We start from the raw sequence: 71,238 nt of genomic DNA on the forward strand, positions 1-71,238 counted from the left end.
GACACTTGGGTTGCTTCCACATCTTGGCTATTGTAAATAATGCTGCAATAAACATAGGGGTGCGGATATCTGTTTGAATTCATGCTTTTGTTTTCTTTGGGTAAATACTCAGTAGTGGAATTACTGGATCATATGGTAATTTTATTTTTAATTTTCTGAAGAACCTTCATACTGTTTTCCACAGTGGCTGCGCCAATTTGCATTCCCACCAACAGTGCATGAAGGTTCCTTTTTCTCCACATCCTCACCAATACTTGCTATTTCTTATGCTTTTCATTTTAACCATTCTGACAGGTGTAAAGTTGCTATCTCACTGTGGTTTTAATTTGCATTTCCCTGATGATGAGTGATGTTGAGCATCTTTTCATGTCCTACAAATAGGATCTTGTCATCCAAAAACAGATAATTTTATTTTTTTTAAAGATTTGATTTATTTATTTGACAGAGAGAGACACAGCAAGAGAGGGAACACAAGCAGGGGGAGTGGGAGAGGGAGAAGCAGGCTTCCTGCTGAGCAGGAGCCTGATGCGGGGTTCGATCCCAGGACTCTGGGACCATGACCTGAGCTGAAGGCAGACACTTAATGACTGAGCCACCCAGGTGCCCCCAAACTGAGATAATTTTAGTTCTTCCTTTCTGATTTGGGTGCCTTTTATTTTCTTTTATTGTCTGATTTCTCTTGTTAGGACTTCCAGTGCTATGTTGAATAGAAGTGGTGAGAGTGGGCAGGCTTGCCTTGTACTGGATCTTAGAGGAAAAGCTCTCAGATTTTCACCATTAATTATAATGCTAGCTGTGGGATTTTCAGAAATGTGCTTTATTGTGTTGAGGTAAGTTTCTGCTATACCTATTTTGTTAAGGTGTTTTGTTTTTTTTTAAATCATGAATGGATGTTGATCTTTGTCAAATGCTTTTTCTGCATCTATTGAGATGATCATTGGTTTTTATCTTTCATTCTGTTAATGTGGTGCATGAAATTGATTGATTGGCATAGGTTAATCATAAGCTAGCATCCCAGGGATAAATCCTACATGGTTGTGTTGTATTATTTTTTAAGATTATTTATTTATTTATTTATTTATTTATTTATTTATTTATTTTTGAGAGAGAGCAAGAATGAGCAGGCAGGAGGGGCAGAGGGAGAAGCAGACTCCCTGCTGAGCAGGGAGCCCGATGTGGCACTCGATCCCAGGACCCCAGGATCATGATCTGAGCTGAAGGCAGACGCCCAACTGACTCAGCCACCCAGGCGCCTGGTCGTGTTGTATTATCTTCTTGAACTTCGTTTGGGGATGCATGGGATGCAGTTAAGTTTCTTGGAAATCTTTTTATTCTTCCAGGTCTTGTCTTTATGATTTGTTAGATGGGGTCCTGAAGCAGTCCCAGTCTAGGGCTAATTATTCTCCACAACTACGGGACAAGACCTTCTTAAGGACTCTACTCAATGCCTCATGAATTATGTGTGTTTTTCCAGTCTGGTTGGTGGGAGCAGGTACTATTCTTTTGCCTGTATGAGTGCCAACCACTGCTCCTTCTAATCCTTTCAGATGGTTCTCCCCTTGGCCTCAGGCATTTTCTTCACATGCATGCACTAATCTGTACTCTTCTGAATAATGCACCCTGTGTGGAGGCCCCTGGGGGCTAAGCCAATCTGGCTTCTGGAGTCAAGCTGAGCAAGTCAATTAACCTTCCAAACCGTGGCAACAGAGAACCAACCTTGCAAACCGTGGCAACAGAGAACGGCCAGGACAATGTCAGGTGGCTAAGTGGCTGAAAAGGGTGGAGCTTAGATGAGGTTTCAAATAGTCCCTGTTCCATAGAAGTTACCTCTGAAAGATTTCTTTACCCCTCACATTGGCCTCTGGGGTCATCCCATGGGATTTCACTGCTATTCAACCTCCCCCACGTGATAAACTGGGCCATAAATCCCTGGTAGTTACTGGAAGAGCAGCCGGATGTGGAGTGTGGGGGGCAGGGTGCTGCCTGGGGCTCCAGATCCCTCCAGTTCCTGTAGTGCCCCTCCTGAAAGGCCACTGCACTCACCACGGAGAACCCCAGTGTTGACTTGTGCCACTCTCAACAACTATTTCCTCCCCTGCACAAGAGATGGGGCCATTAAATACCCAGGTTCAGGTGCATGTCCAGCCAACTCTGGTGGGGGAGCAGGTGCTGGTATTTAGGTTTACCTCTTTTCCCCAGTGGACCCTGCCTAAAAGGCCTCCACACCCTTGGTCTTGGCCCCTGAGGTTGTTCCATGCCGATCTCACTGCTCTCCAACCTTCTCTACCCAAGAAATGGGACTGCCAGGTGCCTGAGTCATTATCTAAAGACCAACCAGCCACAGAGGGTAGGAAGGCCCTGCTCAGGGTCTCTTATTGTTCCTGGATTTCCTAGGATCAGTTCTAAAAGGACTCTGTACCCTCTGTGGAAGACTGCCAGTCCCTTCCACTCTTTTCTCCTCTGCGTGAGTAATGGTGTCATGAAATGCTCTGTTTGATGTCAGGCCATTAGACAGCTTTGGTGACCACTCGGGAAAGTTGGGACTTCACCTCTGCAGTGAAAATTGGAGATTTCATCTCAGGACTAAGAAGTAGAGGCTTAGATTCTGAAGCTGAAATCAGGACAGCATTTGGAGGAGGAGTAGAGATTTGGTTTCTGGAGGGAGAACTGGGGAACCTAGCTCCTGGTGGCAGAGGTTGGGACTTATCCCCTGGAGGCAGAGTCTTGACTTGATTCCTGGCAGGAGAGGTCAGGACTCACTCTCTGGAGAGAGAGGATGGAACTCAGTATCTGAAGCAAAAAGTAGGAATTAGGCTCTGGAGCTGTTAGTGTGGAGTTACCCTCTGTGGGAGGAGTTGGGGAAGGAATAGTTGGCAGCATAGGTTGGGAGTTGGTATCTGGCAGGAGGAAGACAAGATTTAGTGCCTGGTATGAGGAGTCTGGTGTTGGTGCCTGGCCTGAGGCCCTTGGACTCAATGTCTCATGGGTGCAGGTCAATGTCCAGAACTGTAAAGGGTCTGAGATTTTATTCTACTTGCAAGCTAACAGGCTATCCTGTTTCATGGATACAAGTAGAAGACATGAGACTCCTGGGTCAGAGATAAAGAACTTTACTATTCATAGCAAAAGCAGTAGCCAGAGTGTCAGATGTTTGAGCTGATTCTCCAATGGCTAATACAGGTGGGCCTAGATGCATGCCTGCATACATAGTGAGTTGTGTTATAGGAAGGGAACACTGAATGTGTAAGATCGATTGCTCCTATACTGAGCATTAACAAACCTGCTTTTCATCTGTCAGGACATCTTATTTCATTTATCAAGGGAGCTTGCTACAAACACAATTCTCAGAAATGGCTTGTGTAAAGAATGGTCATGGCCTTGCATTCTTGGCATGCCCAGCAAGAAATGTGCAGGAATCCTCAAGGATGATGGCAGATGGCCTTTGGTATCGCCAACAGGTTGGCCAGATATCTCGATTCACTATCAAGCAGATGTCCTTTTTAGAAGTTTGGTTAACTAGATGGCCATTTGAGCAATTGGCCAGAAAAGACTCAGATAGTGCAGGGGTTTAAGGTTTGTCATGGGGGAGGCTTCCACCAACAGGGACGGGGGCTAGCCTGGGTCCCACAAGGTTGAGTTTCCAGGTTCAGGGGTCCTGCACAGAGGAGAGCCACTCTGGGGGCATAGGTTCACCTGCAATTCTAGGAGATTCCTTCCTCAAAGTCATCAGAACACTCCTCCTTGGCCCCTGGAGCACCTCAGCAATTCCACCACTCTCTGACTTACCTTGAATTAGAAATGGGCTGGAAGTAACTGAGTTAGGAGGCTAGCCAGCTGTAACATGGGGGATAGGGAATGAGGTCCCCAGTTTTGTGCTTCAGATCATCTTTGGTGTCCTGATGGCCTACAAAAAGGCCTGCTGCACACTCCTTGGAGTCCTGAGAGTAGCCCCATGGCAGCCTTATTGCTCTCTGAACTCCCTTGATTGAGAAATGAGGATAGGAAAGGACCAAGCTAAGATCAGACAACTAGTGGACTGCAGTGAGGTTTGGAGAGGAAGCTGTCCTGGGGCTTCAGATCCACCATGCTCCCTGGAGATCCTCAATGAAAAGGCCTTTGCAGGCTGGGTTTGAGCCCAGGTATTCATAAACAACTTTATGGAGTTGCTTTCCCAGCTCCTGACCTCCATGTACATGAATTGGATCCTGATTAACATATCAAAGACTCAGAGAACTGAGCTAGTGCTAGACCTCTTCCCAGGTCCCAGACTGACCACTGGGTGATACACACATGGGACAGACCCAAATAACACTGCAAAGCCTGTAAAAACAACTGACATTGGAAACACACCCACAGAAGATAGGATGGAACTTTTGGACCAAACCTAACTATGTAGATTGTCTGCTAAAACAAAGGTATCAACATTCTTCATAGGACTTAAATAAGACCTAGAGTTTCATAATGTAATATTCAAAGCATCCAGGATACAATCTAAAATTATTCATCATACAAAGAACAATGAAATGCTCAATTCAAATGGAAAAAGACAATCAACAGGTGCCAAGAGTGAGATGATGCAGATGTTGGAATTATCTGACAAGCACTTTAAAACAGCTATTATATAAAAATGATTGAGCAATCATGAAAATTCTCCAAACAAATATTAAAGTGGAAAGTATTGGAATAGAAATGGAAATTTTAGAACTGGAAATGGAAATTTTAGAACTGGAAATGGAAATTTTAGAACTGAAAAATAAAATAACAACAAAAATAACCAGATGGACTCAATAGCAGAGAAAACAGAGAAAGGAGCCAGTGAACTTGAAGATCGATCAAAAGAGCAACAGAGAGAAAAAAATATTGAAAAAAAATTTAACAGAAACTCAGGAACTTGCAGCACAACAGTGAAAAGTCTGATGTTCAAGTCTTCAGAGTCCCAGAAAGAGAAATGTGAGGCAGAAAAAATATTTGAAGAAATAATTGCCCAAACTTCCCAAGTTAGGTGAGAAAACATAAACCTACAGATTCGAGAAGCAGAGCAAACCCCAAACAGGGTAAACCCAAAGAAATACATATCCGGACACATCATAATCAAATTGCTGAAAACTAAAGACAAATACAAAATCTTGAGATCAGCAAGAGAAAAATTACTCATTACCTGTAGGGAAATAATGATTTCAAAGATTGCAGATTTCTCATCAGAATCCATGAAGGCCAGAAGAAAATGGCACATTTTTGAAGTGCCAAGAGGCTGAAAGGAAAGAACTATCACCTGTGAATTCCATATCCAGTGAAAACAGCCTTCAGTGATGAAGGTGAAATAAAGACATTCTCATATGAAGTAAAACTGAGAGAATTCATAGCCAACAGACCTACTCTAAAAAAAGGAAGTTCTTTAAACAATAAAAAGGAGACAGAAAGAAACTTGGAACATCAGGAATGAAGGAAGAACAACAGAAATGGTAAATAGCTTGGTAAAGATAATAGACTATTCTTTTCCTTTTGAGTTCTTCAAAACATGCTTTATGGTTTCTCTAATTTCTCTTTCTACAGTTCCGTTGTTAGTGTATAAGAAAGCAACTGATTTCTGTGCATTGATTTTGTATCCTGCCACATTACTGAATTGTTGGATGAATTCTAGTAATTTGGGGGTGGAGTCTTTTGGGTTTTCCACATAAAGTATCATGTCGTCTGCGAAAAGAGAGAGTTTGACTTCTTTTTTGCCAATTTGAATACCTTTTATTTCTTTTTGTTGTCTGATTGCTGTCACTAGGACTTCTAGTACTATGTTGAACAATAGTGGCGAGAGTGGGCATCCTTGACATGTTCCTGATCTTAAGGGAAAGGCTTTCATCCTCCCCATTGAGGATGATATTCGCTGTGGGTTTTTCACAGATGGATTTTATGAACTTGAGGAATGTTCCCCCTATCCCCATACTCTGAAGAGTTTTAATCAGGAAAGGATGTTGTATTTTGTCAAATGCTTTTTCTGCATCAATTGAGAGGACCATGTGGTTCTTCTCCCTCCTCTTATTAATGTGTTCTATCACATTGATTGATTTGCGAATGTTGAACCACCCTTGCATCCCGGGGATAAATCCCACTTGGTCGTGGTGGATGAACCTTTTAATGTGTTGTTGGATCCTATTAGCTAGGATTTTGTTGAGGATTTTGGAATCCATATTCATCAGGATATAAGTCTGAAATTCTCCTTTTTGATGGGGTCTTTGCCTAGTTTGGGGATTAAGGTAATGCTGGCCTCATAGAATGAGTTTGGCAGTTTTCCTTCTGTTTCTATTTTTTGAAACAGCTTCAGTAGAATAGGTATTATTTCTTCTTTGAATGTTTGGTAGAATTCCCCAGGGAATCCATCAGGCCCTGGACTCTTGTTTTTTGGGAGGTTTTTGATCACTGCTTCAATCTCGCTAGTGGTTATTGGCCTATTCAGGTTGTCAATTTCTTCCTGTTTCAGTCTTGGCAGCTTATAGGTTTCCAGGAAGGCCTCCATTTCATCCAGATTGCTGTTTTTTTTTTTAATTTTTTTTTAAAGATTTTATTTATTTATTTGAGACAGAGAGAATGAGAGAGAGAGAGAGAGCACATGAGAGGGGGGAGGGTCAGAGGGAGAAGCAGACTCCCTGCCGTGCAGGGAGCCCGATGCGGGACTCGATCCAGGGACTCCAGGATCATGACCTGAGCCGAAGGCAGTTGCTCAACCAACTGAGCCACCCAGGCGCCCCAGATTGCTGTTTATTGGCATATAGTTGTTGATAACAATTTCTAATAATTGTTTCTATTTCCTTGGTATTAGTCGTGATCTCTCCCCTTTCATTCATAATTTTACTAATTTGGGTCCTTTCTCTTTTCTTTTGGTTAAGTCTGGCCAGTGGTTTATCGATTTTATTAATTCTTTCAAAGAACCAACTTCTAGTTTCGTTGATCTGATCTACTGTGTTTCTGGTTTCTAATTCATTGATTTCTGCTCTAATTTTAATTATTTCTCTTCTAATGCGTGGCTTAGGCATCGTTTGTTGCTTTTTCTCTAGTTCTTTAAGGTGTAGCATTAGTTGGTGAATTCGGGATTTTTCTATTTTTTTGAGTGAGGCTTGGATGGCTATAACATAGGCAGTAACCTCTTTGACATCACCCACAGCAACTTCTTTCAAGATACATCTCCAAAAGCTAGTGAAACAAAAGCAAAAATGAACTTTTGGGACTTCATCAAGATAAAAAGCTTCTGCACATCAAGATAAAAAACAGTCAACAAAACAAAGAGGCAACCCACAGAATGGGAGAAGATATTTGCAAATGACACTACAGATAAAGGGCTGGTATCCAAGATCTATAAAGAACTTCTCAAACTCAACACCCAAAAAACAAATAATCAAGTCAAAAAGTGGGCAGAAGATTTGAAAAGACACTTCTCTGAAGAAGACATACAAATGGCTAACAGACACATGAAAAAATGTTCATCATCATTAGCCATCAGGGAAATTCAAATCAAAACCACACTGAGATACCACCTTACACCACTTAGAATGGCAAAAATGGACAGGGAAAGAAATAACAAATGTTGGAGAGTTTGTGGAGAAAGGGGAACCCTCTTACACTGTTGGTGGGAATGCAAGTTGGTACAGCCACTTTGGAAAACGGTGTGGAGGTGCCTCAAAAATTTAAAAATAGAGCTACCCTATGACCCAGCAATTGCAATTCTGGGTATTTACCCCAAAGACACAGATGTAGTGAAAAGAAGGGCCATATGCACCCCAATGTTCATAGCAGCAATGTCCACAATAGCCAAACTGTGGAAAGAGCCAAGATGCCCTTCAACAGATGAATGGATAAAGAAGATGTGGTCCATATATACAATGGAATATTACTCAGCCATCAGAAAGGATGAATACCCAACTTTTACATCAACATGGATGGGACTGGAGGAGATTATGCTAAGAGAAATAAGTCAAGCAGAGAAAGTCAGTTATCATATGGTTTCACTTATTTGTGGAACATAAGGAATAGCATGGAGGACATTAGGAGAAGGAAGGGAAGAATGAAGGGGGGGGGAAATCGGAGGGAGAGATGAACCATGAGAGACTATGGACTCTGAGAGACAAACAGGGTTTTAGAGGGGAGTGGGGAGGGGGGATTGGTTAGCCCGGTGATGGGTATTAAGGAGGGCACGTACTGCATGGAGCACTGGGTGTTATACGAAAACAATGGATCATGGATCACCACATCAAAAACTAATGATGTATTGTATGGTGACTAACATAACATAATAAAATTAAAAAAAAAAAAAAACCAAAAACATGCTTTATGGTTGAAAGCAAAAAATTTAAACTTGATGGGGCAGCTGGCTGGCTCAGTCAGTAGAGCATGGGACTCTTTACCTGGGGGTTGTAAGTTTGAGCACCATGTTGGGTATAGAGATTACTTAAAAAAATAAAATCTTAAAAAAAATGTAAACTTGATGAATTTTCCATGGATTTCAATGGATTTTCAAGGGATACAGAGAGACATTACACACTGAAAAAAGTCAATTCACCGAAAAGACATACAATAATGATTTACATTTATTAGGTGGCAGTTGGAGCCATGGATTTTGCCAGTGTTTAATTCTTATCCTCCAGTAATATTTTAGCTTGCAAAAAATAGCATGTAGGAAGAATAATATGAAGGTAGGTTAGCACTGCAGTATATTTTATAAGCTTATGATAAAAATAAAAAGGAACATAATCATAATAAGTCATTACTAAGCCATTATTTATTAGTTTTTTGAAGCTTTAGGTATAATAAGTATGGAATGCAGAACAGACATGGTCCCCCCTCCCCTTCTAGCAATTTGCAAAGAATCAAGAGGCTGATTGACAGTTGAACAATTCTTTATAATTCTATATTACCCTTGCAGAAGGCTTTTTAGTGTGTTATCAAACTACCTGTCACCCCTTACTAAAATGCTCTACCTTTTAAAAATTGTAAAAAAAAATTAACCCTGTTAATAATATCATTTCTTTAGCTTTTTTGTAACTAGATTGAAATTTCAGCTCTAGAATTTTCTATGTTTCTTCAAAAGTTCCTCCAGTAGGAAAGAAGGCCTGCCACTCATCCTGCGTAGGGATAGGGAGGAATTCCTTTGACCCCCAGGCCAGTTATCTGTTAAAAAAAAGAAAAGAGAGAAACTTTGCTAAAAGGTAATTCACAGGTCATCTTCAAAAGCATCTTTATGATTCATAATAATATATTTAGCCACCAATTATCTTTGTTTTATTTCCTATCATAAAAAGGAATTACTTGATTAGATTAGGTCCAACCCAATTATTCACATTGATAATAATCCAACTAAGAACTATCTTCGATTTAAAACTGAATTTATTCCTGCCCTCTTCCTCTTTTCTTTTTTAAGAGATTTTATTTATTTGTCAGAGAGAGAGAGCACAAGCAGGGAGAGCGGCAGGCAGAGGGAGAAGCAGTCTCTCCCCTGAGCAAGGAGCCCGATGCTGGACTCGATCCCAGAACCCTGGGATCATGACCTGAGCCCAAGGCAGACGATTAACCATCTCAGCCACCCAGGTGCCCCTTCAGTGTTTGTTTTGTTGCAAAAAGTAAGTTAAGAAACCCAAAGATATTCCTGTGACACCAAAACAATCAACTGATCTCATAAACATGTTTCAAACACTGGTTTTCCAAGCCCATTCTAGATTTACAGAATTTCAGCAAACACTACTACTGAAGCACAAAACTATTTTGAAGTACTGTACAAAGTAGGCTACACACGTTATCTTGGAGTTACAGCCTAGGAAATCTAAATAAAATGTTTTTAAAAGTATAGCATGATGAACTTAAAAATGAGGGATGCCTGGGTGGCTCAGTTGGTTAAGCGTCTGCCTTCGGCTCAGGTCATGATCTCAGGGTCTTGAGATCAAGCCCCAGGTCCGGCTCCATGCTGGTCGTGGAGCCTGTTTAAGATTTTCTCTCTCCCCCTCTCCCTCTGCCCTCCCTGCCCCAACTTGTGTGGGCACATGCACACACACATACCTGCTCTCTCTCTCTCTAAAAAAAAATGCTAAATAGAATTATGTTTTGGAAGTATGAAAAAGCACTTATTGGGGCGCCTGGGTGGCTCAGTCAGTTGGGCGTCTGCCTTTGGCTCAGGTCATGATCCTGGGGTCCTGGGATCGAGCCCCACGTCAGGGTCCCTGCTCAGTGGGGAGTCCTCCTTCTCTCTCTACCCCTCCCCCCTGCTCATGCTCTCTCTCTCTCTCGAGCGTGCGCAGTCTCTCTCAAACAAATAAAAAAAAAAGAAAAAGCAGTAATCATTCAGTTACTTAGCCAAGGATGTCCCACCTCACCCTCAACATAAAAGAAAGAGCCAGATCACCTTGAAAATTCCACCAGCTTCAGGCTGCTGCAGAAGAACCTCGGGGTCCATTCCGTCCCGGGCACAGGTCACATACATTTCAGAGTAGTCCTTCCCTCCGAAGCAGCATGAAGTTGTTTTAACAACAGGCAACTTCACAGTTTGGAGTCTTTTCCCTAGATCACCAAATATTTTATTGAAAGTCCAGCTCTAGCAAATTTCCAACATGCACAACCGTTCGGGACCCCTTGCCGAGAGTTAGGGATATTCAAAAAGGATTGTGGAGGTCAGACTTCAGCCAGGTATTTAACCTACCTTCCCTGACAATTTGTTTTGGGCAAAAAGACTTACCTCCACAGGAAAAGAAGTTCTGACTATAAATTTGGGGCCCTATCTCGGGCCTTTATTTCCAAAATCATCCTATTGAGACCTCTGAATATATCTCTATAGAACTTTATTAGTAATGAAGTTTCTCTAGTCGCTAGCGTCTCGTTTTTTTCTAGACATGGCAGGGATTTTTAAAAAAATTCTGTTGCAGGCCTACCTGTCTCCGGATCTAAACGAATCACTCTTCCTCCATTGTAACAGGCCACCCAGAGCTTCCCCTCAACATCGATACACATTCCGTCTGGAATTTGTTCTTCTTTCTCCAGCTTGTAAATACTTCTGCGGTTGGCTAGGGTTAAAAACACAAACACACACACACACACACACACACACAGATAAAACGACAGGCCACTCAATACTGAGCATCAGACAAGGAGCTCTCAAGCTGACTGTAAATCCTGATCACTTTTGCTTATCCAGGGTCTGGCACGTGGGATGGTTCAGAAGAATTCCTAACTCTAAAACAAAAATGTCCAGGGGCACCTGAGTGGCTCAGTCGGTTAAGCGTCTGCCTTCGGCTCAGGTCATGATCCCAGGGTCCTGGGATCGAGCCCTGCATCGGGGCTCAGCGGGGAGCCTGCTTCTTCCTCTGCCTCTGCCTCTCCCCTTGCTTGTGCTCTCCTTCTCAGATAAATAGATAAAATCTTTAAATTAAAAAAAAAATAAAGCAAAAATGTCCAGAAACATGAGTGGGCACTCCTCGACAGAGGATTTTTACCACATGACTTGGGGGTGATTACTCTCTCTTTAGTTTGCGTACAGACGTATCTGTCTAAGCTTTCAGGGGAAGAGAGGAAAAAGGAAGGAGAATTCTTTTTCTTAAGATTTTATTTATTTCTTTGACAGAGAGAGAAAGAAAGAGAGAGCACACAAGCAGGGGCAGGGGGAGAGGGAGAAGCAGGCTCCCCACTGAGCAGGGAGCCTGATGACGGACTCGATCCCAGGACCCTGGGATCATGACCTGAGCCAAAGGCAAATGCTTAACCGGCTGAGCCACCCAGGTGCCCCTAAAAGGAAGTAGAATTCTTAATAAAATACCAATAGTTCTTTTTTTTTTTTAAAGATTTTATTTATTTATTTGAGAGAGAGAATGAGAGACAGAGAGCACGAGAGGGAAGAGGGTCAGAGGGACAAGCAGACCCCCCGCTGAGCAGGGAGCCCAATGCGGGACTCGATCGCAGGACTCCAGGATCATGACCTGAGCCGAAGGCAGTCACTTAACCAACTGAGCCGCCCAGGCGCCCCACCAATAGTTCTTTTTGAGGTTGACCTGAACTGAAGCTCTGCACACCCACCTCGGATACATTTCGGTCTGCGGTTAGACTTTTGCTGTTTTTCCTTGTAAAAATGCTGACTTTGATTAACTCCAAGATCTAGAAGGCAACTTAATGGTACCATGTGAACTGTTCATACGCAAAAACTAGTAAGATGTGTGCCTTCTGTTTCTGCCGGACTGAATGCTCCAAAATCATCTTATCAAAACTCAATATTAAAGACCTTATTTCTGGGGCGCCTGGGTGGCTCAGTCGTTAAGCGTCTGCCTTCGGCTCAGGTCATGATCCCAGGGTCCTGGGATCGAGCCCCGCATCAGGCTCCCTGCTCAGCGGGAAGCCTGCTTCTCCCTCTCCCACTCCCCCTGCTTGTGTTCCCTCTCTAGCTGTCTCTCTCTCTGTCAAATAAATAAATAAAATCTTAAAAAAAAAAAAAAAAGACCTTATTTCTGAAAGGAGGGGTATTCTGGAGCCAACTGGCTGGCCCAAAAGAGGGAATAACAGTATACAAAAAAAAACCCCATCAAATTCCAGAGGAACTTTACACTAGAAAATCCAGGTCATTATAGTAATTGCATCGAGGTATAATGGAAAAAAAAAGTTAAAACCATGTGTCAGTAAAAATGGGTAAAAACAGTCATAAAAAAGAGCACTCTGTATTTCAAAGCAAAACATCTGTACTGAAATAACTTGCCTCTCGTTAAATCTACACGAGTCTTGTGATTTTTTTTTTCCAGGTCATTTTTATTATTGCTTTTGCTCTTGCGGTTTGGCACCTTTCACAAAACAGTTTCAAGTGTTCCCTTCTAAATTCTCAAGAACTCCTTCCTTCCCAGTTTCCAACTATAGCTCGTGTCGAACCCACTGATGGAATTGAACACTCTGCAGCTACTTTTTAAACTCTTCCATTTTGGAAGATTATTAATTCGTCTCTGAGTATTTGCCTCTGGTTAACTCGAGTACAAATGAGAAATTTCAATCCCAAACCTTAACTTTCCATTCCGTTCCTTTAGCTCATTCTGCTGTATATTATTTGCCTATAGGCACCTCTGGTAGAACAGGATCCATTGCACGGTGAGCCTCTTTCTAGTGATGGTAGCAAGAAGGGGGATGAAGGATCTATTCATATTATGCCAATGGTGGCCGCAGTTAGGTGTGTTGAGGGCCATGGTTTGACTGGCAGCATAGTCGAGTCTGGGTAATTATGACTCTGTTGGAATAATCACATCAGCCAGTTCTTTATTTGACAAGTAAGGGCCTTTTCATACGAGTCGAAGAAGAGGCAGCTTCCTAGTTACACACATATGAAAAAAAATCCCAGCAGTATTAAGAAGGATAATGAAAAAGTACGTACAGATCTTTCCTGTCTGCAGGTCATAGTCAAAGGCATCCACGGAGTAGGACAGGCTGTCAATGTAATAGAAGATTTTATGGTCCAGGGACCAATCCAAACCATTGGAGATGTCCACCTGGTCAAAATACTTTTCCACGTGGTGGTCAGGAAAGAGGGAGTACAGGGACCCCTGGTGCCGCTCCAGAACCGCGGGGGCTGTCTCCTCGGCCATGGTGCCTACAAGACCCCAAAAGCACTGAGTTTAGCTCCACAGCACCTTGCCCTGTGCCCTACACCATCTTTTATGACCAGGGTTCCTTTCCCATCATTAAATCAAGGAAACTAGGGACAACTGGGTGGCTCAGTCAGTTGAGCGTCTGCCTTTGGCTCAGGTCATGATCCCAGAGCCCTGGGATCGAGTCCCGCATCGGGCTCCCTGCTCCGTGGGAAGCCTGCTTCTCCCCTGGCCTCTGCCCCTCCCCCTGCTTGTGCTCCCACCCTCTCTGTCAAAATAAATCAATAAATCTTTAATTTTTTTTTTTAAGATTTTATTTATTTGACAGAGAGAGACACAGCGAGAGAGGGAACACAAGCAGGGGCAGAGGGAGAGGGAGAAGCAGGCTTCCTGTGGAGCAGGGAGCCCGATGTGGGGCTCGATCCCAGGACCCTGGGATCATGACCTGAGCGGAAGGCAGACGCTTAATGACTGAGCCGCACAGGCGCCCCCTTTTTTTTTAAATTTTTTTTTTAAGAATAAATAAATCTTTAAAAAAAATTAAAAGTCAAAGAAACTATTCTACAATCCCAATCTGGGTCCTACATTAAAAAGAAATGACTACCTTGCTTATGATGCAAATAAAAATTACACCGACAGGTCTGGTTCCGGATAAGAAGGAATACATCTCCACCAACCCCACTTTCTCCCACTGAGCGCGATTACACAATCTGGACAAAGTGGAGCTATTTGAGAAACTCTGAAAAGTAAATATCAGGCAGCCCAGGGAAGAACAGCGGAATTTGCAGTGCTGCCTAATTGGTGGCAAGTTCTCCATTTTATTCTCCAGTATGTCCCAGCCTGAACTCAACGCAGCCTGCAGCTTGGAAGTGAGCACTGTGGTGAAGACAGAGAGCCAAGAGAAACCCTCTCAATCTGGCTCAGGGAGCAGAAGAGGAAACTCCTGAGGCTCGGAGAGTGGAAGAAAGGCCTTGGTTCTTTTTCACTCCTTTCTCCAGTCTGCAGGCTATCCTCTGCAGCAAGGGTAGTAACAGCAGAGTGGCCGGCAACGGGAAACTGCAGAAATCAAGACTCAGGGGAAGGGGACATTCCTCTCCAACTGGGTGAAGCCACAGCTCCAAAAGGGCAGAGCCAAACACTGCTGCTTTTGTGGTTTCTCTCTCTCTCTCTCTTCTCTCTATCCTCCTGCTGCTTGGCCCCGGAGACAGCACCGTCCTAGAGATGGGTGGTTTCTGGTTGGAGGAATGACAAGGACAGCTCCAGGAAAATGGAAAGTACCTGGAGATAATCAAGAGGGATGTTGTTCGGGAATGCAATTCCATAAAGTTGTTTATGATCTTCTGGGCTCATCTTCTACTTGTATGTGCAAGAATCTGGCTCTAATTAGCATACCGAAGACTGAGAATGCAGTTGTGGTTAGAACTCCTAAGTCTCAGACTGGCCACTGAGTGGCCCACATGTGGGCCAGATCCTAATGGCACCTCACAGAGAGCAGGCTAGAGCTTTTCTGTTAAAACATTCTGAACCTAAACACAGGTATAGATTGCTTATGAGGACAAATATATCAACATTCTCCATAGGATTTAAACAAGACCCAGGATCTCAAAATAATAGTCAAAAGGTCTAGGATACCACCCAATATGACTTGGCAATGCAAAGAAGTAGAAGACACAACGAACAGCCAAATAAAAATTTTAGAACTGAAAAAGAAAATAACTGAAATAAAGAAACTGCCCGGATGGGTTTGCTAGCAAGATAGAGATGACGAAGGAGTTACTGTAGCGAATGACAGGTCAATAGAAATTATCCAGGGGCGCTTGGCTGGCTCAGTCGGTAGAGCATGTGATTCTTGATCTTGGGGTTGTGAGTTTGAGCCCCACGTTGGGCCTAGAGATTACTTAAAAAAAATTAAAATCTTAAAAAAAAAATTAAAAAAAGAAATTAACCAGGGCGCCTGAGTGGCTCAGTCATTAAGCGTCTGCCTTCGGCTCAGGTCATGATCCCGGGGTCCTGGGATCGAGCCCTGCATCGGGCTCCCTGCTCGGCGGGAAGCCTGCTTCTCCCTCTCCCACTCCCCCTGCTTGTGTTCCCTCTCTCGCTGTGTCTCTCTCTGTTAAATAAATAAAAAAATCTTTAAAAAATAAAAATAAAAAAAGAAATTAACCAATGTGAACAACATTGCAGAAAACTATAGATTCAAGCTGAGCAAGCCCAAAACAGGAGATAATCCCAAAGAAATCTATACCCAGACACATCATAATCAAAATTCTGAAAACCAAAGTCAAATAAAAATCCGTAAGAAAGAAAGAAAAATGGCATATGACATATAGAAGAATAATGATTTCAATGACTGTTGATTTTTCATGAGGAGCCATGGAGATCAGAAGGAAGTGACGCTTTTTTTTTTCCTTTTTCTTTTTCTAAAGTAGGTTCCTTGCCCAGCGTGGAGCCCAACATGGGGGCTTGAACTCATGACCCTGAGATCAAGACCTGAGCTGAGATCAAGAGTCGGACACTTAACCGACTGAGTGAGACACCCAGGTGCCCCGGAAGGCACACATTTTTCATTTGCTGAAAGAAAAAGTGTCAGCCTAAAATTCTATATTCAGTGAAAATATCTTTCAAGAATGAAGGTGAAATAAAGATCTTCTCATATGAAGTAAAACTGGGAGAATTCATAGCCAGCAGATCTGCTCTAACAGAACTGCTTAAGGGAAGGGAAATGATACCAGAAGGCAGCTTGGAACATCAGAATGAAGGAAGAGCAACAGAAATAGTAAATATAATAGGCTGTTCTCCTCTTTAGTTCTTGAAAATATTTTTTTGTTAAACATTTTATTTTGTTTTTCTTTTTTTGAGATTTTTTATTTTTAAGTAATCTCTATACCCAACATGGGGCTTTAACTCACAACCCCGAGATCAAGAGTCGCATGCCCACCAATTGAGCCAGCCAGGCGCCCCAGTTCTTTAAAATATTTCTGATGGTTAAAAGCAAAAATTAGGGGCGCCTGGGTGGCTCAGTCGTTAAGCGTCTGCCTTCGCCTCGGGTCATGATCCCAGGGTCCTGGGATCGAGCCCCGCGTCGGGCTCCCTGCTCGGCGGGAGGCCTGCTTCTCCCTCTTCCACTCCCCCTGCTTGTATTCCCTCTCTCGCTGTGTCTCTCTCTGTCAAATAAATAAATAAAATCTTAAAAAAAAAAATAAATAAAAGCAAAAATTACATTTTCTGACGGGATTTATATGCATGTATATAAAGCCAACTATCGCATAAAGAAGCGATGATCAATTGAAGTGGTAAAATCTTGGTTCTAGATAGACTATAAAAAGTTAACTGTATATTTTGCAATCCCTTCAGAAGTCCTTAAAAAACTATAGAGAGTTACAATGAAAGATCACCATAGATAAATCACAATCGAATTCTAAAAGAAGGTTCACGCAACCTAAAAGGAGGCAGAAAAGGCGAAACAGAGGAACAAAAAATACAGAGGGAAAGGAGGAAACAAATAACAAAATGGTAGATCTAAGTCAAAGCATATCAATAATTACACTAAATGGAAATAGTCTAAACACATCAATTAAGATATTGTTAAGATGAACTTTTTAAAAATCCAACTATTTGCTGGCTATAAGAAACTTGCTTCAGATATAATGATATAGATCATGTAAAAGTGAAAGGATGGGAAAAGCTACACCATGCAAATATTGATTAAAATATTAGCTGGAGGGGCTATGTTAACATCAGACAAAATATACTTAGAGCAAAGAAAAATATCAGGGATACATAGGGGTCCTACGTATTCGAAAATGGTCAATTCACTAAGGAGACATAGCAATCCTAAATTTGTATGTGCTTAACAATAGAGCTTCAAAATACACAAAGCAAAAGTCAGAACTGAAAAGAGAAATAGACAAATCCATAATTACAGTTGGAGATGTCAGCATCCCTCTCTCAGTAATAGATACAAGCAGATAGAAAAATCAGCAAAGAAATAAACTGAACAGCATCAACCAATCTAAGTGACATTTACTGAACACTCCACTCAACAGTAGCAGAGTACACGTTCTTCTCAAGTGCACATAGGATATACACTTAGACTTGAGTATGATCTTGGGGGACAGAGCGGAATTTGACTGTAATGAAGAAATTGGGAAGTTCATCTAGCATACCAAGTTCCATTTGAAATAAAAGTGAGTTAAAGGAGGGCGCCTGGGTGGCTCAGTTGGTTAAGCGACTGCCTTCGGCTCAGGTCATGATCCTGGAGTCCCGGGATCGAGTCCCGCATCGGGCTCCCTGCTCAGCAAGGAGTCTGCTTCTCCCTCTCCCGCTCCCCCCTCTTGTGCTCTCTCTCTCTCTCACTCTCTCTCTCAAATAAATAAATAAAATCTTAAAAAAAAAAAGTGAGTTAAAGGAAAACGGACAATAGTTAGGAAGCCTGAATAGCAAGCAAGACAGGGTAAATCCTCCCTCCCAGGGGAGAATGATGTTCATGCAGCAGTTTCCGGCTATGGGGCTGTTGGGTTTGTTTCACTAATATTCCTCCCCACTGTCTGCCTCACAGAAAGAGATGCCTGGAACATGAATGTGAATTCCCCACTGATTGGAAAGGGTTCTACCTCAGTGGGAAAGAACATGCTGGAGCCCTGGCTCATACGTCACTATCTAGTAGTGGACACAGACAGCTCAGACTTTGGATGTGGTGACACCTTCAGGATTCTACCGACCACCTCGAGACTCCATCCCAACTATCCAATGACCCTACCCTTTTCTGGTCCAGGGACACCTCCTAGCACCTGCTGAAAGCTATGAACTCTCTAGAAAAAGGTTCTCAGGTGCTTCTGGCAGATGCGCATGACCACTTTGTACACCCACAATGATGCCTACAATTTTAAGGGGTCTCCTCAGGGCACAGGTTAAGAACTGGGGACTCCAGGCTAAGGACTCAGGCTTCCGAGGACACCTTTATTTTATCTCACAAAGTGCCACAGAACTGTAAACTATAGCTGTAAGGAGAGAGAAACTCAATTTCAACAGCAGGTAGGGTATCCAGTCCCATTTCTTTACGCTGCAGAAATTAGTGGCAGAAGGGCTTCCAATGGATTCTCATCTTAAATCTTTCCACCTGTCCTGGACTAGATCTATGGTTGTGTAAAGCCTGGGAAGACGGGAAACAAGCCATAGCCGGTTGCTCAAGACCTCACGTACCTTCCACGCTGAAAGCAGACGGGGCCATGGCAGCAAGGTTTGCAAACATGAAGGGGAGGGGTGGGGAGATGGACACAGCAGGGATTTGGAATCAACTCTGGCTAACTTGTTATGAGGGGAAGTAAATGAGAACATACGTGAAATGCACTATTGAATTGGAAACTAGAGTTAACGTTCACGGAAGGCTGGATGTAAGCCATTCTCCAACCATCACAGTCAACACTGGCTCAAGCAAGAATCATCAACAAATGTAAAACCCAAGGGAGATATTTTGAAGAGGACCAGGATATTTGGTTGGTCTTAAGGCATCTCTCCCCGTGTTGTAGCCAGCCTCCAAGATGGCCGCGAATGACCCCTGCCTCCCAGTATTCACACCCTTTGTATACAGTCCCTTCTATCATTGTGTGACCAATAGTACATGGCAGAAATGATGTTATGTCACTTCCAAGATTGGTTATAGTAGGACTGTAGCCTCTGTCTTGGGTGTCCTCATTCTCTCTCTCCCTCTCCCACCTCCCCCTCCCTCACATCACTGGCCCTGGGGAAGCCATGTCCCTAGCAGCCCTATGGAGAGGCCCATGTGGTAAGGAACTGAAGCCTCCTGCCGACCCCATGTGATTGAGCTTGGACACGAATCCTCCAGGGCCCTTGAAAGACTCCTTTCTGAGGCTGTCGCCTCCGCCAACAGCTTGACTGCAACTTCATGATATAGCCTCGAACTAGAACCATCTGGCTAAGCCACATCCAGACTCTTAACCTTCAGAAACTATATGAGATAAAAAAAAATGTTTGTTATGTTAAGCCACTAAATTTCAGGGTAATTTGTTACACAGCAATAGATAACTAATAAACCCCACAAATAAATAGTAACTATGGGGGCACCTGGGTGGCTCATTCGGTTAAGCCTCCGACTCTTGCTTTCGGCTCAGGTCATGATCTCAGGGTTGTGAGATGGAGCCCTGCGACGGGCTCATGCTCAGGGCGGAGTCTGCTTGTCCCTCTCCCTGCCCCTCTGCCCCTCTGCTCTCTCTCTCTTTCTCTAAAATAGATAAATAAAATCTTTGAAAAAATAGTAACCATGCAGTAGAGAAATCTGAGAAGACCTTAACCAGGTGATCAAAACTAACATCACCCGTGAGGGACATGGTATCCAGGTGGGATACTTGGACAAAGACAGAGCATCACCTCTGCAGTATTCTAGCGACAAATGTACGGCATCAGTCTAATCACAAGAAAACATTTGACAAACACAAAAACAAGAGGAACATGAGGAATGTTCTATTAAAAACGGGGGGAGTTGTGTGGGACTGTATTCTTCAAACACGGCAGTGTCATAAAAAACAAGAAAGGCTAAGTTCTGTCCCAGATGAAAGAGGTTTAAAGAGACATGTCAACTAACTGCAATACATAATCCTAGACTGGATCCTGTGCTGGAGGGGAAAAATGCTGTAAAGGACATTATTTGGTTCATGGACAAAACTGGAGTATAGATAGTACATCAGCTAAAACTGTAACAATGTTAAACTTCTTTAAGTTGATAACTATACTATGGTCATGCAAGAATATGTAATTTTTCGGGGCGCCTGGGTGGCTCAGTCGTTAAGCGTCTGCCTTCGGCTCAGGTCATGATCCCAGGGTCCTGGGATCGAGCCCCGCATCAGGCTCCCTGCTCCGTGGGAGGCCTGCTTCTCCCTCTCCCACTTCCCCCGCTTGTGCTCCTTCTCTCGCTGTCTCTCTCTCTGTCAAATAAATATTAAAAAAAAAAAAAAGAGTATGTCATTTTTTTTGGGAAATTCCCAAATATTTGGAAGTATTTTTCGGGGTTAAGGCACGTGATATATGCAACTTACTTCCAAATGATTCTGGAGAAAAGTATGTTTATATATAGAGACAGCGAGCAAATGGGACAAAATGTTGACAATAGGTGAATCTAGGTAAAGGATAGACAGGTGTTCGTTCTATTTTTACTTTTTTTCCCCTGTAAATTCGAAATTATTTCCAATTTAAACATCACCAACTACCACAAAACCTCTATTGTAAACTTCATTTAGGGGCTCCTGGGTGGCTCAGATGGTTAAGCATCTGCCTTGGGCTCGGATCACGAGTCTGGGGTCCTGGGATCGAGTCCTGCATCGGGCTCCTTGCTCTGCGGGGAGCCTGCTTCTCCCTCTGCCTGCCACTCCCCCTGCTTGTGCTCTCTCTCTCTCTCTCTGTGTGTGTCAAATAAATAATAAAATCTTTAAAAAAGTTTCTTTAAAAAAAGAAAATTTAAAAAAGTCTTTAAAATAAAAAAACACAAAATAATAGAAAAATAGAGCTCACTTAAACTATAAAAGTACCACGCACATTTTAGTCTCTGCCAGAGATAGAAATTGAAAGGAATATTTCTGAAGCTTTTCTCATGGGATTTAAAAACTTTTTAAATTATTTTTAATTTATTATTTTTAACAGTTAATTTTTAATAGACTTTATTTTATGTATTTATTTATTTTTACATTTGTGTTAAGTAAACTCTACCCCCAGCGTGGGACTCTGAACTCACGACCCCAAGATCAAGAGTCACATGCTCTACCCACTAAGCCCGCCAGGAGCCCCCGGGATTTTTTTTTTTTTTTTAAAGATTTTATTTATTTATTTGACAGAGACAGAGATAGCGAGAGAGGGAACACAAGCAGGGGAAGTGGGAGAGGGAGAAGCAGGCTTCCCGCCGAGCAGGGAGCCCGACGTGGGACTCGATCCCAGGACCCTGGGATCATGACCTGAGCCGAAGGCAGATGCCCAACGACTGAGCCACCCAGGCACCCAAGCATTTTTTTTTTTTTTAAGTGAAAAGCAACTCAAGTAATAATAAAAGAAGAACCCAAGACGCATTATGAGTAACATTTTACCATAACAACTGGGAGACTTATCCTAAGTCCTGCTTTTCTCCCAACCTCGGTCAATAGGGGCTAGAGATAAACCGTACCAGCAAAGTATCTCCCAGCGGGATCCACCTTCCCATCATTGAACCGATTGTTTTTCTTGTCTTTATCTACTGTGGCCAGGGCTACTGCTGATTGATCTTCCCAGTTCAAAGCACAGAACTTTGTTCCAACGGTGGTGACATAGCCTCCTCCCTGGCGAAGGGCCACAGAGCTGACGGGGGCATCTGCAGAAGCAAAAGCAGCTGTCAGAGGGAGTCAGTGGGCCAGTGGCCGAGCGGCACCCCGCGGACATCCCGCCACCTGGCATCTCGAAGAGGATTCCAGCTCTTTTGACAATGCAAGTGCCCTCTCCCTTCTGTTGAATGGTGAAGGCTATAGAACCAAGTATATTCGTTGAGCAGTATCCTTGGGCAGCAGAGATAGAAAGGTGAATGAAACCCTGGAAGCTTCTAGTCTAGTGGGAGAAGCAGAGAAGTCACATCGCTGCAGCTACCCTACACTGGGGCAGGCGCCACATCAAGTTTAAAGGGCTGGGGGTTCCTAACTGGGGTGGGGGAGAACAGGGGGACCCCGGAGTAGCTGTCACGGAGCAAGCGATGCTTGATTCACCTGATCTCCAGGAAATTCAGAGACACAAACCGTGTTTAGTTCTGGCAACTCTCTCTCCCTCCCTCTGATCCAGGACTTATCCTTTTTAAGGGGCCCTATTTCATGTATTTAATTGAAAGTTGTGGGACGCCTGGGTGTCTCAGTTCATGATCCCAGGGTCCTGGGATCGAGTCCCACATTGGGCTCCTTGCTCAGCGGGGAACCTGCTTCGCCCTCTCCCTCTGCGCCCCCCTCCCCCGGCTAGTGCTCGTACTCTCTCTCTCTCTGACAAATAAATAAATAAAATCTTTCAAAAAGAGGAATTTATTTTGAAAACATTTTCTTTTTTTTTAAGATTTTATTTATTTATTTGAGAGAGAGAGAGTGTGGGGGACGAGGAGCAGAGGGAGAGGGATGAGCAGACTCACCGCTGAGCACGGAGCCCAACTCGGGGCTCGATTCCCGGGGCCCTGAGATCATGACATTAGCTGAAACCAAGAGTCGGTCGCTTAACCGACTGAGCCACCCAGGCACCCCTTGAAAACATTTTCTAAGCACCTATTCAGTAAGTGCAAGGTGCTGGTACTCTGGGAGCAGCTCTTAACTCAAAGCCCTGTTAAGAAGTTGATTCCAGCCATTGAAGGGCCCAGGGAATGTGCAGGACAGTGTTGGGAGGGTCACATTCTCATTGTGCCCGGAGACTTCTGTCAGCTCACTTGTGTGACTTCCTAAGTTACCTGATACCATAAGCCCTTTCCATGGTTTGGGGGTGGTTGCAGATTAGGGGTAAGAATATCCCCCTAATGTGTACATGCTGGGAAAGAGAGACTAAGGAAAGCAGTGGGGTCCCCCCCCCCCACCCCGGCTCTGACCCCTGGTCACAGTCACTTTGCCTCTAGTCACACTCATAGTCCCTGGGTGGGTTAAAGAGCTGTTCCCTCCCATTAAAAAAAAAAAAGTTTGAGGTCGCCAGTTCTGGGATGAGACTGTCCCAAGGTCACAGGAATTCCTGGTATCTCTTCCCATTAACACAAAACAAGAAGCTTCCTTATCTCTAATCAAGCTCCTATGCTTGGGCCATAGAATGAGAAACCCCTCCTCTGGGAACAACAGAATCACGTTCAAATGCCCTTGGAATTTGTCATGAATCTTATTTTGTACAGTGAACAGATAGTCCTGGTTGATGCTTTGTAAGTCTTCTTTTTACATTCAAAGAAGGGATATACCTGCCCTTTTCTTTTCTCTTTCTTTTGCCAATTAAGGGCTTGGCCCGACCCAAGGCAGACGGACTTTGCCGTGCCACAAATGGGGTCTCCGACTTTTAAAGCTGTGATCTGAAGATGTTAAGGAAAAGACCCTACAGTGCCTCGTCAGCAACACCAAATGCGGACTGTTGCCCCTCACCCGCAGCCGAAGAGGAAAGTATTGACCATCCAGAATTTACTCCGGGGTCCAAGTGGGAGGACACAGAGTGTGGCTAGAGAGAGCATGAAAGCTCATCCAGTAGCCTTCAACAAGAAGCTCCCTGGGGAATGACACATCAGGTGACAACTCCCCCCACCCCCTACCCCCATCTGGGCAGAGCGGGGCCTTCATCCTTACCCACGGTCACTTGCTGCACGCGCTTGCTGAGCGAATCCCACCGGCAAACCTTTTTTGCAGGAATATCTACAAAGAGCAGCGAGTTGGACGCCTCCTCCCACACCGGAGACTCCCCACACCGGCAGTTCTCCCTCAAAACACACTCGATCTTAATGGAAGACATTGTCAACGGGGAGCTCTCTGGAAGGTAGCAGAGATGACAGAGAAATGTAATCGCATGGAGCAAATTCAGCAAAACACCTGGCTTAAGGCCCTGGTAAGATTCCAATACAGACTGAGTTGTTCTCAGAACTGGAAAAACATGTTCTCTCAATCAGAACAGAATAGGCAATGTGGCAGGAAGAGACATATAGGAAATGAAGAAAGAGCTGATAGTCCATAATGTGAGGCACCTTCAATCGACTTACCAGGGCGTGATTTCAAGCTATCTTTAAAAAAGAGAAGAAAAAACCACAACACCCCAACATCCACACCTTGGTGTCTGTCGGTGACCCTCGGAGAGATGGCTGCTCAGGGGAGGGAAGGCCGCCCTTTATGCCTGCGCCCTAGCCCCTGAAGGTGGGGGGGGCGGGCAGCTCCCTCATTGGTGGCCCCTCCTTGCCTGCAGGTCACCAGCTCCCACTGCCCTCCCCCATCCCCTGATGGTGCTGATTCCCTTCTCCAACCCACTGCGCAAAGGCCAGAACCTTCCTACTCTGCGTTTTTCCAAAGTGCATTTTTAGAACTATGGTCATCAGTGATAATACACTAAATGGGACCTGACACCCATTTTCAACTTGGCACAAGGGAAGGCCAGGAGAAGAGGACACAGTCTGGGCGCCACTGGAGGAACTGACAGCCCCTTGGCTATTTCTTGCCGGCCGGGGAGGGCACCGTGCCAGTTTGGCAAGGAGTCTTGAACTCCACAGGCAGGAACATTCTCTGCTGGGAGTTGAGGCCAGAGTGTGACCAGCGAACAGGGAGAAGACAAAGAAAAATTATCAGAGAAGAAAAAAAGAAAACATTACCCAAGAAACCCCGTGGGAGAGAAAAGGAGGCAACTTTCCAGAGCCTCCTCTCTTTCCCAAACTCGGCCCAGATGCTGACCCAAATTGTCTGCATCGTCATCCCTCTCCCTTTCTGCTTGGGAGTGAGTGGGCTCACCCACGGATGGGCGAATTCATGACAGGGGGGAAAAGAAAAATAATCTTTGGTTTTATATTCCCTTGGATACATTACTTTTTTTTTTTTTTTTTTAAAGAAACACAGCTCAAATCTTAAATCCTGATGCCAGCATCCTAGCATTTGGAATCCTCGCTGGCTGTTAAAATTTGGCACAGGCTCCAAAGGCCTTCATGTTACCGATCTGAGATAAGGCCCAGGATCAGACGCGGGACTTTTGTAATAGCGACTTTTAACCCGGCGCTCCTCCTGCGTGCAAGCCGGGGGCCCGCCGCTGTCCCTCCCTGCCCGGGCTTCGTTGCTCGGCGGCCGGGGCAGCTGCCCGTGCGGTACCTGTGCGGCGGAGGGGCCTCGGCACGCTCCGGTGGCGCCGCTGCTGCCTCGGGCGACCGCGAGGCCCCGGGAAGCTGAAGGGCGAGCCCGCCTCGTCCCCGGCCCGACCGAGTGGGGCGCGCGCGCGGGGGTGGGGGGTGGGCCCGGGTCTCCGGCTGGGCAGGGGCGGGGGGCCGGGGGGCGGTCTCCTTCCAGCGGGCCCCAGCGACTTTCGATCGGCTGTGGCCAGACCTTTCCTCCCCGGGGAGCGGGCGGAGAGGCGGGCCCGAGCCCGGCACTCACCCGGCGGGTGCCTTCCAGGCGGCGCAAAGGTCAGGCCCGAACGCGGTGAGGGCTGGGCGGGGGACGCGGCCGCTCGGCAGGTGGGTGGCAGCGGCCTGGAGGTGCGGGCTGGGGACTGTAACCCCCGACGCTGGCCCCCTCCTCCGTGGCTCCTGGAAAAATCCTACAAAGCCAGCCGGGACGGGGGAGCGGGGGAGAGGCTTGGAGCCTGGTAAACCTGAGCCTCGGAGTTTGGACGGAGAGCTAAAGTTTCTCTCTTACTTAAACAAGAGAAATTGTTAAAATGCCTACCAGAGGTTGGGGTCGAGGGTCCGGTTAAACACAGGCAGGTTAAAAAGGAAAGAACAAAGCGGTTAAACAAATCCACCCTTTTCCTAGTGGGAGAAAGACTGCTGGCTGGAGGCCAGCTCTTGGAAAACGTTTTTTGGTAGGGGAAGAGGAAAGGCTTTAATTGATTGGATTTGAAAAAAATCAAATGGAATAAAGGATCATAAGCAGCGCTCAGCTTCACATTCTCCTTTAAGAGCCTACCTCGCCATCCATATTTTCTCCAAATAACCTACAAGTTTAAGACATAAAAAAAAAAAAAATGAAGGGAGGGAGGTAAACACAATGGGGGTTGCCGCTGGGGGCTGGGAGCCGGGGATAACCGTGAAGGGGTCCAGGGTATTTTCTGGGGTGATGGAGACTATCTGGATGGAGGCTTGAGTTGCACAGAAGTATGTACTGTGCAAAGGCATCTGGTGGGACACTTGAGATTTGTGCATTTTATTGTATGTGTTGAATCCCAGGTCAGTGCTACCCCATTATCATTTTTAATTTTTTATTTAAAGATTTTATTTATTTATTTTGACAGAGAGAGAGACAGCAAGAGGGGGAACACAAGTTGGGGGGGTGGGAAAGGGAGAAGCAGGCTTCCCGCAGAGCAGGGAGCCCGATGTGGGGCTCGATCCCAGGACCCTGGGATCATGACCTGAGCCGAAGGCAGACGCTTAATGACTGAGCCACCCAGGCGCCCCTTTTTATATTTTTTTAACGTAGGCTCCACGCCCAACGTGGGGCTCAACGTGGAGCCCAACCTCATGACCCTGAGATCAAGAGTCGCCCGCTCTACGGACTGAGCCAGCCAGGGCCCCGGTGCTATCTCATTATTGATCTTTCCCAATCTAGCACGCATTCTTGGCCATCTGCACTATCCTAAAACCTACACTCAAATCACAATCACTGTGGCATTCCAGTTCTCTTGAATTCACTAAGGAGGAAGGGCCAGAGATCAAGCTCCAAAGACACGAGGTTTGGAGCAATCTGAGCTCAAAGTTTCAGCTTAGTAACTTAGAGTAATGGGCACTTACGGTCTCAATCATTTTGCCTTCACCCTGGGAGATGTTTAAGACAACTGCCCTCCCATGTCCCCATTTACAGATGGGAAGACACGAATCTACAAAGTGAGGATACTCCCAAAGTCGCAGGTCAAGCTGGGAAAAATCTGGCAAATAGGCCAAACCTTCAGTAGAGAAATAAGAACGTGGGGGCACCTGGGTGGTGCAGTCGGCTGAGCTTTGATTCTTAGTTTCAGCTCAGGTCATGATCTCAGGGTTGTGAGATCGAGCCCCGCGTCGGGCTTCCCGCTCAGCGTGGAGTCCGCTTCTCCCTCTTCCTCTGCCCCTACCCCGCCCCCCAAATAAATAAAATAAAATAAAAAAAGAAAAATAAGAATTTGAAGGACACTTTCTTGGGTGGGGCAAAGAGCGGGACTGTGATCTCCAGAGGCTTCTCTGGGGTTCTGTTGGGCCCTCTTCCCAACATGTGGCTTCTTCCTCCTTAATGCTGACGACGCCCCAAACTGTATCCTAGCCCAGACCTTTCCCCCAAACTGTCCCAAACAATCACTTTATTCTCCACAAACCTGGGAATGCGACCATGGTCCGACCAACAGACTTTGTGAGAAGTCCCCATTTCTTGCCCAGATTGTTGTCAGCTTCCTGGAGGGCTTGTCTTACCCCTTTTGATCTGCTGCCAAAATGATCCACTAGATGGTGAGTCCCGTAGGGCAGGGATGCATCTCATTCACCCCCAGCTCTGCAGGACCCGCCACGGTGCTGACACATAGAGGCTGTTCAACTACATGCTCTTTTGTGTGTGTGTGTGTGTGTGTGTGTGTGTCTGGTAGGGAGGAGGTAGCTTTATTTTCAAAAAATGTCAGTGTTACAGAAGAGTTGCAAAAATCCTATAAAGGATTCCTGATTACCCTTTATGTAGATTCTTCCAATGTTAACAGTCTACTGTTGCTTTGTCTTTCTCATTTACATATAAAAGTAAATATATATTTTTCTTGATATTTATTTATTTATTTATTTTTTTAAAGTAATCTCTATACCCCACGAGGGGCTCGAACTCAGCCCCGAGATCAAGAGTCACACGCTCTACCGGCTGAGCTAGCCAGGCGCCCCGATATGTTTATTTTTCTTGAATGGCTTGAGAGTAAGGTGCGTGATGCTCTGTTGCCTCTAAAGACTTTGGTATGCATGTCCTGAAAAAAAAAAAAGGACATTCTCTTCTATAACCACAGCGCAATTATCAAGTTCGGCTGATTAACACTGATACAATATTATCTAGCTGAATTTCATTGATTGTCCCACGGATGTCCCTTATAACAAAAGGAACAAAGGTATTCCATCCCCAAATCCAATCCAGGGTGAAGCTTTGTGTTTAGCTGTGCTTATTCTCCCTTTAATCTGGAACAGCTCCTCAGCCTTTGTTTCATGACATTGACATTTTTGGAGTTCAAAATGTAGAATGCTCCTTAATTTGGGATTATTTGGGTTTATTAACTCGTGGTTAATTCAGGTCATGCCTTTTTGGCAATACCACAAAAGTGATGCTGTAGGGCGCCTGGGTGGCTCTCGGTTGGGCGTCTGCCTTCGGCTCAGGTCATGATCCCAGGGTCCTGGGATCGAGTCCCGCATCGGGCTCCCTGCTCTGCGGGGAGCCTGCTTCTCGAACCTCTCCTTCTGCCTGCTTCTCTGCCTACTTGTGCTCTCTATCTCTCTGTCAAATAAATAAATAAAATCTTTAAAAAAAAAAAAGTGATGCCATATCCTTTGTAGCATCTGGAGGCAAATGATGTCGATTTGTTAACTGTGGTCGCAGTATGTGCTTATTGAATCTTGATAAAATATAATTTAATCGTACCCAAGAGCATATAAAGCCCCTCAAACTTGCTAGTAGTTCCTTCTTGACCTCAGTGATGGTCTAGGCATGTCCTCTTTCTGTTTCTTGCATCTGAATTTGCTACTCCTTCTGCCTAGAACACTTTACTCCTCCCGCTAATCTAACCCCTACCTCTGCACCGGGCTCACTCCTACCTAAGATTCAGCCCAGTGTCCCGTCCACCAGGAAGCCTTCACTGATCCCCCTCGCTCTGACCTGTCGCCCTTACAGCGTCCTGTCTTTATGTTTTATTACGATATTCACCACATTGACTGAGAAGTGTCGGTTTGTCTGTCTCTCCTGCTACATCATGAACTCTCAGGCTAAGTCTTGGATCTTTTATTATGATATAAACCCCTTCGTGCAAAGATCACCTCCAGTCCAACAAATCTGGGTTCAGTGATTCCTCCCAAGAAGGGAGAACTCCCACCATGGGGGGAATCGTGGGATGTCTTGGTTAGAAGGTGTTAGAAAGAACCTATTATAGGACTTGACTTCGTATTAGGCGATTTTGGGGTGAGTCCAAGGATTGGAGGCTGTCAGGAAGTAAGATAGTTCTATGACTGGATATCTTCATTCTTTTCTAGAAGGTGAAGAGAATGGAGTGATGGATAAAGAAGCAGCACCCATTCATATGAGCTAGGAGAGGGTGATGTTTAGTCATTTGGGGGACTTGTCTCATTTTTGTCTTGCTGCATCATGGACACAGAGTGCTTTTGTCTGATGTTGGTGATCTGTGAAATTGTTCATGTTCAACAGGAGAACTCCAAGGTCTTGCTGTGAGTTCCGGGCCAGCTCGCGGATGTCGGGGGCTGCATTTCTTTCTCTCTCCCGTCTTTTGTCCAAGATCAGATGAAGTCGGGCCCCAGGACATGAATCTATATATTCTGATCATCACCACTGCCAAGATTTTGCTGATCTGGAGGTAGCTCGGAGAAAGCTGTCTGTAATAGGGTTAGGGCTAGTCCCTCCTGCTCCTTTGGTTGCAGGATGAGTTGTTAAATCCCCTGATGTGACAGGGGTTGCACAGTGGCATTTAAGACTCTGGACAGGATGCATCAGCCAAAGGCCCCGCAGGCGGTTACCAGAAACAAGATGACGATTAGTCCTTGTAATAGACCCTGGAGACAGACAAGACTCAGGCCATGGACACATGTCCCAAAGCCCAGCTGGTCTCTTGTAGAGAACCAGATGGCTTTTTCTTTTAGCCTGATCAGAAAAATTGTTCGACTTGGGGGAGCCTGGCCATCTCAGTCAGAGGACCGTGCAACTCTTGACCTCGGGGTGGTGAGTTTGAGCCCCACGTTGGGTGTAGAGATGACTTAAATAAATAAAAGCTTAAAAAAATAAATTGGTCTTTTTGACCCGTAGTATTTATATAAGTGGAGCAAGAAGTGTTTGCTGAAGCAGGAAGTCCCCCTTGGCTAGCCAAAAGGAAATCGAAGGTCATGAGTCTGCTCATGGCAACTCTGGCTAATGAATGTAAACTGGTTTTGGGGAGGCGGGTCTCCTGGAGTAGAAACTGTGTCACTTCTGGCATCCGATAAGGTCAGAGTCAGGGTTTGGACCACCTTTTCACTATGGTGCGAAGTCCGGCTCACAGAGCGTGCCTAAGAGTCAGCTCTCCCTCCCGGGAGTTACCCACATTCACCCATATCTGCCTCTTCTTTACAGGAAAACACGGTCCACAGGCGGGGTGGTAGTCTCTAAAGTCTGAAAGTTTCTAAGAATCATCCCAAATATACTGGACAAGTGTACGTGTAGCGGGTGGATGTAAGTCTGGGGTCCGCACAGGTAGTGCTATTGTAGTGGGGCACAGACCCTACTGGGAGTGTACGTGTCATTTGGCATGAGCTAATTATATGTCCCTTGAGATGTCTCCTCAGATAACGGGAGTGGGGCTAAGCAGTTCCTGAGACCAGTGTCTCTGACGAGAACAAAGTACTGTAGCCAAGGCAAAGCCCCCATGTTGGTCCCCATTCCTGATGGGCTAGCTTTTGCTGATAATGACCTCGGCAGAAGCATTCTGTCAATATCAGGTCACTTGTTAGGTGACCAGAGTTTGGGATGGATGCCATGAGCAAAGCTTCGGAACCCGAAGGGGCCTCTAAAGGGAAATGAACCTTCTTTAGAGGTACATTTAAAGGAAGAATGATGAAATTTTTTTTCATTTTTATTTTTTAATTTTTTTTAAAGATTTTATTTATTCATTTATTTGAGAGAGTGAGAGAGAGAGAGCACATGAGAGGGGGGAAGGTCAGAGGGAGAAGCAGACTCCCCGCCGGGCAGGGAGCCCGATGCGGGACTTGATCCAGGGACTCCAGGATCATGACCTGAGCCGAAGGCAGTCACTTAACCAACTGAGCCACCCAGGCGCCCAAGAATGATGAAATTTTTGACAGCAGTTAAATTTAGAGCAGGAGCTCTGGTCTGAGGAAAACCCATCACGGAGGGTCAAAAGTCACAGGGTGAAGATCAGGGAGAGCCTACTGAGAAGCCTTGTAGTCGGTGACTGGGGAGTGTCAAATACCGTAATAGCATAATGAGAGGTAGAGTCAAGGGAAGGAAAAGGCTGCTGAAGAATCAGAAAATTAACCTTGGGGCAGAAGCTGTCCCCTTCTGTAGCCGGTGGCTTCTGGAAGGTTCCTAAGAATCCCGTTTAGTGTCCCAGTGGAATGGCCATCCGGTAGTCAGGATAAAGTGATGTGTATCTTCTAGGTTGGGGAACATAAACTTAAGTGTCAGGGCCTTGGAGTTTTATTGCTGTGTCAGTGCAAACAGTGCCTGATAAGCTCTTTTCCATGGAGGCTCAAGGACAGTTTTGAGAGAAAACCAGACCTTCTGGTTTGAGTCATGCAGAGGCTGCTCAGGTTTTTTTTTTTTTAAAGATATTTATTTATTTATTTATTTGACAGAAAGACACAGCGAGAGAGGGAACACAAGCAGGGGGAGTGGGAGAGGGAGAAGCAGGCTTCCCGCCGAGCAGGGAGCCTGACGTGGGGCTCGATCCCAGGACCCTGGGATCCTGACCTGAGCCAAAGGCAGAAGTTCAACGACTGAGCCACCCAGGCGCCCCTCAGGTGGGTGTTTTGGAAAACAGCAGCTTGGACCTGTTGGTGATAAAGCTGGAGGTGTGAGTCCCTTGCAGTAATTAGTCATATCAGCTTGTAATAGGCTAGAGCCTAGGATTGGAAATGCACTTTCTAAATGCAGGGGGCAACCCGTTATTAACTTGCTAGGAAATACCCTGTGGATCTCAGAGGGGACAGATCTTGTTGCCATCAAGGGAAATGGCAATACCACCATACCTCGGAGATAGTTCGGGTTCGGTTCTAGACCACTGCAACAAAGTGAGTCAAATGAACGTTTTGGTTTCCCAGTGCATGTAAAAGTGATGCTTACTCTATAGTGTAGTCTATGAAGTGTGCGATAGCCTTGTCTCTGAACGAATGTACACGCCTTAATTTAAAAATGCTTTATTGCTAACACATGCTAATTGTCATCTCAGCTTTCAGTGAGTTGGCGTCACTGGGCACAGATCACTATAACGAATATAATAATAATGAAAAACTTTGGAATATTACGAGAATGACCAAAATGTGGCTCAGAGACATGAAGCGAGCATAATGCTGTTGGAAAAACATACAATGCGGGGTTGCCACAAGCCTTCAGTTTGTAAAAAAAAAAATGCAATAAAACAAGGTATGCTTGGGTGCCTGGGTGGCTCAGTCGGTTAAGCATCTGCCTTTGGCTCATGTCACGATCTCAGGGTCCTGGGATCGAGTCCTGCATTGTGCTCCCCGCTCAGCAGGAAATCTGCTTCTCCCTCTCCCTCTGCCCCTCCTGTCCCCCAATCGTGCTCTCTCTTTCAAATAAATAAATAAAATCTTTAAAAAACCAAAAACCAAGGTATGCTTGTATGTTGGGCCATAGATGTTTAAGGGGTTTCTGAGAGCTTTGATAATTTGGGCTTTAGAATTCCATTAGTTGTCAGCACTTTTCCTGAATTTATGCATAAGGACAGTGCCATTCTAGAAAATAAGAATAAAAAATTATGTTCCGTGACTAGAGTTTTGCATCTGCTTCTTACTTAGAAACTGTCCAGGCATCCAAACATTACTTATCAATTAACTTAATCATTTATCAAACTGATGGTTACTAGAGGGGAGGTGGGTGGGTGGGGATGGCTTAAACAGGTGATGGGGATTAAGGAGGGCACGTGTTGTGATGAGCACCAGGTGGTGTATGGAAGTGCTGAATCACTAAATTCTAAACTTGAAACTAATATTATACTGTATGTTAAATAACTGGAATTTATTTATTTTTTAAAGATTTATTTATTTATTTGAGGGAGAAAGCACAAGTGGGAGGGACAGAGGGAGAGGGAGAGAGAATCTTAAGCTGATTCCGAGTTGAGTATGGAGCCTGACTTGGGGCTCAATCTCACGACCCTGAGCCACAATCAAGAATCCGATGCTTAGGGGCACCCGGGTGGCTCAGATGGTTAAGCGTCTGCCTTCAGCTCAGGTCATGATCCCAGGGTCCTGGGATCGAGCCCCGAAGAGGGTTCCCTGCTGAGTGGGGAGCTTGCTTCTCCTTCTCCCTCTGCCTGCTTCCCCCCCCCCCCCCCGGCTTGTGCTCTCCCGCTCTCTTGGTCAAATAAATAAATAAAATCTTAAAAAAAAAAAAAAAAAAGAATCTGACGCTTAACCAGCTGCGCCACCCAGGTGCTCTAACTAACTGGAGTTTATTTTTTTATTTTTTATTTTTTTAAGATTTTATTTATTTATTTGACAGAGAGAGAGAGCACAAGCAAGGGGAGCAGCAAGCAGAGGGAGAGGGAGAAGCAGGCTCCCCGCGGTGGAGCAGGGAGCCCGACTCGGGGCTCGATCCCAGGACCCTGGGATCATGACCTGAGCCGAAGGCAGACGCTTAACCCACTGAGCCACCCAGGCGCCCCCTAACTGGAGTTTAAATAAAAACTTGGGGAAAAAAAACCTTAATCATTTACCTAAGGTCTTAAAGTTAGGATCCAGAAATTTCAATTTTAGCTAACATGTTAAATCCTTGTGCTTTGCAGCAATTTAAGAAGTTGATAAAATTAAACTCTAAAAAATCATCATTTCATTTTATTGTTAATATATATATTTCACCCTTGAACAACAGGGATTTGAACTGTGCGGGTCCACTTAATACGTGGATTTTTTTTGATAAATACAGTACTGTAAATGTATTTTCTCTTATGATTTCTCTTAATAGCATTGTCTTTTCTCCAGCTTTAAGAATACAGTATGTAATACATAGAACATGCAAAATATGTGTTAATCAACTGTTTGTTATCAGTAAGGCTTCTGGTCAATAGTAGGTTCTTAGTAGTTATGGTTTGGGGGAATCAAATGTTATATGTGGATTTTTTTTTGTGTGTGTGGGGGTCGGTGCCCCAACCCCTGTATTGTTCAAGGGTCAACTGTACACACACACACACACACACACACGAACTAATGGAAGCAATGGTAATAATGGTAACTCATTTAAGTCATAAAACCAGTGTAGGAATTCTAGAAGGTTGAAATTTTTAACCCTGGTTTTGTCTAAACCAAAATATTGTGTTGACATTATTTTTAAATGGTAAACTAATTTTTAAGGACTCTTGGTCCCATCAAAAGCCTTTCTTTATCTTGGGATTAAGTTCTTCTTTCCTCACAACTAGAGTAACAGAGGCTGTTAGGTAAATCCATTTTTCAGTGTCCATAAAAAGACACATCATTTAATAACATTTTAAAATTATTTTATTTTATTTTTAAAGATTTTATTTATCTACGCGAGAGAGAGAGCGAGCATGCACACAAGCTGGGGGGAGGAGCAGAGGGAGAGGGAGAGAAGCAGACTCCCCGCTGAGTGCAGACCTGATGCGGGACTCCATCCCAGGACCCTGAGATCATGACCTGAGCCAAAATCAAGAGTCAGACGCTTAACCGACTGAGCCACCCAGGCTCCCCACATTTTCTTTTATTCTTTTAGACTTTTTTGGCAGTTTGTCTGGGCTAGATATTCCTAGAGTGTGCACATAACAACTGCATTTTTTTGGATCAGTTTATCTTTCAAGTTTCCCCGGTGCAAAAGAGAGGGAGAGAAACCAAAAAGTTAACAGGGAGCCAGCTTCAGACAAATATGAAATTATTGTTGTAAAAGTCTAATTATGTTCCTTCTTGAAGGACAGGGAAGAATGTATAGATATAGAAGACCCATTTTGACAAACATGAGAGAGATAGCGATAGATATTGGGATTACAGCTGGTTTAGGCAATAACCAGCCGTTGACAATTTTACCAATCTAAATAATTTTATAAAGATTATTTTATTTTATTTTTAGGTAATCTCTACACCCAATGTGGGGCTCGAACTCATGCCCAGAGATCACGTTCCACGATCCACTGACTGAGCCAGCCAGGTAGCCCACCAATCTAAATAATTTTAAAGCTATCATCCATTAATCTTGAAATATGGAAATGAAACCAACATAGTCTCCTGTGTTAAACATAAGAAGAATTTCTGTTTTAGGGGCACTTGGGTGGCTCAGTCAGTTAAGCATCCCACTCGATTTTGGCTCAGGTCATGATCTCAGGGTCGTGAGATGGAGCCCCGTGTCGGGCTCCACACTGGGTGTGGAGCCTGCTAAAGATTCTCTCTCTCCCTCTCCCGCTTCTCCTCTCCCCGCCCCCCTCTCAAAAAAAATGTTCTCTTTTAGGTCCCTGGCGCGGAGCGTCAGGGCGCAGCGGCCTCGTCCGCGCTAAGGGTTCCCGGCCACCTGCTTCTTCGCGGCCCGAGGCCGCCGCGCTCACTCCTGCTCCTCGGTCGAGGGAAGATCGTGGGTCGGAACAGCGCCATCGCCGCCGGGGTCTGCGGGGCTCTTTTCGTCGGGTACTGCATTTACTTCGACCGCGAGAGACGGAGTGACCCCAACTTCAAGAACAGGCTTCGAGAACGAAGAAAGAAACAAAAGCTTGCCAAGGAGAGAGCTGGACTTTGCAAGTTACCTGACCTTAAACATGCTGAAGCTGTTTAGAAATTCTTCCTTGAGGGGCGCCTGGGTGGCTCAGATGGTTAAGCATCTGCCTTTGGATCAGGTCATGATCCCAGGGTCCTGGGATCGAGCCCCGCATCGGGCTCCCTGCTCCGCGGGAAGCCTGCTTCTCCCTCTCCCACTCCCCCTGCTCGTGCTCTCTCTCTCTCTATCTCTGTGTCTCAAATGAATAAATAAAATCTTAAAAAAAAAAAATTCTTCCTTGAAGAAATCCAGCTTGGAGAGTTGCTAGCCCAAGGCGAATATGAGAAAGGTGTAGATGACAAATGCAGTCGCTGTGTGTGGACGGCCGCAGCAGTTGCTCCAAGCGTTACAGCAAACTCTTCCACCACCCGTGTTCCAGATGCTTCTGACCAAGCTTCCAACAATTAGTCAGAGAACTGTAAGTGCTCAGAGCTTGGCTGAAGATGATGTGGAATGAGAAAATGTCAACATAATCTCAATTAAAAATATTTTTAAAATCTTAAGTCGGAAGATGAGCAGCTCTGGGGGAAAAAGGGCAAATAGGCTTGTTATGGACTGTCCTATGCTGAAATCTACCAAAGTTAATTTTTACTTTGTGTAGATCCATTCGTCTGTTTTATTTCTTTTTCCCAGTGAAAAGTGTATTTTGATAGAAAGCTTTCCATTTTATAAATACACTATGAGTTACAAAATATCATGGATTTATTTTATTCCTAAAACGTGCAATTAAAGTGTGTACATATAAAATCACATTACTTAGGTTGAAAATACTCAGTGCTTAGTTTTGAAAGATAGGCAGAAAAAGCATAGGAGAAAGCTGAAGAATGCACGTTTTTTTTAAGCTAGTACATTCGCTCTACATAAAAGAATTGGATGGAAACTATCAAAACTGAGCATTGGGCGCCTGGGTGGCTCAGTTGGTTAAGCGACTGCCTTCGGCTCAGGTCATGATCCTGGAGTCCCTGGATCGAGTCCCACATCGGGCTCCCTGCTCAGCAGGGAGTCTGCTTCTCCCTCTGACCCTCCTCCCTCTCATGCTCTCTGTCTCTCATTCTCTTTCTCGCAAATAAATAAAATCTTAAAAAAAAAAAATTAAAAACAAAAAAAACAAAAAAAACTGAGCATTAAAATCTTTTGAGAGATTACTTTTTTCCATTTAATCTCTTAAATATGTGAGATGTGCTGCTGTGTTGTATTAATTCACCCCCTCCCTGTGTATTTGTCTTGAAATGTTTAGTTTTAAATCGGTGGGCTTAATGTGGTCTGGATATTTATCTCCTTGTATTTTAGATGTATGTAGTTGCAAATAGCACCGGGAATTAGATCTATGTACATCCTTAATCTAGCCATGTGAGCTTACCAATTATTGTCTGCCCTCTTTTCTCACTTAAAAAATGAGGGAATTGGTCTCCTAATTCAGAGAAGTGTCCCTTTCAGCTTTTGGTTCTGTTTAGCATCTTCAAATCCACCTTCCGAGGGATATGTTTGTTTGGACAACCAGGCCTTGCATTTTTTATACTCTGAAGTTTGCATGCTTGCCTGACTTAGTATTTCTGAATTGATCCCCTGCCCTCTTTTTTTTTTTTTTTAAAGATCTAAGTTGTGTTGATTTTCACTGAAATCATATGGTTCTGTCATTACTCTTGTAAATCTGAAACTTAACCTTTGGGGTAATTGGGATGATAAGCTTGTAAAATGTTTGTTCCCTTTTGCTTTTATCTTCAGTGTATCTCTTTAATTCTCTTTCAATCTGATTCATTTATCTTGTTATGGTGAGAATAAGGTGTAACCTTGTGGCTGAAGACTTGCAAAGAATGGAGGTGTTCTCAAAATAGTGACATGTTATCTGCAGTCACAGATTGAACGTTAGGTCTGAGAATAAAGATCCTTGATGTGTAAAAAAAAAAAATTTCTCTTTTAGACACAACAATCTCCCCATGAAGGTGTCTTCCCTTTTTGTTCTAAGGTGCCCCTTAAATCAAGTCTTTTTCATGTCAAAAATTCCCCAACGTGGCCATGGTAATTTGAAATTGACCCTAGAGAAATTATGCCAGGTAGAGAACATGATACTAGGAAAATATGAAGGAAGCAGGGGTTTGAGTTGCAGGTTTGGATCCAGAACACCCCATGAGAACTTCCAGGGGCCATAAAGATGGTGCTTGTGCAATCTTGTGTCTCTAGAGCCGGGCTGAAGGCCAACCATTCACCATCAGAGGCTGCATAAAACCTCCTGATTCTGAGCCCATGTAACAAAGTTCTTAGGGACACAAAGACATCACTGAAGGAGTTCTTTTAAGGTTTTTTTTTTTTTTTTCAAAGATTTATTTATTTATTTGAGAGAGAGAGAGTGGGAGGAGGAGCAGAGGCAGAGGGAGAGAGAGAATCTCAAGCGGACTCCATGTTGAGCTAGGAGCCCCACGTGGGGCTCAATCCCACGACCCTGAGATCATGGGAGCAAAATGGCTGGATCTTATGTAGGTGTATACTTAACTTTGTAGAAAGCTTCCAAGCTGTTTTCGCAAGTGGTTGTGTCATTTTACATCCCCACCACCCTAGTATCAGAGTTCCAGTTCCTGGATGTCCTCACCATCACTTGGTATGGTGAGTCTTTTAAATCTTAGCCATTCTAATAGGTATGTAGTGGTTTCTCACTGTGGCTTTAATTTGCATTTCCCTAATGACTAATGGTGTTGAGCCTCTTCTCATGTATTTGCCATTCATGTATCTGCACCAAAGTGGCTGTTGAAATTGCTCATTTTAAAAAATTAGGTTATTTTCTTGTTATTATGTTGTGAGGATTCTTGACATATATTGGATACCAGTCCTTTATCAGATAAATGATTTGCAAGTCTTTTTTCCCAGTTTGTGACTTTTCTTTTCATCCTACTAAGAGTGTCTTTCAAAAAGTAGCAGTTTTGGGGCGCCTGGGTGGCTCAGTCAGTTAAGCGTCTGCCTTCGGCTCAGGTCATGATCTCAGGGTCCTGGGATGGAGCCCCACATCGGGCTCCCTGCTCCGCGGGAAGCCTGCTTCTCCCTTTCCCACTCCCCCTGCTAGTGTTCCCTCTCTCTCTGTGTATCTCTCTGTCAAATAAATAAATAAAATCTAAAAAAAAAAGTAGCCATTTTAATTTTAATGAAGTCCAACTTACCAATGTTCTTTTATGGAAGTGCTCTTGGTGGCATATCGAAGAAATCTTTGCCCAACCAAGGTCCTAAAGGTTTTCTATGTTTTGTCTAGAAGCTTTATGGTTTTAGATTTTAAATTTAGGTCTTTGACCCATTTTTTTTTAAGAGAGGGAGGGGGGAGGGGCATAGGGAAAGGGAGAGAGAGAATCTTAAGCAGGCTCCATGCCCAGCTCCGCATCAGGGCTCGATCTCACAAGCCTGAGATCATGACCTGAGCTGAAATCAAGAGTCAGATGCCTAACCGACTGAGCCACCCAGGCGCCCAGGTCTTTGACCCATTTTAAAATTAATTTTATATATGGTGGGATGTATGGAGTGAAGGTCTTCTATTTTTCACTATATGGATGTCCAATTGTTCCAGTACCCTTTTTGGGAAGAGGATTTTTTTTTAAGATTTTATTTATTTATTTGCCAGAGAGAGAGAGAGAGAGGGAGAGAGGGAGAGCACAAGCAGGGAGAGTGGCAGGCAGAGGGAGAAGCAGGCTCCCCGCTGAGCAAGGAGCCCGATGAGGGGCTTGATCCCAGGACCCTGGGATCATGACCCGACCCGAAGGCAGACGCTTAACCGACTGAGCCACCCAGGCTTCCCAAGGGAAGAGGATTTTTGAAGACAATCTTTTCACTAAATTGCTGAAATTTTTGTTGAAAATCAGTTGTGCGTATATGTGTGGGTCTACCTCTGAATTCATTCTATTCCATTGATCTATATGTCTATCTCTACACCAATTACCACACTTTTTTGATTACCATTTCAAGAATGAAATAAGGTAGTATCAGTCTTTTAGCTTCATTCCTTTTGTTCTGTTTTTTGCCAAGCCTAGGTCCTTTGCCCTTTCTTTTTTTTTTTTTTTTTAAAGATTTTACTTATTTATTTGACAGAAAGAGAGGGAGAGAGAGCACAAGCAGGAGAGCAGCAGAGGGAGAGGGAGAAGCAGACTCCCAGCTGAGCAGGGAGCCTGATGCAGGGCTCGATCCCAGGACCCTGGGATCATGACCTGAGCCAAAGGCAGACGCTTAACTGACTGAGCCACCCAGGCACCCCATCCTTTGCACTTTCATATGAATTTTAAATTCGGTTTGTCAATTCCCACCTCAAGAAGTTGGTGTGATTTTGATTGGAATTGCATTGACCAACGTGGGGATAACTGACATCTTAATATTGAGCCTTCTGATCCATGCACATGGTATATCTCTGCATTTATTTAGGTCTTCTGTTTCTCTCAGAAATGTTTTATTGGTGCCATTGTACAGGTCTTTCATATCTTTTGTCAGATTTATACCTAAGAATTTCACATTTTTTGATACTATCATAAATGGTATTATTTTTAAAATTTGATTGTTCCTTGCTAGTATATAAAATACAATAGAGTTTTGTAAATTGACCTTTTATCCTGCAGGCTTGCTAGACTCACTTATTAGTTCTGGTAGCTTTTTTTTGGTAGATTCCGTTTGATTTTCTATACAGGTAATCATGTCATCTGAAAACAAAGAGAGTTATATTTCTTCCTTTCTAATCAGGATGCTTTCGTGTCTTTTTCTTGCTTTATTGTACTGGCTAGAAATTCTAGTATAATGTTGAAGAGAAGCAGTAACATTCTTGTCTTATTCCTGATCTTAGGGGGAAAGCATTAAGTCTTTCACCATTAAATATGATGTTAGCCGTAGGTTTTTCATAGGTATCTTTTATCAGTTTCAGGAAGTTCCCTTCTATTCTTAGTTTGCTAAGCATTATTATCAGGAATAGATACTGGATTTTGTCAAATGATTTTTGTGTATCTTTAAGATGTGATGAATTATATTGGTTGTTTTTTGAATATTAAATCAACCTTTCACTTCTGGGATAAATCTCACTTGGTCATTGCTATGGACTGAATGTTTATGTCCCCCCAGATTCATATGTTGAAGTCCTAGCCCCCAGTGTTATGGTATTTGGAGGTGGGGCCTTTGGGAGATAATTAGCTTTAGATTAGGCCATGGGTGGGACCCTCATGATGGGGTTCATGCCCTTATAAGAGGAAAAGATCTCTCTCTCTCTCTCTCTGTGAGTATGCACCAAGGAAAGGCCACGTGAGAACATAGTGAGAAGGAAGTGGGCCCTCACCAGACAGGAGTCTGATGGCACCTTGATCTTGGACTTTCCAGCTTCCAGATAGTGAGAAATAGATTTCTGTTGTTCTAGCCAGCCAGTCTATAGTGTGTTAAAGCAGCCCAAGCTAAGACGGTCTTAATGTATTATTTTTTTGGTATGTTATTGGATTCAATTTGTTGAAGTTCTAAGAATTTTTGCATCTACTTTTATGAAGGATATTGGTCCGTAGTTTTCTAATTACGTCTGTGTGGGTCTGGTATCAGGGTAATGCTGGCCTCATGGAATGAGTTGAGAACTATTCTCCCCTGTTCAGTTTTTGGGAAGTTTGTGTAGAATTGGTACTATTTGTTCCTTAAATGTCTGTTAGAATTTGCCAGTGAAGTCATTTGGGCCCGGAGTTTTCTTCATAAGAAAGCTTTTAACTCTAATGTATTTAAGAATAAAAGGGTTTCAGGTTATCTATTTTTTTCTAGAATGTGCACTGTTAGTTTGTCTTTGAGAGACTGTGTCCATTTCATCTTTGTTGTTGAATTTACTGGCATAAGTTTGTTAATAATATTCCCTTATTATCCTTCTAATATCTGTAGAATCTGTGGCAATGTTATTTTTCTCATTCCTAAAATTGGTTAATTGGCTTTTTCTTCTTTCCTGATGAGTCTCACTAGAGGTTTATCAATTTTATTTTACTTATCTTCTCAAAGATCCAGCTTTTGGTTTCAATGATTTTCTTTTTCCTGTTTCACTGATTTCAGCTCTGACCTTTATTACTTCCTTTCTTCTGTTTTGGATTTCATTTCCTGTTCTTTTTAGTTTTCTTAAGATGAAAGGTACAGTCACTGACTTAGACCCTTTTTTCCTAATTTTAGTACATGTGCTGCCGAAGCGAGCACGAGGTTCTTTTCTTCTAAAGTAGGCATTTTGTGCTATAAAATTTCCACAAGGTACTGCTTTAGCGCCATCCCACAAATTACATGTGTTTTCTTTTTAATTGGGTTCAAAATACTTTTTAATTTCCTATTTCAGTTCTTTGATTCGTGTGTTATTTAGAAGTTTGTTTAGTGTCCAATGATTGCATTTTCCAGAGGTGTTTCTGTTACTGATTTCTAATTTCACTCCATTGTGGTCAGAGAACCATACTTTGACTTGAAACTTTTTAAATTTATTAAGACCTGTTTAATAGCCTATCTTGGTAAGTGTTCATTTGCATTTGAAAAGGATGTGCATTCTGCTCTTGTGGGATGGAATGGCAAATGTCAATTAAATCTGGATGGCTGATAGTTTTGTTCAAATCTTCTATGTTTTTTTTTTTTTTTAAGATTTTATTTATTTATTTGAGAGAGAGAGAGAGCACGAGGCGGTGAGGGGCAGAGGGAGAGGGACAAGTAGACTCCCCGCGGAGCAGGGAGCCCGATGCGGGGCTCGATCCCAGGACCCCGGGACCATGACTTGAGCCGAAGGCAGACGCTTAACGACTGAGCCATCCAGGCGCCCCTCAAATCTTTTATGTTCTTACTGATTTTCTGTGTACTTGTTCTATTAATTATAGACAAACTATAGTTGTTGGTTTATTCATTTTCCCTTGCAGTGCTATCATTTTCTCCTTAATGTATTTTGAAGCTGTGTTATGAGGTGCGTGAACACCTAGGCTTTTTATGTTCTCTTGATGAATTTGCCTTTGTATGGTATTGATAGAACCACTCCGCCTTTCTATTGGTTAGTGTTAGCATGGTATCTTTTACCATCCTCTTAGTTTTAGCTTATTTGTATCTCTATATTTAGAAGTGGGTTTCTTCTAGGCAGCATCGAGTTGCATTCTTTAATCCCCAAGTTCTGCTCAGGTGTCTGGGATCTTCAAGAACTTTCTAACTCTCCAAGCTACCCATTTCCTTGTAGGAGGTTCTGGTAAGTAGAGCATCGTTCCTTATGATGAGCCCCACCTGCCTTCTTTCACCTCCCCACTGGGGTAACACTCGGAGAATTATTTCCACTTCCTCCCAACAGTTTTTCAGACAACAGGGGCATCCAAACCTCTGGCCACTACTCAGGCAGTGCCGGATCCAGCCACAGTGGATCCATCAGACCCACAGAAGATCACCTCACGGCTGCCTGAGAAGTACCAAAGGGCTCCCTTGGAAAAAGCATGGGGGGGCAGCAAATAGAAAACGCATTTCTGCAGGGGAGGATCTCATTGATAGGAAAAAACCCCACTTATTTTCCATTTCCAGAAAGTGTGTCCACCAGGAGAGAAAGCCTCGGTGCAACCTCGAGTGGTCAGCCACAGCCCAGGTGGGCCCTCTGGGAGGGCGGAACGCGCCTCTGAAAGAGCGAGGAGCAGTTGCTCTACGTCTAGTATATTCGTTTCCTATTTCTGCTGCTGCAAAGTAGCACCCATTTGGTGGCTTAAACACCAAACAGATTTATTCTCTTATAGTTCTGTTTGTCAGAAGTCTAAAATCATGGCGTAGGCAGGGCTAGGACCTTAGGAGAGAATTCCTTTCCTGTCCTTTCTCGGTTTCTAGAGGCCACCTGCATCCTTTGGCTCATGGCCTTTCTCAGCATCGCTGCAACCACCTGCTTCCACTGTCACATCGCCTACTGCTACCGAGCCTGCTGCGGATCCTGCCGCCTCGCTCTCATAATTACCCTCGCGTTTCTACTGGTTGGTCCCGCCTGCATCGTCAGGGATCATCTCCCCACCTCAGGTCCTTCAGCTTAGTTTTATCTGCAAAGTCCCTTTACCGTGCAAGGTAGCACAGTCGCAGGTCTTAGGGACGAGGCTGTGGGCATCTTTGGGGGCCATTGTTTCGCCGACCACGCTTAGTTACAGGGTAGACCAGCTTTGCAGAAGGCAAGTCCCCCAGGTCCTCGCTCCCCCGTGAGACCCGTCCCGTCCAGATTGGTGTGAATTCTCTTGCTCTTTGGACGGGAGCCTCTGAACTGTGTGCCTTTGTGTCAGATGACGAGTTCTGGTGCTATCATCTCTGTCCAGGGTGGCAAGGACCAAGGGTACAGAACTCCTGGGGTTCAACCCTAACTTGGGTGGCTTTCTTCAGGGAGAAGCAGAGCAGGGACACTTAGAGAAGGGCCTTGGGGCATAGAGTCAAGCAAAGTGGCCAAGGGTAAGAGGTGTAGAGGCGACCTCACGGGTTCCAGCCCCAAGCCTGCTGTGTACTAGCTGTGGAGGCTTGAATAACCTGTCTTGACTGTCTGGCCCGTTTTTACATGTGTCACACAGAGCTCGTAGTGTCACCTTCGTATGGTTGTCATGAGAACTAAATAGAAGGTGGTTCCCGTAAAAGGGCTCAAGAGTGAGGGCTCAGTGAATGTTGCCATTCTTACTATGTGAAGGCTTGACTGGTTCCAAACAAGTTTCGGGGACCGTCCTACGCAGGGTTTTGGTCTCGGTTGGCTTCCCTAAGGGACCTAAGTAGTTGTCTTGAAAGCGCCCTTTAGCCAGCTCTTCGCCAGTGTACTTCCCAGCCCATCTTTGAGGACGGGGCGGCCGGGGTGGGGGTGGGGGGGACAAGGACCCTGGCACGGATTCTGCCCCTAAGACGCAGGCGGCCCCCGTTTGGTCTTGTTCATTGGTGTCCCGGGCTGATGTGAAGCCGGAGTTTAGCGTGTAACGTGCTCTCCCCTGAGCAGCTCAAAGATCGGAAGCGCTAACCGCCCAAGCGGGAGGGTCTTTCTCTCTTGAAGCTGAGGGGATTATGTCAACGAGGTGCTAATTTTCAAAATGTCAGCAACTCTTAGCTCGAAGTTTCCTCGTCATGTGGAAACGATGAGACCCATGTCCCTGTGTGATTTACAGAAGCGATACTCTCGAAGCTCATGCGGACTGGAGGGTGGGGCTGCAGGTGGTTTCCACGCTGAGGTCACTTGCTGTAACGGGTGCAGCTTCATCAGCCCAGCTCCCCCTCTCCAGCTGGGTTCCAGCAAATCGGCAAGGTGGCGCGGGAGGTGCAGTGAGGGGAGGGGACGGAGACTGAGAGCTTAGGGTGTCCGCCCAAACCCGTCTTAACCAGAGGAGAAATGCTCGCTGCTCCGACAGGTTATCTAGATGATTCATAGATTTAGGGACCTTCAGGCGGAACAACTCATCATGACCGAACAGGGCCGGGGACACCAGTCTGGGTCTGGAGCCGCCCCCACCTCAACTCACTTCAAGGACAGCCATCCTCACAGCTTCAGGCCATCCGATTATTTCCAATCCCCGAAGGAACACAGGAACACGAACTGAATTCACAGAAGCCTCCTTTAAAAACAGTGCTGAGGGTCACAGAGCTCCCTGCGAAGGAGAGACCGTCTCAGGGCACGCCTTTATCAGCTCAAAGTGATTTTGTAAAAAAAAAACACACGGTTGCTGCTTTCCATAAAACTTGAAAAGAGTTGAATTAATGCTGTGAAAATCTAATACATGTTTATTATGAATAAGATACATTTCTGGAAAATATCACATGAAAGTTACTCAGTGGTAAGGTTTTACTCCTATCAAGTGCTTTTTCTCAATTCTTAAGGGTCAGCAAACATGCTGAGGATTGTAAAGCCCAGGAGGGGAAAAAAAAAAAACCCCAGGGCTATGCATCGTCTGGTTTATTCTCTGAATTTCAGTTTCTTCAACACAAAGACAAAGGTTTCATCTCCCACTGGCAATATAGACATTGGAATAAAGCCAAAGCTTGGGGCGCCTGGGGGGCTCAGTTGTTGAGCGTCTGCTTTCGGCTCAGGTCATGATCCCAGGGTCCTGGGATGGAGCCCCGGCATCGGGCTCCCTGCTCAGCGGGGAGTCTGCTTCTCCCTCTGCACCGCCCCCCCAAATAAATAAAATCTTAAAAAAAACCCGCAAAGCTTTTGTTGGGTACAACAGGGTATGTTTATAGTTTCAGTTCTCCAACATCTTAGCTAACAATGTACTGAATCAAAAGAGTTAGCCATTAATGAGAGAGGGAGGGAGAGGGAGAGAGGGGAAGGGGGGGAGAGGGAGGGAGAGAGAGAGAGGGAGGGTGGGGAGGGGGGAGCGAAAGAAGGGGGAGAAAAACAACCTAAGCTATTAACTATCTTCACTACCGATCTACCCAATGACCTTTGGTAAGTGCATTTCTCAAACGTATGTTTGAGAAAATGTTTATAATGCCCTCAGAGTCCCCCCACGACACTGCAAAACCCGTACCACAGTAACACACTCACATGACTCCAGATAGAATGACTATTGTAAAGAGTGTATGTTTAAGTGATGCCCGCTCTAAGTCTTTTGGACTTTGTGACTTTAGATAGGATCCATTTCCTTGGTGATTTTAAATGATGAGCCTAAGGTTTTGTCTTACTAGCCTGATGAAATCATGATTTGGGGATAGAGTCCAAGGCCCCAGAGTTCTCTTTGGTCCCTGGTATTGACATGAATCATGAATCTGTGCTGCTAAACATTCAATTCCTCCTCCTCCCCCCTCCCCCGCTCTGTCCTTTCCCCCCACCATCTGTGTTGCTTAATGAATAAGATTTTTAAATATAAAAGGAACATATGTAAGATTTTCTAAAACCCATATGCCAAATTAAGAAATGATCACACTGACAGCAGTTAGCAGTTTTCATAATTTAATGAAAAAGTATTGGTAAAAAGGTGACATTTGAAAAAAGACTGAGTTTATCTTGGAAAACTGGACTATATAAGACAAAATGAAAAAAATTAACAAAAGAAGGTTAAGAGGTAATACTTCAAACAACAGCAAAATGTAGCAAATACATTTTGGGGCAATTGAAATTTACACAACTGAAGGCTCCTTCATTTACTTAGGAAAATCCTGTAAAAATATTACAACTATATTTCCCTGACTGAAATGATTTTAGTCAATCCTCTCCCAATGGCATTACATATGGAATTTGGCTGAAGCACTTTTTCAATGTTTGCTTTTCCTCGCACTCACTCAGAATCAAAAGGCATGAAAGGACACAGGCTGTGGTACTGGCCTTGAACAGAAGGAGTTTAGAACACAGCTCCATTATAAATTTCATTCCCAGGAAGGTGTCAAATTCATATCCACCCCAGCAGAACTCAGAGAAAAAGCACAGGAACCTAGTGCATACAGACGGGAAACAGTCTCCCTCATTTGGCGAATTCATTGCTGTTTCCATCCAAGCAGAACACGGGGTGCCTACCACACATGCTACGGCGTGTTCACACACGTACACGGGCAGAGAAGAAACATCGTCAAGGTGTGGCCAAAGGGGAGGCAAAATGCAGACGTTTTCCAAAAAGGAGGAACAAAGCAAAAGCCACGGAACCCACGAACAAGGCTGCAGGAACGGAAGCGGGGAGAGGAGCAGGGCTGTGTTCCCCACGTTGGCGGAAAGCGGAGGAGCCCGGGGCTGCCGGGCCGCCTACCGCAGCGGGGCTGTTGGTTCACCAGCAAGCAACGTTAAAAATCTAAAAATGGCCTCTTTTGTCTGAAAACTCCCACTACACTTTCCCAAACTAGAAGAAAGAGAATATTAATTTAAGGCTAAGAAGAAAAGAGAGCAGAGAACTATAGTCAGCTTCACATTTTAAAAACTGTAACATTTCCCCCTTCTTTAAATGGGAAGCAGACATGTTTTATCCCCCCCCACACACACATGTAATTATTCTCTTCCTCCCAGAAATCAGTCAAAGCTGATAGTTTGGGAACAGGGTATAAGCAACTTCTGAAAAATGGCTCCAGCCTTTTTGTTTGGGAAACTGCCTCGGATTCAAAGTTGGTACAAAGCTAAATTATATCCATGTGTTAAACACACGCTTTCAAATTCTGTTTGACGATAAAAATCTGTTTCAAAATTAAAGCAGGTAAGAATACTTAACCTCTGTGCATTTTACTATATTTTAATTATACCTCAATAAAAATTTTATAAACATTAAAGCAGGTATACAAAAACTGTCAGCCAAACTTATTTAAGTCAAACTGATTTGAAAACAATAACACAAAAACCCTGACCTGGTACAAATCCCCCAGAATTGGTCTCACTTTGGGAAAGGCTCTGGGATCCTTCACAAATGCCTAAGTTGCAAGAATCAGAGCACTTTCCTTGGAAGTAGTACTTTTTTTGTACCTTTGTAAACACTATCCACAAGTTAGCCTTTTATGCTTGTTAGACGGGTGAAGTAGTTACAAGTGCGTCCCCAACAAGCAAGTCTAGGAACAGGCACTGGACACTCAGAAGCATTAGGAGTATTGACTCGGTAAGGTAAGATACTGCGAAAAGAGCTCAACCTTGTGCGGAGCAAAGGAAGAGGGTAGTGAGTCTGACAGTATCTGAGATGTCGGTCCCTGGTCTCTCCCCGCAGCGGGTTCCCAGGTACCAGTGGAGTTAGAAACTGCCTACAGACAGGGGCTCTGGGAGTCACAGGCTGTAGCTTCAAAAGATAAGTAGTTTTAGTGTCTGATAATCATGGTCTCTTGCAAATCCGTGAAGGACGCAAGGACTCTTAATACGTATGTGCGTCAATGTGTTTATGTGACTGGAGAGCTGTCCCCAAGTATTTACTGAGCAAGTACTCTAGGCCCAGCCGTTCTCAACAGCCTCTGGCAGGAAAACTTCTGGATAATCTGCAATTCTTATAATGTGCTTGTGAAAACTAGACTTGAAACTGTTTCAAAAGCTGCAAGCCAATTTACTGTGGAAACATTTTATTCTTTTCACTACAATTCCTCCTGACATATGCTAGAATCCTTTTGGTGTGGGGGTTTCCCCCAATGGATGGGGCAAAGGCAAAGATTACGCTACTCTTGGAGGTTGCTGATCACCTCTGCATCGAGCTGTGGGAAAGGGGATGTGTCTTGCTTTTGCCATGGCAATCCCGTCGAGAGTCATGGGGAGGATTTTCCCTGTCTGAGCTAACTCTCCTTACCCTGACTTTCTCTTTATTCCCATCACTCTCTGCCTCTGAATCACTCAGCTCCAAATCTGGGCAATACCCATCGTTTTCCTGATAGGGAGCTCTCCCTGCAGACCGCCTGACAAGCTGCTTGCCCCAGAGCTGCTCCTTGGGGTTAATATTCTTGGTTGGCTTTGCACAGCACTGGAGGTCCTCTGCGGTCCTCACCCACCTGCTGGTGGCCTCCTTGAAGGACCTGCTAAAGTGTTCCACAGTAGATTTTCTAAAGGTGCCCTGACTGGCCAAGTGGGAGCTGAGCATGGACTCCTGGTCACAGAACATCGCACTCGAGCTGTCTTTTTGGGTGACATCTCCAGACCAGCTGCCCTCCAGGCCGTTGGATCTGGCAAGCTTGGAGGTAGGCTGACTTTTCCCGTTCCCCATGGAAGACTGTCCATGCAGGGCAGCCTGAAGGACCAGAGGCTTCCCCAGCGACTGCCCGTGATAGAACTCTGGAGATGGGGCGCTCCAAGCAGGACTGGGATCCTTCGCTTCGCTCCTAGAGTGGCCGAGACTGGCCAGCACACGGTTATTTTTGCTCTCCAGTGGGTGTCGTGGGTACGGTCTCATTCTCGTTTCTAGTGACTCCTGAGGCACCTGCGTGCTCCTTATGCTGTGAGCAGGGGTGCTGCTAGCAGAGGACAGGGCTCCGGGCTCAGGCTCTGCAGGGCTGTCTCGGCAGTCTTCTGGCGCTGATTTGGGCATTTTTAACTTTAAGGTAATTCTTGGTGGTGGGTAAAACAGTGAGTTTTCTAGTGCATTTGTCAAAGGAAGTCCTGAAAGCAAAAAGAAAGCTTGCTGTTCACACCCGATTGAAAGAACGGCGCGCGCTTACCGCAGCACAGAGGGAGCACCGAGCCGCTCCTGCGCGTGTCTGACAAGCCCCGGGCTCGCTCTGGGTGTGCGTCGGGGCACGGAAGCTGGGGCGGGCCGGATGGGAGGTGCGGCGGGGGTACCACCGGGGGAAACTCAGCGATGCCACCGTTCACTGTGTGGCTCTCGGCCTCCTCCCCTCTGCCCTCCCAGTGTGTAAAGTGATCCCAAAGACGAGTGCGCCACCCCCTATATCCCCAGCTCTGCCCCCTCCATTTCTGAAAGGAACATCACTAGCCGTGGTTTAGGACAGGTCTCCCTATCTGTGCGTGCACGTGTGAGTACTGTACAGCACTTGGGATGTGTCTTAAAAAGGTTTCAGACCCTACCCTCCAATCTCTTCTGTCCTTCCTAAAGCAAGACAAATAGCAACCCTCAAGGACATAGCATAGGCTCTGATGGGCGAGGAGTAGGTGGACATGTGCTTTAACCTGGCAACAGCGGAGATGGCAGTGGGTGGTTCCCGTGTATTTTATGTCCTGACTAAAATCATTTCCCGACGACGAATGGCCACCACGGAGGTGCGGGGCAGGCTGTGCGGCGGCAAGGCCAGCAGAGAAGAATCACAACAGTCCTGCCCGTGACCTGCTCTGGGCTTGGCCCGGGGGGTACTGGCAATCGGTTACCTGGTTATATCACCCTACGATCATATTTAGAACAGATCTTCCTTTCTCTATTACTTGGAGTGCTCTGAAATGAAAACAAGCACTACCGAACAACTCCTCCTTGCAGAGGGACTTGACCTTGGCCCATGAGAGGCCGGCCAGTAGGTGCCTAGGCAGCGCGTGTTCCCTGAGGGTGTGTGGTGAGTACCACCAGCTCTCATCCCCGCCAGGGGCTGCCACCTGCTGACAGCACAAGCAGTCACAGGGCTGGTTCCCACCCAGCAGAAGCCACATGGTCTCAGGGCCAATCTCCTTGGCATGCGGGGGCCCCTCCCTGCTGTCCTTTGGTTTGCCTTGTCTTGTCCGTCCCGGTGCCTTTGTGGCTGAGCAGCCCCGCTCCCGCCCGCTATACCATTCTGCTGTGACCCACGATCCCTGCAAATACCCCAGAGCCTTTGATGCCTACGTGACACCTCATTTCTGCGTGTCTCTCTTACTCTATGGCTGGCCCTTAGCTGGAGCTGGATTCTGTGCACCCTGCGTAGTGACTCCTGGCTGCCCAGGCTCTGCCACCAACCTCTGTATTAAATGAGGTACAGGGAGGTTACAAATGTCACCAAACGTGACTGTCACTGCAGCCAAGCTCCCCATGCTTAGGGCACTGTAATTATGCTCACTTGCCTCTCTCACCAAGTGGGCAGCACACCCTACAGGCAGGGACTCTGGCTGGCTGACGGCTCCGCTCTCTAGCTCAGTTCTTAGGCCACAGTAGGTACTCGACAAATATTAGTAAGGAAGAGACAGAACCCAGGTCTCCTAACTACTGGCTAGGGGTTTGTTTTAACAAATTACTGTTAAGATGAGTAACCTTGGAATTAAACGTTTTCTGGAAACTAGGATTAGATCCTATCCTACTGATTTCTAAATGAATCTGATGGTTATAGAATAATTTCATGGCTTTAACTAGTGGCCCTTGGTATCTGTCTCACACCTAGATTATCTGCCCTAAACCTGCAAGCCCCCAACCCCACCTTGAGATTTCTTGCCTCATGAGTTGACAGTGAAATGGGCCATGTTGTATCAGGGTTGGACTAGAGCAAATGAGATATTTGACAAGAATTTTAAAACATTTTTAGGTAAAACAATGGACATAAAATTTAAATTGTCAAAGTAGGATGTAACCAGAGTCTATATCAGGACATCTTTAATATAAGGTTACCTGCAGCAATTTCCTGGTTAAGAAGCTGGACTTGCAAACCGAAGATCTGTTCCTGTATTTTGTTCTGTGATAGTTTCAGCTTCTCTCGCCTGCTTATCATGTAGCACAGATTTCGGACCTGAAAGCCCAACCCACAGCAAACAGAGTTTTGTCATGTTACGTAAACCTGACAATTATAAATTGTTTAGCTAAAATGAAGACAACTAAAATCAAGCGGGGTATGGGGGTGGGTGAGGAGAGAAGTCAGAGCACAGAAGCTGCGAGAGGGCCACTCTACAGGAATTCACGTAGCACGGCAGTCAGGGGATCACGGTCCCCATATCAATCAGCAGCACAAGCAAGACGCTCCTGAGCCGCCTTGTGGAACCTCCTGTCCCTGTGGTGTGATGGGCCCAGTGTTCATCTGCACAGCCGAGCTGGGAAGACAGGGTGAGGATTGAACATTTCGGCCTTCCCTTCAGATCCCTGAATAAAACAATGGTGATGCCGGGTCCAGTACAATTTTCTAATGAGTGCTGGACCAGCAGGATAAATGTCTGCTGGGAAGACTGAAAGTGGCTTTTTTGCTTACACCTCCAGCTCGGCCAAATCTCCACAGTCACAAGGGGGCAATCCTCATGCTCCCATACTCCCTGCCCCACCTAGACAAATCACCCCACCTTTCTGGGCCCCAGTTTATTCATCTGTAAATAGGGCTAACAATAGTACTTTCTTCATTGGCATGTTGGGATTAAATGAGTTAATATTTATGAAATGCTTAGAACAGTGTTGCCACATAGTAAGTGCTATAGATGTGTGAGTTCAATTTTACAAAGTGAGCCAAATCTATTCCCTTCCAAATTCTGGTAGCAGAGAGAAAAACAAGCCATCTCTATAATTATACTTGATTATAAAATTCTCTAGGGTAAACACAGGGCCTAACTTATCTTTGAATAAGTGAGTTAAATGGAATTATCTGGTGTAGAGTATCAACCAGAGGCGATTTTGACCCCCCAGGAGGCATTCTGGTAATCTGGAACCATTTTTGGTTGGCACAGCTGGGTATGTTGGGCGGGTATTTGTTGGGGGCAGGTAGAGGCCAGGGATGCCGCTAAACATCTTACAGTATCCCCCACAACAAGAGACAGTCCCCTCCAACAAAGAACTATCCAGCCAGAATGTCGGTAGTGCTGAGCCTGAGAAACTCTGATCTAGTTCTTCCCTCAACAAAATTCATTCTCTCTTCAGTCCATAGTCTCATGTGTCAGTAAAATACAGCTGAGCCAATTTAGGCTCAACAGTGAATAAAAAGTAAACCAAATGAGAATTTATTTCAGATTTAAGGTTCCTACAGCATATAAGTGAGGGTTCTCTAATTCCCTTGAAAGTGCCTGTCAAAAGTTTAAACAGAGTCTAATGTTTGGGGCCACCGTGCAATGAGAAGATAAGCAAGGACACAGAAGCCCACACTATAAATGAGTTGGCCTTTAGAAAACAACAAACTGGAAGCAGGGCCTCCATTTCTATGCAGACCGAGACCTAAACAGTAGCCACAGCTGATCACCTTACCCTCTCTAGGTCTTGCCGTAGATGCATAAACATTCTCATGCGAGTGTGAATACTCTCCTCTTTTGGCTGCACCAGGCCGTTTTCTTCATCCTGCTTCGGAGGAAATAACGGTTTATTGAAGTTACTTTTCCGCTTCAGTTTCCAGTAGTTATAGATAAAGTCCACGGCTAGTGTGGGCAGCCCCAGCTCTGTGGCCACATCTTCCACGCGGACCAGGGAATAGAACTCCTCCTCCAGCTCCCGAAGCTTCTGTGCCCGCAGGCCGGTTTTCTCACTTTTGGCCTGGCTCTGCTCTGTAGCCCTGTGTAGGGGGTACTCAGCCTCCCCGAGTTTCTGCCTATTTTGGCTGTGCTTGAGGCAGTAAGACTTGAACTTCACTTCATCGCCCTCATCGAGGATGGTCTTCATCTCTAGGCTGTGCTCAAAGGCACAGGTGACGTGGAAGGCAGTGATGCAGCTTTTCACAGAGCACTGTAGGAAGAAAAGATGTGTTAAGGCAGCAGGGCTGGGGGACGGAGAGGGAAACCCTATATCCCTCACGGGAAGCAAAGGAAAGGCACGGAGAGAACTGGTCCTAAATTGACCATGACAGATGCTTTACAAGTAACCCAGGAAATTTGCTTTATAGAAAACCGAAAGAACAGAGGGAAAAAAAAAAAAGTTCAAACTCCCCTTTCAGGTTTTAGCTCAAGCACTCAGATTTTCTGAGAAGTCTTCCTTGACCCCTCTGAGGAGTCATGCTGTACCTTCTCTGTGTCCCCCACATCACCTTATTATGTGCTTCCATAATGATACTTTTCACACTGTACCTAGAGTATAGTAAATGTCAAATCCCTGGCTAGAGCTCTTAAAGACAGAAGCTGTGCCATTCATTTTTGCATTGCTATCAACTTTTGAACAAGCAGGTGCTCAAGAAATGCTTCTTAAAAAAAAAAATGCTTCTAAAGAAACAAAAGAAAAAACAAAGTCAGTATTATTGCCAGAGTATCTACTGGTTCTGAAAAGGCCACAGGCTCTCCAATATCTAAGTAACCTAACTTCTTGAAATTGTTCTTACATAGGGGTGCTGTCCAACATGGAAGCCAACTAGCCAAAAGTAGCTATTTAAACTTAAATTAATTAAAATTATATACAATTAAAAATTCAATTCCTTAGTCACACTAGCCACATTTCAACCATACTGGACAGCACAAATTTCCATCACTGCAGAAAGTTCTATGGGAAACTAGGGCTACAGACAACCTGAGATTAAGTTTATAACATTCTGCCATTCATAGATGCAACACCTTTGTTAAGTAGCATGCACTGAGGGTTCATTTACAGAGTGGCAGAGTAGGAAGAAGCCGGCCCAGGACTGCCGTACTCCTAAGCTTCACTTAGTCTCAATTACCATGTGTTCTGGTTACAATGCTACAGCTTTCCTTCCAAGGATTTTAAATGCTTGGGTGCATGTATATGCTTACACAGAGGAGGGAGAGAAAGCAATGGAGGATTTGTTTCTAAAAATAGTGGGAATTCCCATGGTGAAAGCCAAGTCTCAACTCTTTCGGAAGCCTGCATCTGGGCGGCAGACTGCTCAATTACCTGTATGTTGGGTTTTTGATAACTACAAATAGGGAATGACCTTGGGCACGAATAAAGACTAAAAAAATGCAAACCCTGACAAGTTTCCTTATAATAGATGGAGAAATTCAACACCTAAGATAATACTGGTAACCATCAAAGCTTTAATGGGGACAGATTCCATTTCGGCTAATTTTACAGGATAAAGAATTCCAGAGATGAAATATAATTCTAAGATCATCTTATCCAGCTCCACATTTATTACTGCTTGTCCTTCCCTCTAGAGTACCTGATGTTCTACCTCCACTGCCCCGCCCCCCCCCCAACTCCTTCCACTTTTCAAGTAAGTGATAATCTAGCCACTTAAACTGCATTCCTGAGACAGCCCACCCCAGCTTTGGACAGCTCTACTGGAAAAGTTTGTTACCTTACACTGAAATCTGTATCCTTAAAATGTCCATGTATTTGAAAAACCTCATGAAAATGATGATAACGAAAGCCAAAAATGTACTTTTATTTGGGCACCTTTTGTTATCACTTGGCTAAGAAACTAGCCAGTCATTTAGAGAACATATCATAGCAAGAGGCATTCTTTAGCAAAAGATTAAAAGTGTTGGGCATAGTGCTCTTTCGCTGTTTAGTAACTGATAAAAATATGGGAAGAGAAAGCAAAAGGACTGTCTCCTATTCAAGGGGATGAATGTGTGACATAAAACTATTACTGATAGGAAGCTAGGGGTGCCTGGGTGGCTCAGTCAGTTAAGCATCTGCCTTCAGCTCAGGTCATGATCCCAGGGTCCTGGGATCGAGCCTCACATCGGTCTCCCTGCTTGGTGGGGGAGTCTGCTTCTCCCTCTCCCACTGCCTCCTCCCTCCGCTCATGCTCTGTCTCTCTCCCTCTCTCAAAGAAATAAAATCTTTAAAAAAGGAAGCTAAAAAGGGGGGCCTGGGTGGCTCAGTCATTAAGTGTCTGCCTTTGGCTCAGGTCATGATCCCAGGGTCCTGGGATCGAGCCCCGCATTGGGCTCCCTGCTCGGCGGGAAGTCTGCTTATCCTTCTGACCCTCCCCCCTCTTGTGCTCTCTCTCTCATTCAAATAAATAAATAAAATCTTAAAAAAAAAAAAAGTCAGACAGGGGCACCTGGGTGGCTCAGTCGTTAAGCGTCTGCCTTCGGCTCAGGTCATGATCCCAGGGTCCTGGGATCGAGCCCCGCATCGGGCTCCCTGCTCAGCGGGAAGCCTGCTTCTCCCTCCCCCACTCCCCCTGCTTGTTTCCCTCTCTCGCTGTATATCTCTCTGTCAAATAAATAAATAAAATCTTAAAAAAAAAGGAAGCTAAAAACCTGAAATGTCAGGTCAAATGTATAGACATATGTAGAGACATAACTATAAATTACTCAAAATAAAAGAATACATGAATAAAAATTGTGTACTTAGATGAAAATTGGAATGCCCCTGGGAAACTGCCATAAAATCCATCCAGTCGCAAAAAAAGGTCATTCTATGATATTTATAGCTGAAGGTCTGTATATTTTGGTGGTAAAGGAGAAATGCCAACCAAGTTTTGGTGCCAATCAAATACCTATTTACTTTCTTCCAAAAACATATAGTTAGAACATTCTATTAAACAAAATGCCTTTATATACATCTCATTTATTTCTACTGTAACCACTTAAGGTGACAGAGGAAGTATTATGATGCCCATTAAAATAACAGCTTTATTGAGATATAGTTTATGTGCCATAAAAGTCACCAATTTTAAGTATATATTTCAATGGCTTTAGTATGTTTACAGAGTTTTGCAACCATCACCACTACATAATTCTAGTACATTTTCATCATTCTAAAAAAGAAATCTCATGCCTACCTGTAGTCACTTGCTGTTTCCAATCCCAGCCCCAAGCAACCACTAATTTAACTTTGTGTTTCTGGAGATGTGCCTATTCTGGACATTTCATATAGGAGGAACCATACAACATGTGGCATTTTAGTCTGTTTTTTTTTTCACTTAGCATGTTCTCAAGGTCCAACCCTGTTGTAGCATGTGTCAGAATTTCATTCTTCTAAAAATGTGGCCAAATACTGTTCCATTGTATGGATATACCACATTTGCTTATCCATTCATCACCTGATGGACATTTGACTTGTTTCCACTTTTTGGCTATTATGAAATAATGCTGCTGTACATCTGCGTACGAGTTTTTGTGTGGACATATGTTTTCATTTCTCTTTGGTAAGGTGCATTAAAGGATTAACCTTGCCCAAAGAAAGGTTTGGTCCTGTGCCCCCAGCTCCTAAGAGGTAACCTCTAAGCCTCTGGAATGTCCTGACTGATAAAAAGGTCTTTGTTTATCTGGGGTCCTTGGCCATGTCAGAGAGTCTACACTAACAATGTGATTTATGGTCGAGGCTTTGGGCCACATGGGATGAGCCTGACCTCTGGAGGGACTGGAGACTACGGTTAGCCATGCGGGTGGGTCAACTGTGTCTAAGTCACCAACTCCTGATAAAATCTCTGAATGCTAAGACCTGGATGAGCTTCCCTGGTTGGCAATACTCTGTGGATTATCACACATTATTGGTGGGAGAAATACACACTGTCCACAAGACTCCACTTGGGGACGACAACTGGAAGCTCCATGCCTGGTCTCTCCTGGACCCTGCCCTATGTGCCTCTCCCCTTTGCTGTTTTTTAATCTGCATCCTTTTACTGTAATAAACCGTAACCACGAGTACAATGGCTTTTCTCAGTTCTGTGAGTCCTTCTAGTTAATTATTAAAGCTGAGGGTGGGTCCTGGACACCTCTCAAACTGCAGGTATATACTTTGAAGTGGAACTGCTGGGTCATATGGTGATTCTACATCTAACCTACTGAGGAATTGCCAAATTGGTTTCCACAGTGGCTGCATGTTTTACATTTCCACCAGCAAAGCATAAGGGTTCCGATTTCTCCACATTCGTGCCAATAACTGTTATTGCCTGCTTTTTGACTATTATCACCCTAGTGAGTATGAAGTGGTATTTCATGGTGGTTTATTTATTTTTAGGGGGGGAGAGAATAATTTTCTATATATTCTTCAGAAATTATAGAAAAGAAATGAGTTAAGAGATATTCTGTCACCCTCTAAAGAAAATAGTGTGTCCTCCTCAAAAGGGGATGACACCTGCCTGGAACAGCAAGGGCCTGGCGCTTATGTCCTCAGCAGTTCCTGTCCTGCTTCAGGACAGTGTCCATTTGGTTGTCTTTTATTTTTTTAAATTTTATTTTATTATGTTATGTTAGTTACCATACAGTACATCATTAGTTTTTGATGCATTTGGTTGTCTTTAATCCCAAATAATCTGTGAACAGACAACTGGGTGGTATAGTAATTTTCTCAAAACTCTGTCACTGACACAATGTCATAAATGGTTCAAGCCAGCCTACAAAACCTACTCCAGCCATTCTATACTTAAACTCCATCACCCACAGTGGCCACTAGCCCTTCTGACCTCTCATCCCTAAGGGTCTGCAAGGTTGGAGGGCAGCTGTCACTTCAGTGTTATTTAACTTTTCCCATGTTTATATCCGGCCTCCCTTAATCGACTATAAACTCCTGAAGGCAGGGACCAGAAATGCCTTAGAACCAGAACAGTTTTTACTGACAAAATTTGGAATATATGAAAAAATATTAAGTACAGTCACTGAGTAGGCATACTTGCATTTCTCCACTTGTTGAAGATTTTCATTTGTTTTTAAAAAATTCACTTTCCTCATAATCAAACTCCTATTAGCCCAACAGTAAACTCATGGCAGCCCACTGATTTATCCTGACTTCAAATCCACTTGCATGTGATTTCAAACATGACCACATCCCTCTACTGTCAAAAGGGACACTTATCTAGTACCAAATGTTTGATGATTCTCCTCAGTTTGGTTGGATGAGTGCTACGGCTTTCCATCAGCAAAGTCCAATTAACTCCAAGGAATAATAATATGAATAATTAAAAACAAGTACAACTACTATTACCACTAACATTTACTGAGTATTTACTCAATGTTTGGCACTGTGCTAAGCCCTTTACCACGTTTTTTTAGTATATGTGCTGCCGAAGCGAGCACTGTACCACGTTTTTTAAGTAGGTACTATTATCATCTCCATTTATAGATATGGAAGCTGAGGCATTGATATGGTAGGTCACTTCCGTGAGATGGTATAAAAAGCAAGGAAGGAGGTGGAACCAGGATGTGAACCCCAGAAGTCTGGCTCCAAAGGTCATATTCTTTTCTTTTTTTTTTTAAGTAAGTGTATGTGTGTCATTTATTCATTCATTCAATCAATGAATCAATCAATCAATTTCTACACCCAACGTGGGGCTTGAACTCACGACCCTGAGATGAAGAGTCGCATGCTCTTCCAGCCAGGTGCCCCCAAAGGTCCTAATCTTAACCAGTGTTCTTTCTTTCTTCTCAGGGAAAACCGAAAGCCTCTGGATCTAGGTTGAATTGGGCTTGAACATAAGCCATATAAGGACCCTACAGGAATTCTGGAAAGCTGGCAGTTAGAGGGACTGTGGCCAAAGTCTAGGCAAAATCCAGAGCTGTCTGGGGCATCTCATTTGAACCTAGTCTTTATGATCTGGTTCAGGATTATCAGAAGACTTCACGCTCAGGAGAAAGGTTCTAGCTTCCAGATATGGAAGCTGTAGACATTGGCTACGTTTAGACCCCAAACCCACCAGTGCTGGATTCTATCCTTCCCCAGTGAATGTCCCCAAATCAAAAGAAGAGGATAGATATATGTATTCCCACTGCTGGGAAGCAGGAAGAACAAACACAATTCACAGATAGTTAAGAGATCCATGAAGAGTTAATAAAACAAAATACCCTAAATATGTTACTAATCACAAAGACTTAAAATAAACCTCCCAAGAATAATGATGTTAATAAAACTTGACCCCTACTGAATTACTATATTTGTTTACTATGTGATTCACATACAGGGAACAAGACGCTAAATTACTAATGAGTTCGGAATTAACTTTCTTTAGTGGTGGTTTAAAAGGAAGAAAAAGGTTTTGGTCTAAACCCACAGGAAAACTAGGTATCAACCATGGAAAACAAACGCCACTCTATTAGTATAAGTAGAATGTAGGTGAGGAAAGAATTACACACTTCAGAAGGTCACCTGATGTTCATTCCCTCTCACTCAAGGGGGAGGGTCTTTCCTACAGCCTGGCACTCACATTGCACTTCCCCAAACCATAAAATGATTTCACACCTCTCCTCAAACCTCTGGACCTCACTCTCAGCTGATGGTCCTGCTTCCTACCTCACTGAGGAAATTAAAACAATCGAAAGAGCATGTCTGCAGATCCCCACCAACACACGTACCTAATACTGCACCTGCACTCTGCCTTCAAGGCTCTTAACAGGGCAGAACTATCAGTGCTCCTGCCCAAGGACACCCCCTCATCGCACGCTTTACCCCACCCTCTCTCACCTACTGAAAACCTCACTCCAGCAGTTTTTCCTTTCCACTGGATCACTCCCTTTCATGCACACTGCGATGTTCTATGTGGTAACAAGTGTACACACATATTTGGTATTTCTACCATCTTAACGACAAGACCTCTTTACCTCACTTTTTTGAACTGTTCCTACTCCCTTTCTTTGTCCCGACCATTGGCAATGTAGCTTTTGCATTCACTACTGCACCTAAACGGTTCCTCCCAATTACCAATAATCACACTGCTAAATTCAGGGGTCAATCTCTAGTCCTCCTCCTACTTCAGCTGCATCTTTACACCACTGATCTTTTCCTTCTCCTTGAAATGCTTTCTTCTCTTGATGTCTAGGCTGCTACACACTCTCGGTTTTCCTCCTGTCTTCCTTCTGGCTTCTTCCCAGTCTCCTCCTGCTGCTTCTTCCTATTCTGCTGGAGTTCTTCATGTTGCAATGCTTCCAGGCCTAGTGCTCGGTACTGTTCTTCTCTCTATCCACACTCACTCACTCGGTGATCCTACCCAGTCCAGGCCAAAGCCATCTCTAGGCCAATGGCTCCCAAATGCATGTCTGCAGTCCGGGACTTCTCCCAAACTCCAAACTCACACAGATACTTGCCAGCTTGGCATTACCACTAGGATGTCGGATAGACATCTCAAACATAAATGTCTAAAACTGAACTCATCATCTCTTCCCCCAAATCTGTTCTTCTGCAGATTTCTCTATTGGGTTTATGGCAACTTCATCCTTCCCACTGTTTGGGCCCCAAACCTGGAGGCATCCCCAACTCCTATCTTTCTCTCCCACCTCATATCTGATTCACAGTCAATCCTTATTGGCTCCACCTGCAACATTCATCCAGAATCTAATCACTTTTCACTACCTCCACAGCTACTACTCCAGTCAAAGCCACCACCATCTCACAAGGATTACTAGAATAGCCTCCTAACTGCTTTTCCTGTTTCTAACCTTTCCTCCCCCGTCTATTCTAAATACAGCAGCCAGAGCTTATTTTTGTTTTTAACTGTTTACTATGGAAATTTAAAAACCTATATAACAGCACAGAGAATACTAATCATGACCCCCATATACCCATCAGCCAGCTTCAATAGGAATTAATGTATGACCAATCTTGTTTCATCTTTAACCCCCACAGCACCCTGCCCCCAGATTATTATTTTTTTTTTAAGATTTTATTTATTTATTTGAGAGAGAGAATGAGAGAGAGAGAGAGCACACATGAGAGGAGGAGGGTCAGAGGGAGAAGCAGACTCCCTGCTGAGCAGGGAGCCTGATGCGGGACTCGATCCCGGGACTCCAGGATCATGACCTGAGCTGAAGGCAGTCGCTTAACCAACTGAGCCACCCAGGCGCCCCCCAGATTATTTTGAAGCGAATATTAGACACCATATCATTCTACAGAGTGATCCCTTAAAAACACAAGTCAAATCATGTCACTTGCCTGCTCAAACCCTGTCAGTGGCTCCCCCTTTTTAAACTGAGAGTAAAAACAAAAGATCTCATAAGGGCCCTGGAAGCCCCACACCAGGGGCTGGCAGACTATGGCCCACAGACCAAATGCGGCAGCTGTCTGTTTTTGTGTGGCCCAAGAGCTAAGAATGGGAACTAGGATGTTTTTACATTTTTAAATGATGTAAAAAATAAAAAGAAGACTACTTCATGACACGTGAACTAATATGAAACTGAAAGTTCAGAGTCCATAGAGTTTAACTGGAACACAGCCACGTTCACCTGCTTAAGTACTGCCGGGGCTGTCTCTGCGCTCAAGGCACAGCTGAGTAGTTGCGTCACAGCCTGTAGGACCTGCAAAGCCTCAAATATTTACTCTGGCCGTTTACAGAAAACAACCTGCCGAGCCCTGCCTTAACCAGTCAAGTTCCCATATGACCTCTCTGCTACTCTCTTCTCACTCACTCCATTCTAGCCTCGTTAGCCTCTTTCCTGTCACTCAAACAGGCCAGACACACTCCTATCTCCGATCATCAGCTGATCCCTCTGCCGGGAATATTTTTACCCGAAATATCTGCATTGTTTTCTCTCACCTTCAAGTCCTTCCTCAAATGTCGCCTCTACCATGAGTCCTACTCTGACCACTCTATTTAAACCTGTAATGCATGCCCCCTGCCCCACACTCCCCACCTTCTGACCGTACTCCACATTCTTCCTTTCTATAGCACTTCCCATTTTCTCATGCACCATTTAGCATCTATTCCTTATTCCCTATTTCTCCCAACTCAAACCTAAGTTCCACAGCACAAGGTTCTTTGTTGGCTTGCTGATAAATCCCAAGTGCCTAGAACAGTGCCTGGCACACGATTAGGCACTCAAATATTTGTTGAATAAACGTAATTCTTTATAATAAAAAATTTAAGAGTCTTAATTTGGTACGATCTTTACAAAATGCAGACTCTAAGCTCTAAGTAATAAAAGTAAGAACCATTGCCCTGCAGATGAAAAACCTACTCCAGAATGCTTCCTCCATCCATCTGTTCATCCATCCATCAATCTAATATTTACTGTCTGTCTGCCATGTCAGGGGTGTGGGGGATCTAAGGATGAAACAGTCTGAGCTTACAGTCTACTAAGGAAGATAAATCTCAGATAATAACTCAGACAGTGTGGCAGACTGTGGTAACGTGGGGCTGTAATGCCAACTCAAGTCTGCTAAGATCAAGGCCAGTGTTTTCTTTCACCACAGTCATGCTGCCAATTATTAACTATTCTAAAAAATCCTCCTTTAAAACGGGAAAGATAGGGAGAAAAATGCAGGTACTACAATGAAAGTAAGTAAATTAAAGGATATAAGTTCAATGTGCTATTATAAAATGGCTAATAATGGGGCGCCTGGCTGGCTCAGTTGGTGGAGCATATGACTCTTGATCTTGGGGATGGTTGTTTGAGCCCCACGTTGGGCATAGAGATAACTTAAACATTTTTTTTAAATGGCTAATAATTATAAAAACATGGAAAATATTTCATTTTTTTAGTGGGGAGAATGAATATTATAAACAAATCTATGATACAATTAAATATGGATATATTTATTCAATAAACACTAATTGAGCACTGACAGTGGGCAGGCACTCCCCTTTCTGCTAGGGGAAATCCAAGGAAGAATGATGCACAACCTTGGTCTCCAAGGGGCTCACATATGAGGGGCAACCAGGACAGAACTTAGGAAAACCTAAACAGGCAATGCATTAAAGTTAGTAGATCCTGTGGGATTAGTGTTCCCTTAAATTGTTTTCCTTTGTTAACTGCTGTCCTTCAATAATATCAGCAGAAAAAAAAGTTAGAAAAAAGGCAGGACAAAGTATCCAATTCTGTCACATGTAAAAAATGAATTTAAGAAATTAAAAGGGTCTTTGGGGTCCAGATTGTGTTCTTTAAATACCATTTCTCAGTAAAAGAACCAGGTTTACTTGGAGGAGTGGCTGATTCCAAGTCTGCAGCAAGAAATCTACAAGATGAGCCAGACCGCAAGAAACCTCAGGAAACACCCAGAGCCACTGTCCCTAAGTGATGACATCATATGGCTCCTTTTCTGTGAAGAACCTTAGCAGGCAATTCTAACTCTAACCAACCTGTAGCTCCTATGCAGGAGGCCTGGAGTGTAGAAGGGTCAACCCTTCTGCCTTTGCCGGAGGTAACTGGCCTCTGGCAATCTCATCCACCCCACCCTCCACTGTCGCTGCTGGGGGCAGCAGCAGCTGCTTCCACTTCATGCAGCTGTATTCCTGTATCCCAGACATCTCTGAAAACTCTACTTGTACTACCATATACAACAAATCTGTCTGTGAGAGTGACTCTCAAACCTATCTACCAGGATTTCTACATTTAGATGCATCTTTCCCTACCAAAATGAGTTGTCCTTAGTCCAGCAACAGAGTCACTGGTTAAATCATCCTGGAACCTGAGTCCATCCATAGTTGGTGGGTGAGCTGCACAGGAACACGGGCCTGGTTGTTTTAAGAGTTATGGCTTGTTTCCACCCAGGATGGTATCATCTAGCTTCAGAACTCACCTAATTCATCAGAGATCTGACAGCAAAGGATGGAAATTAACTACCACTATGGATGAAAAGAGTAGGCTGAAGCGTCCAGAGGCAATGTCTAAAAAAATGGCTTCTGAAATGGTCTGTACAATGGCAGAGCCCTAGGAGTGAGTGGGAGGCCTCCCAAGTAAACTTTCGGTTATGAGGCAGCTGTCACTGGCAAGTTGAGTCTGGCCAATTCAGTGGTGGCCTTGGTGACTTACCTGAATACAAGCCCCTGTCTTCAACTTGCACAGGTTGCAGACTAAGGCCCATCGACTGGGTGGGATGTGGGAGACCTTTGTGATTGGTTCCATCCTCTCCGGACAAGCAATGCTGACCTACAAATAAAACACCACCATAAGGCAGAGGCACCAAGGCATTCCAGAAGTACCTTTCGCAAACCACAAATGATATCGCATGAAGCTCAGAACATCAAAACAATGAGGTGAGCCACGTCTCTTAAGGTTACTATGGAACCAAGAATAAATAAAACCTGTCCCTTGCCACTGCTCAGACCTTCGATCATTCCCAGTAATGTAAATGATTCATATACAGAACGAGAGGGCAGGAGTGGAGATGGAGCATGGTTACCTTAATGAATCCAAGATATCTACCTTCACTTCGGAACCAAAGAAAGCCACTAAGGAAAGGAATTAAAATTCACAAAATCTAGCATCTATTATATGTTAGAGATGGTGCCATATGCCTTGTCATTTAATTGACTAAGGATAAAAAACAGGCAGTGACAAGTCTTTCAGTTCAGTTTACCAAGAAACATGATACTGCTGGAAAGTAGCAGCAATCTGGGTAATGAAGAGGTTGCAGCACATAAGGAGGAAGGATGAGGATGATAACATTTACAAACCCCAGTCTTTTAAATCATGTAACTATTAACAGTTTGCTCTACTCTTTCAGCCAAAGTAGCTTCAAAGTGAAATCAGTCTTTGGGAGAGTACTGAAAGGAAGGCAGGCTTTAAAAAGAGATGGAAAACATTTTTTTCCATATGAAAAGAAGGGGTTAGGCAACTTCTGGTAAAAAGTGTTCTCCCGCTCTCTTACAAATGTGTACATGAGTTTCTAAGAGAGCCACAACTTTAAAAAAGAGTGAAGGACTATTGAATAAAGCTAGTTAAACTAGTACAAGTTCTACCCACATCAAGAAACCAACAGTAGAAAGATCAGAGCGATCCTGAGCAACTCAAAAGGTACTAAAAACCCTAAGACAAAGTCAACAGATAAAAAAGCTTCTTTTAGGGGCGCCTGGGTGGCTCAGATGGTTAAGCGTCTGCCTTCAGCTCAGGTCATGATCCCAAGGTCTTGGGATCGAGTCCCACGTTGGGCTCCTGGCTCATCGGGGAGCCTGCTTTCCCTTTCCCTCTGCCTCTCCCCCTGCTCGTGCTCTCTCTATCTGTATCTCTGTGTCTCAAATGAATAAATAAAAATTAAAAAAAAAAAGAAAGCTTCTTTTATTTCTAAAGGACTCTTCCGGAGCCATATTCTAAACTCATGCTAAGAAAGCCTCCTCTATTAGCTGAGAGTTTGCTGCAGGAAACCAGTCACTCTCAGGCCAGAAACCCGAGAGTTCATGTCAGTCTATAAGCTGGATATTCTTAGTACGAAAAAGAAACCATTACTCAAATATTTTAAAAAACACTTCTCTATCCATAAGAATACCATAGTATTTATCATGGACAGTTTGACTCTGTGAGCTTGAGCTCGACTGTTAAATAGTTAACTCCCCTGGAACTGCCATTAACAAGAATAAAGCCAGGGAAGTTTTAAAAGGGGAATGAATTACCGATACAGTGTCATCAGCTACTGAATTCTAAAGTCTCTCTTGCCCTGCAGTTAAACTGCCTAACAAATTTGCTGGCTTGGATAGGGGTTGGGGAAAGAGGATGTGAGTGGGATGTTCAAATAGGTTAAAAAAAAAAGAAAAAGGCAGCCATAAGAAGGACAAGTAATGTTTGGACACTCTCTTTAATCAACTTAGTGTGCACACAGCCCCTTATAAAATATCAGCAACTGAAGGACCAGATTAAATAATGAGGGATGGAGTTTTGAATGAAGAAGCTCTTAGACAAATGTTGAGTCCAAGCTCTGAAAAGAGCTTCAAAAATCAAAGGGCAACCATTATAGTGGGTGAAAGAACTATTGCTCACTTTATTTAGAATAGCCTAACACTGGAAACAACTGAAATGCCCATCAAAGAATGGATAAATAAATCATGGTATATCCATACAATAGCATACTACTCAATAATAGAAATGAATGCGTGTTGATACACACTACAACAAGGAGTGCTAGGCAGACAGAAAAGAGTGCATACTGTATGATTTCATTTATATGAAATTCAAAAACAGACTAAGCTAATCTATAGTGATAGCAATCGCAATGGTAAATAGGGACCCAGACAGGGACTGGAAAGTGGGTATGAGGGATCCTTCTGGGGTACTCTATGTCTATTTCTGGGGTGTTCCAGGTCTTGGTCTGGGTTGTGGTTATAGATAGGTGTAAAAATTCATGAAACTGGGCACTTCGTATTTGGTATTTTAAGTAAGTTTCACCTTAAAAAAATCTGCTCACATCCTGGTCTTTTGTGCCTCTCTTCTCATACAAACTTATCCAGTAGCACTGGTACCACCACCTATAAGTGAATCAGCACAGGCTTACATGCTCACTTGCATCTGAGAAGGATGTGAGGGAGCTCAAGTAGAAGCCCTATCACCTCAGAAACATGGGCAGGCATGAAGCATCTCCACAAAGCCCAAGCCAGTCTGAATGTTGTGGGAAACAGGGGCCTCCTGGAGCAAACGGGCTCACAGGCCTGGATGACTTCTTACCTCTGGAATCCACAGGGCACAGCTGACATGAGCCCATTTAGTCCCTGTCCTGGTAGTTTTCATGGCCCCCCCTTTCTTTGGACATAACAGACATTGCGGATGAATGCCCAGGACGCAGGAACGACACAGCCAGCTGCCTTCTGGGACCTTGAGGATGCCGTAGCAGGCCTGGAGGCACGAGGAGGAGAGGGGAGAATGGTTAGCATCTTCTCACCAGGAATGATGTCTGCTCTGGTACACAGTCACAGAGTACCCTCCGCTTTCAGGAGAAAGAGGCAAATAAGGCCCAACAAGCTCATATCTGGGATTTAGTAATTTTAAAACACTCAAAAAAAGGGCAACTTCCAGCATCTGTTCTAAGATCAGCATGTCTGTCTATGAGAACTGACTTTAAGGACAAAAGAATAAGACTAGAAGGAAATATATAAAAAGGCTGGCCCAACTGTTATCTGAGTTTGGGGATTACATACTTTTTTCCTTTTTTGCCTCTGTTTTCTGAAGTTTCTTCAATGATTATGTATTATACTTATCAGTCATATATTTATTGAATAACTTCTACATGTCATGCACTGTTGTAATCAAGAAAAAAGTGTTAAAAAGGAAACAGAATGAAACTTCTGAACAGCAAATGAGCTAATGTTCAAAGAGCCTAACAGAGCCTGGTGCATAAAAAGCACTCAGCAAATCACAGCAATTACTTGCTTGGGTTGAAGAAAAAGGGACTTGTGAATGAATCCTGAATTGAATAGAATATTAGACTAATCACAATACTCCATAATGAGTTCTGAAAGCTGCTTCAAATCCTTTATGGAATGAAGTTGGACAAATAAATGAATTACTGGGGGAGGGGAGATAAGTTTGGAAAACATTCTAGATTTCCTTTTCACTACCTCCAATCTCACCCATCTTTCCCCTCCTTACTGCTCTACTCTCACCATTAAGGACTATACGTGGGGGCCACCTGGCTCCCCATGTGGCCTGGTATACTTTCCACCACTGACTGATTCACCAAGGCAGCTTCAAAATCTGTGCCTACCCCAGGAGGTTCACCCATAGCTTGGATTCAGGTTCCAATGGTTACTATCATGTTACCCCCGAACTGGCCCCTTTCCCCTAAACTATCCATATCACCACCATGCTTCCCAGCTTCCAGATCCAAAATTCCTGTACTCATATTATCTACTTCCCTTTGTCTACCACCCCTGGGGCATGCTAGTCCTCCCTACAGAGGTGGCCCTTAGGCTCTGACCTTCCTCTCCATCCATCCAAGTCCTTATCATGTTATGCCTGGATTGATTTATTCTTAAATTCTCTTCCACCCCCTTCACACCTTCAATCCTCCTTCTGTTTGGCTGCCATGTTCTTCTTACTAAAACAAAGATTTCATTCCATTGCACAGCAACAAACCCTCTAGAAATTCCTTCTGCTCTCACCCCACCATCGTCTAAACCACAGGTTGGCAAACTACTACTTGAGGCCTGTTTGGTAAGGCTAACAAGCTAAGAATGGTTTTCATATTTTTAGAGTGATGTTTAAAAAAAAGAATACGTAACAGAGACCGTATGTGGCCCTCAAAGTCTAAAATATTTACTATCTGGCCCTTCAAAGAAAAAGTCTGCTGGCTTCTGATCTAAAGCCTGATATTCCTCACCTCACTTCTCAGTTCATAGAGCCCCTGTGTCTGCTCCACTTCTTGACCCCTGCCCGCTACTCAACATACAGCTTCCCTCACCAGGTACGTGGTTGGCAACATGTATCCTTCTCTACTTTAGCTGTTATGTTTCATCTCCTCAGTGAGACTGTAAGGTCACTGGGGTAGGTCTTTTATCATCAGTTATCTGGAATGCTTTCTATGCTGAGATCAAATAGGTGGTTTGGTAGAACAGATTAATTTAGGTCAAGAACTGAAGCTGAACTCCAACCAGGCTGCTCTTACAATAGTAGGGCATCATTTTATAAGGTTCCTGACCTTCAAAAGGTTTTCTTTCTCTGAGGTCCAGAAAGTTTGCTAGGAAATGAAAGCAAGCTTCCTCCTAAAATAGAACCTGTTTCGGACCAGCAGAAGAAAAACCAGTGGTTCTGGGAATACCCTTTATCTCCTGGCCCTTCCATTGGGGAGAATATCATTTACTGAGCCCTTGTGTAGACTTATTCATGGTGAGCTTGTATTGCATAGCAGCGGTTCTCAGTTTTTTCTAGACCACATGAAGGCGGCTGTGGACTCTCTTGAGAAAATTCTATACATGCACAGACATATGTTCTACATATACTTTCAGGGGGTTAATAAACTCAGTGCCAAACATATATATGACAGATATAAAAAACTATGAGCATGTACCTTCAGACAAATTAATTTAGCCCTCAGTTTGAGTGTTCAATACCTGGGCTAAGAACCAAAAATGGAATATACAAAGGGACTTGGAATGCTCCCAATTTTCACATTTTTAATGTTAAAATCTCAAGTCTATTGATGTAAACCTCTCTTCTAAAATACTGACACAAGTGTGTTATAGTCACAGAGGAACAAACATTTGACATAATGTGGTGGCAGTAAGGAAGAAAAATTATGTTTAATAAATACAGATGTCAGCATGTCCCTGATTCTGTTAAGGAGTAAACCAAATCCTCCAAATCATTTTAAGTCGCTTTTCAGTCAACAGAGGGAGCTTTAACCTAAGTATCTCTTTAGAAGTCAAGTGGCTATACTCACTTTGGAAGAAATCTCTTTTATATGAAACTTTATGTGGCACCAACATCCAGCTTTAATACATACCAGCTTATATTCTGCAAGGCCTGGTCAGGTGTTACAGTCATCCCTTTCTACGTGAGGAAAGCGCATCATTTATAGTCATTACTGGATATGTTTTCAAAACAAAATAATCTTTGAGGAGAATTATTAAGCTACATTTCATTTTTTAGTCGAGGAATCTGAAAATAATTCCTTAATATTTGGTCCCAACTGTGAAGGACAGATACTGAAAATATATACAGATAACCTTTGTACTATTTTCCCTTCAAGCCTACAATCATTTATCTGAAAACCCTAGGGTGAGAAACATAAGGAAATTCAGAATTGCTCAGATCTTAGGAAAGTAGGAAGTACATACATGGTATACTACCTAAACCCCAATGGGACCAGGGGCAGTACCCTCTTATCAAATACATTAATATTATTCTAGCAAACTATATGAGCATTTATACAAAATGGGATAAAGACTATAAATAGCCCCATATTGGGTGAGTTCTAGTATTGCCCCTAATCAGTTTTGGTGCCAAACTTAAGCAAAACCTTGCAGTTTTCAGAGCTTTTGAAATTTCTGGAAGTGTAGAGGAAAGACTGTGGACCTATATGTTATCAAATATTTAAGTTTATACCTAAATGATATTTCCTCTCTTGCTAAAGGTGTGACATAAATGCCAATAACTGGTAGAATGAAGATAAATTTTTGAAGTTCACTCTTTCAAAGGAAACAAGTAAAATGAAGAAGATCTAACTGGTCACAGAAAAATTTTGAGTACCTTTTAATACAGAGGGTTAGGTTAGGTGGCCCAGGCAATTAAAATGAAGTCGTAAGCCCTGTTTTTTCTCGATCTCCTGCGTTACCTCATCATTTTGCTTTATTTATTTATTAAAAAATTATTTTAAGTAATCTCTATGCCCAACATGGAGCTCAAATTCATGACCCCGAGATCAAGAGTCACATGCTCTACTGACTGAGCCAGCCAGGCGCTCCACTGCATCTGATCATTTTAGTCATTTTGTAGCCAGAATGACCTTTCTAAAATACAACTCCTAGCCTTCAGGGTGGACAGGACAAAGCCAAAGTTCCTTAGTCTGTCAGTGAAGGCTGGTCACCTGTGGCTCCGGTATCCCTGTCTACCCTCGCTCTCCATCCTCCTCCACTCCACCCCACCACCTCCCACAGCTCCG

General features: G+C 44.1%; 2 protein-coding genes and 1 long non-coding RNA gene across 8 annotated transcripts in view; 1 reads left to right on the top strand and 2 right to left on the bottom strand.

Moving 5' to 3' along the window:
* Positions 1-8,746: 8,746 nt before the first annotated feature.
* Positions 8,747-26,069, bottom strand: RGN (regucalcin). Of its 5 annotated transcripts, none has more exons than XM_078065384.1 (7): positions 25,967-26,069; positions 23,900-24,079; positions 21,751-21,933; positions 13,370-13,585; positions 10,902-11,033; positions 10,379-10,533; positions 8,747-9,153 (listed from the first exon to the last, which is right to left on the bottom strand). In XM_078065384.1, the coding sequence occupies exons 2-7, from the start codon at positions 24,060-24,062 to the stop codon at positions 9,103-9,105; spliced, it is 900 nt and encodes a 299-aa protein (XP_077921510.1). In that variant the 5' UTR covers positions 24,063-24,079; positions 25,967-26,069; the 3' UTR covers positions 8,747-9,102. The 5 variants fall into 5 exon arrangements, with proteins under 5 accessions (XP_077921510.1, XP_077921507.1, XP_077921508.1 ...); XM_078065381.1 differs by lacking the exon at positions 25,967-26,069 and adding an exon at positions 25,676-25,844; XM_078065382.1 differs by lacking the exon at positions 25,967-26,069 and adding an exon at positions 25,394-25,528.
* On the top strand, positions 25,598-37,841 carry LOC144380617 (uncharacterized). The gene is made up of 2 exons (XR_013444837.1): positions 25,598-25,704; positions 35,633-37,841. It is a non-coding gene; the product is annotated as an uncharacterized LOC144380617 (long non-coding RNA).
* Positions 37,842-46,782: 8,941 nt separating this feature from the next.
* The window catches only part of JADE3 (jade family PHD finger 3), a 134,659-nt gene continuing 110,203 nt past the window's right edge, over positions 46,783-71,238 (bottom strand). For both annotated transcript variants that reach the window (XM_078065338.1, XM_078065337.1), the window contains exons 8-12: positions 67,308-67,475; positions 64,686-64,802; positions 53,359-53,829; positions 51,811-51,928; positions 46,783-49,889 (exon numbers count right to left, since the gene is read on the bottom strand). In XM_078065338.1, coding sequence (XP_077921464.1) covers positions 48,979-49,889; positions 51,811-51,928; positions 53,359-53,829; positions 64,686-64,802; positions 67,308-67,475 — 1,785 coding nt within the window. In that variant the 3' untranslated portion in view covers positions 46,783-48,978. The remainder of the gene's footprint in view (positions 49,890-51,810; positions 51,929-53,358; positions 53,830-64,685; positions 64,803-67,307; positions 67,476-71,238) is intronic.

This window comes from Halichoerus grypus, chromosome X, assembly GCF_964656455.1.
Source record: "Halichoerus grypus chromosome X, mHalGry1.hap1.1, whole genome shotgun sequence".
Classification (NCBI taxonomy): Eukaryota; Metazoa; Chordata; class Mammalia; order Carnivora; family Phocidae; genus Halichoerus; species Halichoerus grypus.

Coding starts and splice junctions, on each gene's coding strand:
- RGN (XM_078065384.1), bottom strand. CDS start 24,062: ATGTCTTCCATTAAGATCGAGTGTGTTTTGAGGGAGAACTGCCGGTGT. Junction 13,586..21,750: donor CGCTGGGAGATACTTTGCTG/GTACGGTTTATC, acceptor GGGGTCTTGTAG/GCACCATGGCCGAGGAGACA. Junction 11,034..13,369: donor CCTGCAGACAGGAAAGATCT/GTACGTACTTTT, acceptor TTTTAACCCTAG/CCAACCGCAGAAGTATTTAC.